This window comes from Watersipora subatra, chromosome 11 (genome assembly GCF_963576615.1).
Source record: "Watersipora subatra chromosome 11, tzWatSuba1.1, whole genome shotgun sequence".
In the NCBI taxonomy this organism is placed as follows: domain Eukaryota; kingdom Metazoa; phylum Bryozoa; class Gymnolaemata; order Cheilostomatida; family Watersiporidae; genus Watersipora; species Watersipora subatra.
The window spans coordinates 43,873,496-43,935,081 of record NC_088718.1 but is presented as its reverse complement, the minus strand read 5'-3'; the positions used below and the strand labels follow the sequence as shown (position 1 = coordinate 43,935,081).

The following is a 61,586-nucleotide window of genomic DNA, read 5'->3' as shown; positions in this document are numbered from 1 at the left end:
ATTTTAGAAACAAAAGATTTCAAATGCCATATATAAAAAATTTTAGTGTTCAAAGTTTAACATTCTCTTGAAAAATCTGAAAAAAATTGAAAATTTTTAGTTTTGATGATCTGTGAAGTTCAGTGTTTTAGTTCAATCCATGATTTGAAAGGATTAAGATTGCTGATTTGTCAGAGGTTAGTTGAAAAAGTTCCATACTGCCAACACCTGAAACATGACTCGTTTATGAGCAGATGCACAGAAGGAAGGCGGAAGTGTTGGAGACATCAAGGATTGGTGATTATTGCATGTAATCAATGATTACTGTAGGCTTTCAAATAAAATAGTAAATATTTATCAGTAAGTATTGGTATACCATGGCTATACCAATATGGTATACCATTGGTTTACCATATACTATTTTGTACATGCAAATAAGTTATACATTTGAAAACATTGCATTGATTTGATTTTAAGCTGAACTCACACCTAAGTGAGTCTAGCTTCATAGAGCAACTACTTGCAAAGCATGACAATTACAGTCATTCCAAATTTATTGAAACACTCAATTCTTTGAACTCTTGCTAAAGGACACTATCAGGACTTGAAAAACCGGCCATTCAGAAACAAGAAAATTCCAAATACCATCTATAAAAAAATTTAGTTTTCAAAGTTTAACAATTTCTTGAGAATTCTGAAAACAAAAGTCAAAAAAGTTTGAGATTTTGGATTTTCTCTAAATTCCAGCATTTGGGTTCAATCCTTGATTAGAGGTAATTAAAATTGCTCATTTGTCAGAAGTTAGTTGAAAAAATAATTCCATACTGCCAACACTTGATACATGACCAGCTTATGAGACAATGCACAGGAGGAAGGCAGAAGTGCTAAAGACATCAAGGATTGGTGTGTGTTATATGTAATTAACGATTACTGTATGCTTTAAATAAAATGGTAAATAAAACTAAATATTTGTCATCAAGAGTTGGGATACCATAGCTCAATTGTCAGTTATTCACCTTAACTAAGTGCTGATAGCAACCGTGAGTACACGCTCACACATGATATGATCGCATACCTATGAGATCATATCCAGTGTAAGTATCTATCTCCTCCACGAGCTCATAAGTCATTTCAGAGTAGCCAATGGTGAGCTTCACGTGATTGTTTCGATAGTCAGCAACTAGATCTACAACACACGGCTACATTAGAATTCTGTTATATCATTAATAAACATGGTTTGACAATTTCAGCCTGTGATAGAGTTTGGTTGAGTTAAAATGGTTGGTCTTGTGTGTTATAAAATACAATTGAGTAATACATTGACAAAGAGCTGGCCTTTAGTTGTCGCTTTGAACCACATTTTAGTGAGATTGAACATTTTTAATTTGAGGCAATAGCTACATCCAGTTTAGAAAGTTGATTATTTGTTAGAATAACACTTTGGATCACATTTTCTAGTCAAGAATTATTTTAATTTTTAATTTTTGTGGGCTTTTTACAGATACCATGTTTTGAAAAATCTAATATGAAACATTTGAACTTGTCTGTTTAAAATGTATATTTTTGTCCTTTCTATAGATCATAAGAAACTATACACAGTATAACTTTTGTTTTGCATAAAATAAACATTAATTATCTGCCACTCTACTGCTAAATGTGCCATTTTAATATGTATCTAACAGCTCTCATCGATATGCTTTTACACATAAGTTAGTAAACAATTATTTGACCCTTTCACTGTTTAATTAAAGCTATAAAAATCACCCAGATAGTTCCAGGCAAGTGAAAGCTATGCAAAGGTACTGGTTTACTTTTTGTACAAAGTAGACATATCGTCTTATGTATAGCTTTTCATTGCCTTTTCTTTACAGCATCACGGTAACATCTGTAATAACATTTTCCTTTTCTAAGCCTTTTTCGAAACATTAAATTATTTATTAAGAATAATATTTGAATCTGTTGGGTCTATAGAAGTTATAGAAGTGAAGTTTGGTGTGATGTAATAGGCTATATTGTAGAGCCACCAGTACAGACTGATAACCATTCATTTGGTCCCTCTATTTATATGAGACTATATCCAAATGATAGAGCTAAAACTAGTTGCTTTACAATAACCACAGAAAAACCCAAAAAGCCAAGCAATTATAGAGTATTTTGCACTTAAGTAAAAATCTTTAATAACCAGTTAGCTAGTCAGCTCATGGTAGAGAGGTTTGAATGTATAGTCTGTGATATCATAGTAAAATCCTTCATATTCACTCTTGTTTTACATAAGGTTATGATTTATATGTAAGTATTTCATGTGAGATAAAAGGAAGATTTGTTAGGTTTCTGCATATATAGTCTATGTTATATACTTTGCCAGCGTAGTCTACCATTTTAAAGTAAAAACTCTAGAAATAAACTTCCGTTGGCATCCCTTTAAGTGGGGATTGTTTCTGTGATTGAGACTAGTTTGGGTATGAAGAATTTAAAACTGAAGATTTGCCAAAGATACCATTCTCAATTCGGTTATAAATTTGATTTGTCTCCCCTATCAATAAAAATGACTCGTTACCAGTTGCAGATTTACATATTTTGCATATAATTATTTTGTAGTAGTTTTTGATTTCAGTGGTGAGATCAAACTTCATATTCTATATATCTTGTAACATTTCATATCCTGTGACTAAAACGCATACATGTAAACTATATATATATATATATATATATATATATATATATATATATATATATATATGTATACTAGTGGAATGCCAGGGGTTGCCCGGGTCGTAAAAGATCTTTGAACATTGCACAGAAACTTTAAGTCCTCATTAGGTCCTTCAATGATGATTAATTGTTTGATACATTTTATAGCTGCTGTCAGAGCTTCAGTAGTAAAACATAACAATTAAATGCCATAAAGATTCATTTGATGAGTTGATCCAAATACATATAAAATATATTAGCAGCAAGTAGAAAGCTAAAAAGATCATTTTCAAAGAGCGAAAATTTAGAAAGTTTGAAAACATGGAAAAAATGGTAAGGAGTAACTACTAAAATTTTACAATACGGAATGTATAGAGTGAATTGTATGTACGATTTGTACAATAGACTTCTCTCACAACCCTTTGTTCTTTCTGCTTTTTGTCATTTATCATGCCTGAAGTAGATGGCAATTATAACTAAGAGTTCATTGGTGATATTTATTTAAAAAATTTATATTTGGGATTGATTAGCTTAGATGTCCACATAGCTGCTTTATTTGGACTTTTTTTCTTCAAATGTAACAGCTTCCAGAACTTATGAATACACAAATTGTCTCACTTGTACACTTGATATTGTGGTCACACAATTGTTTGCATTGAAGTTTTAAAAGTAGTTTGCCTTTCAAAGCTCATTGTAAAAAAAAATACTTCAAGCTTACCTTCTGGCCAATAAGTTTGTAAAACTTTGCTGGGAAATTTGAAAGAAGAGATACGTGCTGAATATTCTACCCTGTCACACTTCGATTTGCAGTTACATTTTCTTAGATGATCTCGGTCTTTCATGAACTCTCCTAAAATATATTATCAGTGATTATATGCAAAGATTACCAGAGTACACATTATGTTCAAAATCTAAGAGACATTAATTAATTCTCTAAGATACTACTATGTAGTTAATGGTTTGTACTTGTATAGCTGTATATTATTTTAGCAATTTGACTGTGACCTAGATAAAACACCTTTAGTGATATTGCTTTGTTTCACAGACCAATACACTGAAACTAGCATAGATATCTGTTGGTACATGGTGTCTAGATTCTTCTTATGTATTCTGAGCTTTTTCATAAAAGAACGAGATAAAATGTTGAGAGGTTTCTGACCACTATTTTGTGCTTCTGGAGGGTGTCAACTTACGATCAGCAATATAACGACATTCCAGGAAGACCTTCAGGTTACAAACATCTGAGTCATTCAAGGCTGCAAGAAGCAAACAGTTCATAATTTATAAGATTACAGTACAGATAAGAGGAAACAAATCCTTTCAATTTCTGACTACCCTTACACAGACTGCATATACGGTTGTAAGAGTTTTAAGAAAAAAAACCATTACTGATCAGCAAAAATCTTTTGGAATGAAAAGTACTTACGAGGCTGGTAGAAGTCTCTACACCCACACTTCTTCACGATGTAACCCACTCTGCACTCATCTACACACGCAGTCTTAGAATATGAGTCATAGTAGGAGAGAGGGTTGGGTTTGTTTACTGAGTCAAAACAGTCCGCTTGACCATCATCTGCGGGTGGAGGCATTCTTTGTGTCTAATTAATGAACATGACTTTAGTTTATTAATTATTATACTATTAAGGTGAACTATACCCACCAAACAAAAACACTGCAAAAAAAATAATAGGGCTTTTTGTACTCGAATTAAATTTTAAAAAATACATTTATGACAGTCAGCCTGATGGTCAAACCGTTTGATCTGTGAACAAGAGATTTTAGTTCAATATCCAGAAAAGAGTGAAAAATGGTTATTGCCATCATTTATTGTTTCTACCAAGTCAACTTATGCAAGAGAGTTTGCACACTGACTGAAACTGCCTTCTATGGAGTTGGGTGAGTAAAACAGTACAGGAAATATTAGCATTATATCGCTGATGAGGCTGACACCAAAAGGGGCATATCGCAATTAATTGCTATTAACGCATTTATGTTTCTTCAATTCTCAATTATGCAATAAAACCACATATTTAGTGAAATAAATAGCTGCTCTCATGGGAGTCACAAGGTTAGCTGGCACTCATGTTTTTTTGAAAATGTGTTTATTTGGAAGAACAAAATGAAGCTACTTCAATCTGCAAACAGGGTCAAAGTCACTCTCCTTTTGTTCTGCAAAAGTTTGTCAAAGCTGACAGTTTTTAAATTTGCTATTATAGCTTGCAGACTCTTGATAGAATTTTGCATACTGCAGATATTCAGGCACAAGCAAGCATATAAATCTTACAAAGCTCTGTTCAGGGAAGCTCCTCATGCTATTTTGATTTTGATGAAAGTCCCTTTTTGGGTCTAACTGTGCAATTGGTGGACTCGTACATAGTTTAACCTCCAAATAAAATTTATAAAAGAACAGAAAATCATAAGACATTAAATTTTATATTGTATTAAGTTGTTGTTGCGCATTTGGTTAGGTTATGGGCTGTAGATTGAAGGACCCTGCATGCGATTATTTGTTGTGCAAGACTGTTATACCACATTGAATTGAAAAACAGTGCGCAGTAAATCGGGGCAGAATGTTCTTTACAACAGTTTGGTAAGATGGTAAGATAGTTTATTACAAAATTAGAAGGTAGATGGAAGGTAGATAAACAAATACACATGATATTGGCTACCCCTACACGCGCTAGTGTTATTAAACTAGCCGAACACTAACTTCAAGTAGTGTGCTTTATATACGGGATAGACCTTTAGTATGTAAGCGGAGACAGTTTAGATTGCCACCGCTGACAACTTTGATTGATTTCTGGGTCATGAGTATAGAATAATGCTACTTTTGATGTCATTTAGATACTACAGTAGACTACTGGTGATAAAAAAACACATGTTAGTGATTACCAAAGAACATCACGAAAGTAATAAATATCAAAAAACCTCTTTTCGTTTTAGGAGAATGTATGTCTCAAAGCCAGGAACAAGACCGTAACCCATCTCTTCAACCATTGGAGTATCATCCTTATCATGTATCACAACCTGAAAATGTTAAAGACTGTTAAAAATGGGTATAGAAGACAAGACTTTATGAGTGACCTAAATAAGATGATAGACTGCAGTATGAGTGTCCTAAAAAGATGATAGAATGCAGTATGAGTGTCCTAATTAAGTTTATAGACTGTATGAAAAACCTAAATAACATGATAGAATGCAGTATGAGTGACCTAAATAAGATGACAGACTGCAGTAGGAGTGACCTAAATAAGATGATAGACTGCAGTGTGAGTGACCTAAATAAGATGATAGACTGCAGTATGAGTGACCTAAATAAGATGATAGACTGCAGTATGAGTGACCTAAATAACATGATAGAATGCAGTATGAGTGACCTAAATAATATGACAGTCTGCAGTATGAGTGACCTAAATAAGATGATAGACTGCAGTATGAGTGACCTAAATAAGATGATAGACTGCAGTATGAGTGACCGAAATAAGATGACAGACTGCATGAGTGACCTAAATAACATGATCACTACTATTAATCAGTACATTGTAATTAAAGTTACTAATGTTGCACATAAAATTATCTAACTTGAAGTATAGTCATACAGCTGGCATCAATAATTGTATATTTACACAGCTCAGGTAAAATTATGTATACTCATACCGTTAATATCAAAAAACGTATTGTCATACAACTAAAGCTGACTACTTGAAATATTTTTCAAAAAACTTTATTGCTGGCTGACTAAGAAAACACTAAAAACTATGATTACATAGTTTTTTAAGTTGTGCAGTTTGTAGGCAGCTGTTTGGCCAGAAAAACTAATCCCAGCAAATAGAAACAACATTTTAAAGTAAATTTAGAACCTGTCTAATTTGTTTCTGCAAATGGAAACATAAACTTGTCAATATTTCTAATGTTTTGTCAACCAATAACAACAATGTTTGCATTTTTCCGCATTGTCTATCGGTAGTGTACATTGGTCAAAGTACTTACTTGCGACACCCGGTTAGCAAGCATATTGATTAAAAGCTAATTGCAGGTTATTTCTTTTTAAGTCTCAGGTTTATGGTAAAAGTGATATTGATAAAAATTCAGCATTGTATTAAGTTACATGAATATGGATGAGGTTTCTCATAACTTACATAAAAACCTTCAGAGTAAGCTTTTGGACTAAAGTAATATTCATCTATGTTGGCCATCAATTCAAAACCTATTCCACCAGCTCCACCTGTCATAAAAGCTTTGAAGCTTCCATTTCCGTTAAACTGGTAACATTGACCTTCAAAATAAAACATTTGTTAAGCATATTTATATATAAATCTCAAAGTTTGTGTGTATGGGCGCATATGCGTGTGCGTGTGTACATGCGTATGTGTGCACGTAACTCAGCGCGTAGGTGGGTGACACGCAATAACATATACCCACACAAACACTCATTGAAACATTGAGATTTATTTATATGGATTATGCAGCTAAGATGAAAGGCACTCAGTTACTTAAAAACTCTGATTGAATTGTAATTCAGTTTGAGATAATTACATAGAATAATGATATAGACGGCAAACAAAGAGTTTCATATAAAACTGATTCACAAGAGAATCAAACTCATGACATTATTTTTAGTAAATTCACAACACGCGCTTATTGTCTGTGTTCAGTGCTGCTGGGCTAGCAGTAAGCTCAGTAATGCATGGGACTTTTTTCTCTTTAATCAGATAGCTGCCAGCCAACAATTAAGGAGCTAGCTCCTAGGCAGCCCATAAAGTATTTAAATAAAATATTATTTAAAAACTATTTAAAGTGCATGAAAAATATGCGCGTTAAGTTCGGATAATATTGGTTTAAAAATGTGGAAAAACATTGCGCTTCCGCGAATTATTGGACACACATATACAGTAACAAAATCAGACTTATCAATATAGATTTCAAGCTGGTCTAGTGTTTCTCGCAGAAATGTTTTTTCTCCGTATATACCATATGCATACAACACACGTATATTAATATTATCCCACGACCAAAGCGACCAAAGCAACCAAAAATTATTCATCAACGGCCATCCCAAACCCTTGTACCAAAGTCTCACCAATGAATTTAACCATTTTTCAATAAAGTTGTTTAAGTATAACAACGATACAAAACACATATAAACATATTTGAATATGTTGCCAAGTTTTTATTATTTGTAGAAAAGTTCCTAAACCTTACCCATCTGAGCGAATTATACATAAATAGACAGATTAATTTTGCCTAAAATCGTTATTAAAACTTGACAAGCCTTATTTTTATCAAAATTAAGACTGGAAAATGAAACGCCAAGCGACAGAGAATAGAACCATTAATTCATGCGCAATTCATGAAAAAAAGTGCACATTTTACCAATCTATGGTATTGTCCAATTGCCGAAGGTTTCTGTAATTAACGTAGAAGTACTGAAAAGTCATCGTTTCTTTTTTGCCGATTTCAAAGTAACTGACATTTTGGACACTTATGAGTACTTTTGTTTTCCAACTGATGTCAAAAGCAGTGAAAGTAAAGGAAATGATGATGATATTCTTTCTAACGATTCTTCTGAGATTATTACAATATTTAATTATAAGAATAATTATTCGATTTTATAAGATTTAGTTATAAGAATAAGCATTCGAATTTACAAGATCGAAGTACTATATATTGACCGATGTTGGGCAATATGTTACTGTTATTATTTTTTCTAAATAGTTTTGTTAAATAGATTTTCAAGCAAGCGAATGATTCAGGGATGCATGAAGATCTACCTGCATCTGTAGAAATTGTAGAGAATAGTTGATTACAAGGCAGATATTCAGATTTTACCACGCAGTATCTGATAGTCTCTTCTAACTGCAGAGAAGTGTTTAGCAGCAGATCTGTTAAAAGACGCCTTCCTTCTTCTGTGATCACATATTCAAACCTTGGATCACTCCAGTTTAGGCTTTAACAATAACAAACTAACGATAACAAAATAACAATAAAATATAACCAAAATAAGGAATGATCTTATGATAAAATAAGCAGTGATTTGTTAGAACTAACAAAACATCAAAAGTTAATTGTTCCTGATTACTTCAATGTTACATATACAATTAGCGATAATTGTAGTTGTCTCATCTATGTAGACAGAACACAACTACACATACAACCAGCTCATCCGTTCTTAAAAATTGAAGAGCGTTACGCTGGTATGTTTATTGGTAGGTCGGAAAAGCTGACAACTTCAATACTCTGTTACATTAAAAGATTTTATGCCTAGAATACTAGGTACGTAGTTAAAATATCTAATAGGTGTTATTAGTTATATTATACTTTATGTAATATTTACATAGATTTATAATTAAATACTTAGTAATATTTAATCAGATGTAATAATAATTATTAATAAAATTATACTCTTGAATAACCAGTTTAACCTTTATTAACCATAACAAAATCATATTAGCTTCTTGTTTCCAAGTGATATATCTTAGTATCGTAATGAAATATTATTTTAGTTAACATTGTCTCCACATAAAATTGAATAGCCATTGTAAATTAATAATTAGGACTTAACAAACAGTCAGTAGCTCAAGAAATCAGGTTCAAAAACCTAACGCTCAGCAAGTTTGTGAATAATTATTCAAATTATAAAATTTAGATAACAGTTTGTATTTTTATAACACTTGTTCAACTTGCTATAAAACTACCTCTATCCAGAGTACAACCTCATGTTTTATAAACTTTAAATATTATTCAGTTACCTCTTTCTTTCATACTCAACATTTTACAATCTGTAACTCTGTGATAAAAAAGCCTGTAAAAGCGCATTATTATCCAGAGTTCAACCTGGTGTTTTGTAAATTTTAATTTTTATTCAATTACTTCTTTTTTCATCTTCAACATTTTACATTCTGCAACGTTGTGATAAAAACAAAGATGTGAAAGTTCATTATTTTATTACATTTGAGCAAACTTTTTGATACTACACTAGATGCTAGTTTTAGGTTATTTGGTTCTTAGCAAGAGATCAGTACTGGTTTTGCTATGTTAAACTTTAATATGAAATAGTTCATCTACATTTATCACCAGTTATGAAGTTAAATGACTAATTATGAGTACGATTTTAAGCATATGTCGTATCAGTTCATCTGTGTGAAATGACTTCAAGCCAGAACAAAAGGCAGCAGAATGATAAAACATGTAAATGTAGAAAAACAGCTTTAGCTTTTAATGTAAAGACACTAGACATTATTCAATAGCATCAAATTGTTGTTTTGCTCGCAAAAAGTTTATGAACGTGACTCGCTGACTATTCACTGCCAAGTGTGTTAAGTGCTAACTTATAAAATGACTTCGATGCTGAGTATTGTGTGTCATGCCAAGTTGGAGGAATGCTTCACGTAAAAATCTCAAACTCAATCTAACCATTTTGCTATGCTGTATTTTATCTCAACGTCTGGTGTAAATTCTTCATTTGGTTTGCAGATGAAGCAAGTAAGTAGAGTCTTTTGCCATATTCATTATCTTAATCATTCTTACCTAGCTAATGATGCACCTGCGGTATACAGGGCAGGAAAGATTGTATTAACAACATGAAATATATCTGGATGTGTCTTGTTGAGTTCTTGTACAGCAGAGTATTTCCAGCTGTTTCTGTTGCAAATGGTAATAGTTGGGAACTACAAAAAACAGATATATGTAACAACGACTTTACTTTCAAGTTGTGATGTTGTAAATACAACATTTGATTTCTTATCAAATCTTGTAACGCATTCGGTTAGTATTTTTAACAAAATACCTGGAATATAGTGACAAAGGATTATAGTTCAAGGCTGTCTGCTAAGAGGAATAGCTATTGGTATGGTCAGCAAATATGAAGCAAATAGCCAAAAACACTTCTGGCACAGGTAAAAATTGTGTTGAAAAGATAAAAATGCATCAATTTGCAAATTAAAAGTATATGTACATAAATAGAGACTAATAGACAGTTTTTATGGGAGTATCTGGTGCTATCAAAACACTCAATCAACATTACAATTTTTTGTTAATCTTTTTGCAGTCTTGATTTGCCACATATTCATTGGCAGCATATTGTGGAGCATATTTTTTAATCGGCCATTTTAGAATTATTGTTTATTGGGTAATATTTTCAAAAAGCAAGTTTATCAGATCAACTAGATGATGCTTTTAAAATGAGCTTTAAAACATTCAATGCATTGTTAAACAAGCTGCAATATTTTTATCAGGGTAGATACTATTTCATGTTGAGCCACAAAAGAGTCTAGATTTTCTAATCATATAAGGTAATCTGCCTCAGCTTTTAAAAAATATAAATATGATTTTCCAGAATATAGGTATAGAGCTATATTTTAACAATTCACAACACAATTCACAAACACAATTTAGTAAATTCACAACACGCGCTTATTGTCTGTGTTCAGTGCTGCTGCTGGGCTAGCAGTAAGCTCAGTAATGTCTGGGATTTATTTTATCTTCAATCAGATAGCTGCCAGTTGACATTCAAGGCACTAGCTCTTAGGCAGCTGATGAAGAATTTAAACAAAACATTATTTAAAAACTATTTCAAGTGCGCGGAGTGTATGCGTGGAAAGTTTGGATAAAATTGGTTTAAAAATGTGAAAACACATCACATTTCCGCCTATTATTGGAAACACACCATACAAAATTTACACCTATTTATTAATAAGTATGATTTTGTTAGGAGTATGAAAGTAATAAGTAATAAACAAAACTATATTATTAGTTGTTATACTTACAGTTATACACATTTCAAGCTGGTCCAGTATTTCTCGCAAAAATGTTTTTTTTTCTGTATACATGATATGCTTACATCTCATGTATATTATTTATAAATTGTATTATGTTACATATAAATCTTAAATCTATATATATACTTCTCAAAGTATGTTTCTTATCTGTATGCTTAACGTCTTTCTGCACTCTGGCTATAGCTATTATTAGAATAGCCAAGCTGGGCAACAATGCTGGCGCAATGTCATTTCCTACTGTCATTTGAATCTTACTAACTAGGTTAGTAAAATTTTCCATTGGCATTATGCCAGGCCACTTGGCAATGACCTGCTACTTGCTGGAGTGTGGCCTGCCAGCAAGTGGTAAGCAAATCTCATCACTTTTCATTGCTTATAAGCTGATTTTTAATACCTGGCAACGCCGGGAGGTACAGCAAGTGTATATATAATGCTAAAGTAAATAAAAATTAAAAGTTATTGTCTAAATACACGCAAATAAATCTATAAATAGTATAAAGAGTATAGGAAAATATAATTATATAACTGTAATATCTTAATTATAAAACTATATGCTAGATTGTAGAAAAATAGCAGTGCTGAGATGGGAAACTCATCAAATATTAATCTCTCTTGTTTCTTTGAAAGCAGACTTTGAAAGAATTGTTTTGCTGCTTTTCTTACATTAATCTACAAGCGTACAAGTGACAATTCAAAGTGACTTACTTCTAAGTAAGTCTTTTTACTAAACGATACTACAAGCAAATCTTACCGTCACCATGATGCAAAAATTAAAGCTTTGCTTTGGGATTTTTGCTTAAAAAACGGTGACAAAACCGATCAGAGTATAAAAACCCTGGAATAGGATACAAATAAACGATTAGGTTATTAAAGCAATATTGCTTTAACTACTTTTTAGCTAAGTCAGAATGGTAGGACATCAGGCTTCCATTACATAACAATATATAAGGTGGTTCTGTAACTGCTGTAACATTGTAACTGTTACAAGCAGGCTTTTACAGGCTGACTGTGGCTTCAATTCTAACTGACTATACTTTGTGATTCAGGTGTTCAACTATTCAGTTTTTATAAAGAACCTATTTTCCATTTATTGTTTTAGCTTTAAAAATAAATTTTTTTATGCTCAGCTTTGAAAGGTTTCAGAGTATTTCTTCTCAAGAAAAATGTGCTAACAATTTTTTTCCGCCTTCAATAGTTTCATGTTATGCTTTTCATTAAACCCGCTTGCTGGTTAATCAGTATGCAATGATAACACATTTTATAACATTTCTTAAGCATGCTTTGGTTACCATAAAAAACTTACCTAATATTCTACAACTCAGAAAATATTGCAACTGAATTTTGGCATTTTTAAAGTTTTTGACAGTGTTTGTTTAAACTTATTTAACACTTATTAAAATGATAGCAATTCGGGAGTCACTACCTTGTTTTCAAGCCAACAGTGATACAATGCACAGATTTATCTTCTACTGTAGAAGCTGCCCAACAACTGAGTCTGTGGGATATTATTAAACTATATGTTAATAATATCTTACTGACTATTAAAATATAATATAATATTTTATTATATTTTAATATTTTAAAAATATTAAAAATATACCATAATGTAGTTTGGATATTATTAATAGTAGGAATTAATTTTTAATAGAATATAATTTTAAAAAAGCTACCGTAAGGTTATCTGCCTCCTTTAGTTTCGTTGTTGTGCTCACGAACTTCTTGTGGTAGTCACTCATAAATAGGCCGACTGCGAGCAAAAAGTAAGTGAGTGATCCAACAATGCCAGTCAGCCACATTCCTCTAAAAATAAAGTGAATAAGAAACATGAGTGTATTTTACAACTAGAATACTGTTCAACTTAAGGATACACTCCGAATTCAAATTTAGCTATCTTTTAGCCCCTTAACATTGGTTTGGACATAACTTACCTCACAATTATTCATTGAAGCAATTTAAGTGTCAGTTTTTTTACTTTTAGTCAATTTTATTTACAAAAGCTAGAAAGACAGACATAAGTGTGTAGTGACTGACCGTTGGGAGGAGAGCCAAGAAAAACCAGAAAGTCAAAGTCGAGGTGACGACCCAACAACCAGACCGAGTCTCAGCACAATAGACAAGCATAATAAGTAAAATGGCTAGTTCGGGTAGCACTCTGAGACTTGCTGGCTCTTTGTAGGGAGAAGATAATCATGAAGCTTTTCTGCAGCACACTGAGTAACTCAACTCTAGCCTTCAACATCATTTATTAGCAGTTTAAGCTGGTACGGAGTTTTGCCAGCTTAAAGCTGGGAAATACCAGTCGGCAGCCATCCGGTACACACATGTACATGTAGATGAATAGCAAGTAGAAAAGACTGCATTAGTGTTAGACCAGACTAGTTGACTGTAGTATTTGCATAACAGCTGACAAATCATGCTCAACTACTGCAAAAGAAAAACGACAGGCTTAGAAAGGCCACGGCAAAGAAACTTTTTCAGAGTTGGGAGTGTGGAAGCCAGTGGTATATCCGTAAATACTGCTCCAGCTAGAAGCCACATAACTGGGAAAACAGCCAAGGGCGGCAACCGTAGTGCCGACTACCAATTGAACTGAGATCTCAAACTAATTTAACCTCAGCGAAAGGCAATTTTACTGCTGGTCAGAGAAACCATTCTGCGTTGGACTCGAGCCTGTTAAAGTCCAACGAGTGATGGAGAGACAACACAGAAAAGGTCTGCCACCACAACCCTAAACAAGGTCGCAGTGAAGGAGCCTCTGGGTGTAGCTATCCGGAATTGTTCTGAGGCATTTGGAAAGCCGGAGCCTGGATACAGGAGGACAGTTCAGCCATAATAGCACAACTCAAGCTAGAGCCAGCTATCACCAGGCTGCATTACTAAGAGTGCACTCAGAGACTAGCTCAATGAACCCCAAACTGTTGGTAGTCGAAGCCTGCTTTAAAAATGGCATGGCCGGCTTGCACAGTACCTTTCTTTTAGGCTGAATTAACACACCAAGTTTATACTCAAGAAGTGTTTTCTTCTACAGGTTTCACTCAGAATCAGCTGCATCTCCAGAATTCCAGTCAATGCATAGTCGGATGTCTGCACCGAACCTGTCTTGTTTTTGTGAGCCTCCGGATCAGCCCATATACACTCTACCTACCAAATCAGCAAAACGAGCAGAACAGAGTTTAGCATTGCTGACTCCCACTCGGTTTGACTGTTTTGTGTTCTAAGTTGCTTGCTTGCAGATGAGCCAGCAGACAACAACTGACAGGATTAGCAAGCCCGGCATTTATTAAAGAATAGCCATGACTTGCAAAAGTTTGCCATGCGGGCCTCCAGTTTGAATTGGGCTAGGAAGCTGGAAGAGGCAAGCCGAGACTTAATGTTATGTTTCTAATAACTTGAAGTTTATAATGTGGTTATTTCCAAAGTTTAAATTACTGAGTTCTTCCAGTGTTTGAATAACAGTAGTAGTTTATTCGTGACTCGAGAATCAGACTAATGAGTGCAAAATTTGATTTTGTTTATATAGCAATATGTTAGCTTTATAGCTAGAAAAGGTATAAGCATCAAAAAGCTTTAATAGACGATAAAAATATAGCCTTTAGCTTTTCAATAATAGAATAATAGATTTTTTTGCTTTGAAGTAACTTAACACCTTCTGACCAAACTAAAAGCCTGTATTAAGTCTGTCTGTTACATTTAGATCTGCGAGGGTTGTGTGCTCAATATTAATCTCCATAAGGGAGTCTGTAATTGCGTCTCTGACTTCTTTGGGCAGTGGGTATAGATTGCGGTGGAACTGAATCTGGTGCAGCTATATGTGGTACAGGTACTGATGGTTGAGGCTCCTTGGACATTTTAGGTTCCTCACCAGAGTTGCCATCTTCATCTGCCCTGCATGTCGTCTCCGGGTAGGCTTTTTTGGTACAACCTTCACATTTACACTGCAAGTTCCGTAGAGTTTGGTAACTACAACTAAAACCCATCTAGAATGTCCTACTTGTCTTTGTCTACAATAATAGTGTGCATAACAAGTATTTCCTACTGTGTATTTGTGTTTTCTTGCTGCTATCTTGTGAGATTGATCTGTAGATTGGTTTGCCTGATTTGCCACTCTTGACTGATGTTGTTGTGCCAAGTGAGCTAGAGATGAACAAAGGTTGTCAATCTTGCATCTGATCAGTCTTCCATTTAGCCGTTGACTTGGTGAAAATCCCAAACTCCTTTGGCTTTTCCTTCATCATAAGCTCTATTTAATTCATCACATATTGCAAATGGTACTGGTCGTGCTCGGCAAAACCTTAGTGTATCTGTAGCTTTGAAGTTTATTTCTAGTTGGTAGTCTTTGAGACATTAAAGCTCGTTATCAAAAACCTCAGAAAATTCTTCACATAGTTGTTTGCAATCTATTCGTATTGATGTATCTGGCTGGTATGTAATGATTGTAAAAATTGTGTTCTCTCTTAATTCTTCCAGAACTAGTTCTATTAATTTTCTATTCTCATCCATCTTGCTCATGTTCTTGTGAAGTTTCTCTTGTTCTTGTCTAGCTTGCTCTTATTCTTGTCTAGCTTGCTCTTGTTCTGGTCTAGCTTGCTCTTGTTCTTGTCTAGCTTGCTCTTGTTCTTGTCTAGCTTGCTCTTGTTCTTGTCTAGCTTACTCTTGTTCTTGGATAGCTTGCTCTTGTTCTGGTCTAGCTTACTCTTGTTCTTGTCTAGTCTGCTCTTGTTCTTGTCTAGCTTACTCTTGTTCTGGTCTAGCTTGCTGTTGTTCTTGTCTAGCTTACTCTTGTTCTTGTATAGCTTGCTCTTGTTCTGGTCTAGCTTACTCTTGTTCTTGTCTAGTCTGCTCTTGTTCTGGTCTAGCTTGCTCTTGTTCTTGTCTAGCTTGCTCTTATTCTTGTCTAGCTTGCTCTTGTTCTGGTCTAGCTTGCTCTTGTTCTTGTCTAGCTTGCTCTTGTTCTTGTCTAGCTTACTCTTGTTCTTGTCTAGTCTGCTCTTGTTCTTGTCTAGCTTACTCTTGTTCTGGTCTAACTTGCTCTTGTTCTTGTCTAGCTTGCTCTTGTTCTTGTCTAGCTTGCTCTTGTTCTTGTCTAGCTTGCTCTTGTTCTGGTCTAGCTTGTTCTTGTTCTTGTCTAGCTTGCTCTTGTTCTTGTCTAGCTTACTCTTGTTCTGGTCTAGCCTGCTCTTGTTCTTGTCTAGCTTGCTCTTATTCTTGTCTAGCTTGCTCTTGTTCTGGTCTAGCTTGCTCTTGTTCTTGTCTAGCTTGCTCTTGTTCTTGTCTAGCTTGCTCTTGTTCTTGTCTAGCTTACTCTTGTTCTGGTCTAGCTTGCTCTTGTTCTTGTCTAGCTTACTCTTGTTCTTGTATAGCTTGCTCTTGTTCTGGTCTAGCTTACTCTTGTTCTTGTCTAGTCTGCTCTTGTTCTGGTCTAGCTTGCTCTTGTTCTTGTCTAGCTTGGTCTTATTCTTGTCTAGCTTGCTCTTGTTCTGGTCTAGCTTGCTCTTGTTCTTGTCTAGCTTGCTCTTGTTCTTGTCTAGCTTACTCTTGTTCTTGTCTAGTCTGCTCTTGTTCTTGTCTAGCTTACTCTTGTTCTGGTCTAGCTTGCTCTTGTTCTTGTCTAGCTTGCTCTTGTTCTTGTCTAGCTTGCTCTTGTTCTTGTCTAGCTTGCTCTTGTTCTGGTCTAGCTTGTTCTTGTTCTTGTCTAGCTTGCTCTTGTTCTTGTCTAGCTTACTCTTGTTCTTGTATAGCTTGCTCTTGTTCTGGTCTAGCCTGCTCTTGTTCTTGTCTAGCTTGCTCTTATTCTTGTCTAGCTTGCTCTTGTTCTGGTCTAGCTTGCTCTTGTTCTTGTCTAGCTTACTCTTGTTCTTGTCTAGCTTGCTCTTGTTCTTGTCTAGCTTGCTCCTGTTCTTGTCTAGCTTGCTCTTGTTCTTGTCTATCTTGCTCTTGTTCTTGTCTAGCTTGCTCTTGTTCTTGTCTAGCTTGCTCTTGTTCTTGTCTAGCTTGCTCTTGTTCTGGTCTAGCTTGCTCCTGTTCTTGTCTAGCTTGCTCTTGTTCTTGTCTAGCTTGTTCTTGTTTTTGTCCAGCTTGCTTTTGTTCTTGTCTAGCTTGCTCTTGTTCTTGTCTACCTTGCTCTTGTTGTTGTCTGGCTAGCTATTGTTCTTGTCTAGCTTACTCTTGTTCTGGTCTAGCTTGTTCTTGTTCTTGTCTAGCTTGCTCTTGTTCTTGTCTAGCTTACTCTTGTTCTTGTATAGCTTGCTCTTGTTCTGGTCTAGCCTGCTCTTGTTCTTGTCTAGCTTGCTCTTATTCTTGTCTAGCTTGCTCTTGTTCTGGTCTAGCTTACTCTTGTTCTTGTCTAGTCTGCTCTTGTTCTGGTCTAGCTTGCTCTTGTTCTTGTCTAGCTTGGTCTTATTCTTGTCTAGCTTGCTCTTGTTCTGGTCTAGCTTGCTCTTGTTCTTGTCTAGCTTGCTCTTGTTCTTGTCTAGCTTACTCTTGTTCTTGTCTAGTCTGCTCTTGTTCTTGTCTAGCTTACTCTTGTTCTGGTCTAGCTTGCTCTTGTTCTTGTCTAGCTTGCTCTTGTTCTTGTCTAGCTTGCTCTTGTTCTTGTCTAGCTTACTCTTGTTCTTGTCTAGTCTGCTCTTGTTCTTGTCTAGCTTACTCTTGTTCTGGTCTAGCTTGCTCTTGTTCTTGTCTAGCTTGCTCTTGTTCTTGTCTAGCTTGCTCTTGTTCTGGTCTAGCTTGCTCTTGTTCTTGTCTAGCTTACTCTTGTTCTTGTCTAGCTTGCTCTTGTTCTTGTCTAGCTTGCTCCTGTTCTTGTCTAGCTTGCTCTTGTTCTTGTCTAGCTTGCTCTTGTTCTTGTCTAGCTTGTTCTTGTTCTTGTCTAGCTTGCTCTTGTTCTTGTCTAGCTTGCTCTTGTTCTTGTCTAGCTTGCTCTTGTTCTTGTCTAGCTTGCTCTTGTTCTTGTCTAGCTTGCTCTTGTTCTTGTCTAGCTTACTCTTGTTCTGGTCTAGCTTGCTCTTGTTCTTGTCTAGCTTGCTCTTGTTCTTGTCTAGCTTACTCTTGTTCTTGTCTAGCTTGCTCTTGTTCTTGTCTAGCTTGCTCCTGTTCTTGTCTAGCTTGCTCTTGTTCTGGTCTAGCTTGCTCTTGTTCTGGTCTAGCTTACTCTTGTTCTTGTCTAGCTTGCTCTTGTTCTTGTCTAGCTTGCTCCTGTTCTTGTCTAGCTTGCTCTTGTTCTGGTCTAGCTTACTCTTGTTCTTGTCTAGTCTGCTCTTGTTCTGGTCTAGCTTGCTCTTGTTCTTGTCTAGCTTGCTCTTATTCTTGTCTAGCTTGCTCTTGTTCTGGTCTCGCTTGCTCTTGTTCTTGTCTAGCTTGCTCTTGTTCTTGTCTAGCTTACTCTTGTTCTTGTCTAGTCTGCTCTTGTTCTTGTCTAGCTTGCTCTTGTTCTGGTCTAGCTTGTTCTTGTTCTTGTCTAGCTTGCTCTTGTTCTTGTCTAGCTTACTCTTGTTCTGGTCTAGCCTGCTCTTGTTCTTGTCTAGCTTGCTCTTATTCTTGTCTAGCTTGCTCTTGTTCTGGTCTAGCTTGCTCTTGTTCTTGTCTAGCTTGCTCTTGTTCTTGTCTAGCTTGCTCTTGTTCTTGTCTAGCTTACTCTTGTTCTGGTCTGGCTTGCTCTTGTTCTTGTCTAGCTTACTCTTGTTCTTGTATAGCTTGCTCTTGTTCTGGTCTAGCTTACTCTTGTTCTTGTCTAGTCTGCTCTTGTTCTGGTCTAGCTTGCTCTTGTTCTTGTCTAGCTTGCTCTTATTCTTGTCTAGCTTGCTCTTGTTCTGGTCTAGCTTACTCTTGTTCTTGTCTATCTTACTCTTGTTCTTGTATAGCTTGCTCTTGTTCTGGTCTAGCCTGCTCTTGTTCTTGTCTAGCTTGCTCTTATTCTTGTCTAGCTTACTCTTGTTCTTGTCTAGCTTGCTCCTGTTCTTGTCTAGCTTGCTCTTGTTCTTGTCTATCTTGCTCTTGTTCTTGTCTAGCTTGCTCTTGTTCTTGTCTAGCTTGCTCTTGTTCTTGTCTAGCTTGCTCTTGTTCTTGTCTATCTTGCTCTTGTTCTTGTCTAGCTTGCTCTTGTTCTTGTCTAGCTTGCTCTTGTTCTTGTCTAGCTTGCTCTTGTTCTTGTCTAGCTTGCTCTTGTTCTGGTCTAGCTTGTTCTTGTTCTTGTCTAGCTTGCTCTTGTTCTTGTCTAGCTTACTCTTGTTCTTGTATAGCTTGCTCTTGTTCTGGTCTACCCTGCTCTTGTTCTTGTCTAGCTTGCTCTTATTCTTGTCTAGCTTACTCTTGTTCTTGTCTAGCTTGCTCCTGTTCTTGTCTAGCTTGCTCTTGTTCTTGTCTATCTTGCTCTTGTTCTTGTCTAGCTTGCTCTTGTTCTTGTCTAGCTTGCTCTTGTTCTTGTCTAGCTTGCTCTTGTTCTTGTCTATCTTGCTCTTGTTCTTGTCTAGCTTGCTCTTGTTCTTGTCTAGCTTGCTCTTGTTCTTGTCTAGCTTGCTCTTGTTCTTGTCTAGCTTGCTCCTGTTCTTGTCTAGCTTGCTCTTGTTCTTGTCTATCTTGCTCTTGTTCTTGTCTAGCTTGCTCTTGTTCTTGTCTAGCTTGCTCTTGTTCTTGTCTAGTTTGCTCTTGTTCTTGTCTAGCTTGCTCTTGTTCTTGTCTAGCTTGCTCTTGTTCTTGTCTATCTTGCTCTTGTTCTTGTCTAGCTTGCTCTTATTCTTGTCTAGCTTACTCTTGTTCTTGTCTAGCTTGCTCTTGTTCTTGTCTAGCTTGCTCCTGTTCTTGTCTAGCTTGCTCTTGTTCTTGTCTAGCTTGCTCTTGTTCTTGTCTAGCTTGCTCTTGTTCTTGTCTAGCTTGCTCTTGTTCTTGTCAAGCTTGCTCTTGTTCTTGTCTAGCTTGCTCTTGTTCTTGTCTATCTTGCTCTTGTTCTTGTCTAGCTTGCTCTTATTCTTGTCTAGCTTGCTCTTGTTCTGGTCTAGCTTGCTCTTGTTCTTGTCTAGCTTGCTCTTGTTCTTGTCTATCTTGCTCTTGTTCTTGTCTAGCTTGCTCTTGTTCTTGTCTAGCTTGCTCTTGTTCTTGTCTATCTTGCTCTTGTTCTTGTCTAGCTTGCTCTTGTTCTTGTCTAGCTTGCTCTTGTTCTTGTCTATCTTGCTCTTGTTCTTGTCTAGCTTGCTCTTATTCTTGTCTAGCTTGCTCTTGTTCTGGTCTAGCTTGCTCTTGTTCTTGTCTAGTCTGCTCTTGTTCTGGTCTAGCTTGCTCTTGTTCTTGTCTAGCTTGCTCTTATTCTTGTCTAGCTTGCTCTTGTTCTGGTCTAGCTTGCTCTTGTTCTTGTCTAGCTTGCTCTTGTTCTTGTCTAGCTTACTCTTGTTCTTGTCTAGTCTGCTCTTGTTCTTGTCTAGCTTACTCTTGTTCTGGTCTAGCTTGCTCTTGTTCTTGTCTAGCTTGCTCTTGTTCTTGTCTAGCTTGCTCTTGTTCTTGTCTAGCTTGCTCTTGTTCTGGTCTAGCTTGTTCTTGTTCTTGTCTAGCTTGCTCTTGTTCTTGTCTAGCTTACTCTTGTTCTTGTATAGCTTGCTCTTGTTCTGGTCTAGCCTGCTCTTGTTCTTGTCTAGCTTGCTCTTATTCTTGTCTAGCTTGCTCTTGTTCTTGTCTAGCTTGCTCTTGTTCTTGTCTAGCTTGCTCTTGTTCTTGTCTATCTTGCTCTTGTTCTTGTCTAGCTTGCTCTTGTTCTTGTCTAGCTTGCTCTTGTTCTTGTCTAGCTTGCTCTTGTTCTTGTCTATCTTGCTCTTGTTCTTGTCTAGCTTGCTCTTGTTCTTGTCTATCTTGCTCTTGTTCTTGTCTAGCTTGCTCTTATTCTTGTCTAACTTGCTCTTGTTTTTGTGTAGCTTGCTCTTGTTCTTGTCTAGCTTGCTCTTGTTCTTGTCTAGCTTGCTCTTGTTCTGGTCTAGCTTGCTCTTGTTCTTGTCTAGCTTGCTCTTGTTCTTGTCTAGCTTGCTCTTGTTCTTGTCTAGCTTGCTCTTGTTCTTGTCTAGCTTGCTCTTGTTCTGGTCTAGCTTGCTCTTATTCTTGTCTAACTTGCTCTTGTTTTTGTGTAGCTTGCTCTTGTTCTTGTCTAGCTTGCTCTTGTTCTTGTCTAGCTTGCTCTTGTTCTGGTCTAGCTTGCTCTTGTTCTTGTCTAGCTTGCTCTTGTTCTTGTCTAGCTTGCTCTTGTTCTTGTCTAGCTTGCTCTAGTTCTTGTATAGCTTGCTCTTGTTCTGGTCCAGCTTGCTTTTGTTCTTGTCTAGCTTGCTTTTGTTCTTGTTTAGCTTGTTCTTGTTTTTGTCTAGCTTGCTCTTGTTCTTGTCTAGCTTGCTCTTGTTCTTGTCTAGCTTGCTCTTGTTCTGGTCTAGCTTGCTCTTATTCTTGTCTAACTTGCTCTTGTTTTTGTGTAGCTTGCTCTTGTTCTTGTCTAGCTTGCTCTTGTTCTTGTCTAGCTTGCTCTTGTTCTGGTCTAGCTTGCTCTTGTTCTTGTCTAGCTTGCTCTTGTTCTTGTCTAGCTTGCTCTTGTTCTTGTCTAGCTTGCTCTAGTTCTTGTATAGCTTGCTCTTGTTCTGGTCCAGCTTGCTCTTGTTCTTGTCTAGCTTGCTCTTGTTCTGGTCTAGCTTTCTCTTGTTCTTGTCTAGCTTACTCTTGTTTTTGTCTAGCTTACTTTTGTTCTGGTCTAGCCTGCTCTTGTTCTTGTTTAGCTTGTTCTTGTTTTTGTCTAGCTTGCTCGTGTTCTTGTTTAGCTTGCTGTTTTTCTTGTCTATCTTGCTCGTGTTTTTGTCTAGCTTTATTTTGTTCTGGTCTAGCCTGCTCTTGTTCTTGTCTAGCTTGATTTTTTTCTTGTTTAGTTTGCTCTTTTCCTTGTCTAGCTGGCTCTTATTCTTGTCTAGCTTGATCTTGTTTTTGTCTAGCTTGATTTTGTTCTGGTTTAGCTTGCTCTTTTTCTTGTCTAGCTCGCTATTGTTCTTGTCTAGCTTGTTCTTGTTCTTGTCAATTTTGTTGAGTTTCTTTTTGCTGCAACTGGATCAGCTTAATCAGCTTGTCAATTGCCTCTGCCATTATCAGATGATATAGTGTGAATAGTTACACCTATTTTATCTGTGGGTTTTAGTCCTTGTCGCCGATAGACCAATGTTATGTTTTTCAATAATTTGAAGCTTATAATGCGGTTATTTCACAGTTTTGAAATACTGAGTTTTTCTAGTGTTTGAATAACAGTAATAGTTTATAAACACTTTGAAATCAGTCTGAGGAGTACAGAATGTGATTTCATTTATTTAGTAACTTGTCCCTTGATTTTGTTCTGGTTTAGCTTGCTCTTATTCTTGTCTAGCTTGCTCTTGTTCTTGTCTAGCTTGCTCTTGTTCTTGTCTAGCTTGCTCTTGTTCTTGTCTATCTTGCTCTTGTTCTTGTCTAGCTTGCTCTTGTTCTTGTCTAGCTTGCTCTTGTTCTTGTCTAGCTTGCTCTTGTTCTTGTCTATCTTGCTCTTGTTCTTGTCTAGCTTGCTCTTGTTCTTGTCTATCTTGCTCTTGTTCTTGTCTAGCTTGCTCTTATTCTTGTCTAACTTGCTCTTGTTTTTGTGTAGCTTGCTCTTGTTCTTGTCTAGCTTGCTCTTGTTCTTGTCTAGCTTGCTCTTGTTCTGGTCTAGCTTGCTCTTGTTCTTGTCTAGCTTGCTCTTGTTCTTGTCTAGCTTGCTCTTGTTCTTGTCTAGCTTGCTCTTGTTCTTGTCTAGCTTGCTCTTGTTCTGGTCTAGCTTGCTCTTATTCTTGTCTAACTTGCTCTTGTTTTTGTGTAGCTTGCTCTTGTTCTTGTCTAGCTTGCTCTTGTTCTTGTCTAGCTTGCTCTTGTTCTGGTCTAGCTTGCTCTTGTTCTTGTCTAGCTTACTCTTGTTCTGGTCTAGCCTGCTCTTGTTCTTGTCTAGCTTGCTCTTATTCTTGTCTAGCTTGCTCTTGTTCTGGTCTAGCTTGCTCTTGTTCTTGTCTAGCTTGCTCTTGTTCTTGTCTAGCTTGCTCTTGTTCTTGTCTAGCTTACTCTTGTTCTGGTCTGGCTTGCTCTTGTTCTTGTCTAGCTTACTCTTGTTCTTGTATAGCTTGCTCTTGTTCTGGTCTAGCTTACTCTTGTTCTTGTCTAGTCTGCTCTTGTTCTGGTCTAGCTTGCTCTTGTTCTTGTCTAGCTTGCTCTTATTCTTGTCTAGCTTGCTCTTGTTCTGGTCTAGCTTACTCTTGTTCTTGTCTATCTTACTCTTGTTCTTGTATAGCTTGCTCTTGTTCTGGTCTAGCCTGCTCTTGTTCTTGTCTAGCTTGCTCTTATTCTTGTCTAGCTTACTCTTGTTCTTGTCTAGCTTGCTCCTGTTCTTGTCTAGCTTGCTCTTGTTCTTGTCTATCTTGCTCTTGTTCTTGTCTAGCTTGCTCTTGTTCTTGTCTAGCTTGCTCTTGTTCTTGTCTAGCTTGCTCTTGTTCTTGTCTATCTTGCTCTTGTTCTTGTCTAGCTTGCTCTTGTTCTTGTCTAGCTTGCTCTTGTTCTTGTCTAGCTTGCTCTTGTTCTTGTCTAGCTTGCTCTTGTTCTGGTCTAGCTTGTTCTTGTTCTTGTCTAGCTTGCTCTTGTTCTTGTCTAGCTTACTCTTGTTCTTGTATAGCTTGCTCTTGTTCTGGTCTACCCTGCTCTTGTTCTTGTCTAGCTTGCTCTTATTCTTGTCTAGCTTACTCTTGTTCTTGTCTAGCTTGCTCCTGTTCTTGTCTAGCTTGCTCTTGTTCTTGTCTATCTTGCTCTTGTTCTTGTCTAGCTTGCTCTTGTTCTTGTCTAGCTTGCTCTTGTTCTGGTCTAGCTTGCTCTTGTTCTTGTCTATCTTGCTCTTGTTCTTGTCTAGCTTGCTCTTGTTCTTGTCTAGCTTGCTCTTGTTCTTGTCTAGCTTGCTCTTGTTCTTGTCTAGCTTGCTCCTGTTTTTGTCTAGCTTGCTCTTGTTCTTGTCTATCTTGCTCTTGTTCTTGTCTAGCTTGCTCTTGTTCTTGTCTAGCTTGCTCTTGTTCTTGTCTAGTTTGCTCTTGTTCTTGTCTAGCTTGCTCTTGTTCTTGTCTAGCTTGCTCTTGTTCTTGTCTATCTTGCTCTTGTTCTTGTCTAGCTTGCTCTTATTCTTGTCTAGCTTACTCTTGTTCTTGTCTAGCTTGCTCTTGTTCTTGTCTAGCTTGCTCCTGTTCTTGTCTAGCTTGCTCTTGTTCTTGTCTAGCTTGCTCTTGTTCTTGTCTAGCTTGCTCTTGTTCTTGTCTAGCTTGCTCTTGTTCTTGTCAAGCTTGCTCTTGTTCTTGTCTAGCTTGCTCTTGTTCTTGTCTATCTTGCTCTTGTTCTTGTCTAGCTTGCTCTTATTCTTGTCTAGCTTGCTCTTGTTCTGGTCTAGCTTGCTCTTGTTCTTGTCTAGCTTGCTCTTGTTCTTGTCTATCTTGCTCTTGTTCTTGTCTAGCTTGCTCTTGTTCTTGTCTAGCTTGCTCTTGTTCTTGTCTATCTTGCTCTTGTTCTTGTCTAGCTTGCTCTTGTTCTTGTCTAGCTTGCTCTTGTTCTTGTCTATCTTGCTCTTGTTCTTGTCTAGCTTGCTCTTATTCTTGTCTAGCTTGCTCTTGTTCTGGTCTAGCTTACTCTTGTTCTTGTCTAGTCTGCTCTTGTTCTGGTCTAGCTTGCTCTTGTTCTTGTCTAGCTTGCTCTTATTCTTGTCTAGCTTGCTCTTGTTCTGGTCTAGCTTGCTCTTGTTCTTGTCTAGCTTGCTCTTGTTCTTGTCTAGCTTACTCTTGTTCTTGTCTAGTCTGCTCTTGTTCTTGTCTAGCTTACTCTTGTTCTGGTCTAGCTTGCTCTTGTTCTTGTCTAGCTTGCTCTTGTTCTTGTCTAGCTTGCTCTTGTTCTTGTCTAGCTTGCTCTTGTTCTGGTCTAGCTTGTTCTTGTTCTTGTCTAGCTTGCTCTTGTTCTTGTCTAGCTTACTCTTGTTCTTGTATAGCTTGCTCTTGTTCTGGTCTAGCCTGCTCTTGTTCTTGTCTAGCTTGCTCTTATTCTTGTCTAGCTTGCTCTTGTTCTTGTCTAGCTTGCTCTTGTTCTTGTCTAGCTTGCTCTTGTTCTTGTCTATCTTGCTCTTGTTCTTGTCTAGCTTGCTCTTGTTCTTGTCTAGCTTGCTCTTGTTCTTGTCTAGCTTGCTCTTGTTCTTGTCTATCTTGCTCTTGTTCTTGTCTAGCTTGCTCTTGTTCTTGTCTATCTTGCTCTTGTTCTTGTCTAGCTTGCTCTTATTCTTGTCTAACTTGCTCTTGTTTTTGTGTAGCTTGCTCTTGTTCTTGTCTAGCTTGCTCTTGTTCTTGTCTAGCTTGCTCTTGTTCTGGTCTAGCTTGCTCTTGTTCTTGTCTAGCTTGCTCTTGTTCTTGTCTAGCTTGCTCTTGTTCTTGTCTAGCTTGCTCTTGTTCTTGTCTAGCTTGCTCTTGTTCTGGTCTAGCTTGCTCTTATTCTTGTCTAACTTGCTCTTGTTTTTGTGTAGCTTGCTCTTGTTCTTGTCTAGCTTGCTCTTGTTCTTGTCTAGCTTGCTCTTGTTCTGGTCTAGCTTGCTCTTGTTCTTGTCTAGCTTGCTCTTGTTCTTGTCTAGCTTGCTCTTGTTCTTGTCTAGCTTGCTCTAGTTCTTGTATAGCTTGCTCTTGTTCTGGTCCAGCTTGCTTTTGTTCTTGTCTAGCTTGCTTTTGTTCTTGTTTAGCTTGTTCTTGTTTTTGTCTAGCTTGCTCTTGTTCTTGTCTAGCTTGCTCTTGTTCTTGTCTAGCTTGCTCTTGTTCTGGTCTAGCTTGCTCTTATTCTTGTCTAACTTGCTCTTGTTTTTGTGTAGCTTGCTCTTGTTCTTGTCTAGCTTGCTCTTGTTCTTGTCTAGCTTGCTCTTGTTCTGGTCTAGCTTGCTCTTGTTCTTGTCTAGCTTGCTCTTGTTCTCGTCTAGCTTGCTCTTGTTCTTGTCTAGCTTGCTCTAGTTCTTGTATAGCTTGCTCTTGTTCTGGTCCAGCTTGCTCTTGTTCTTGTCTAGCTTGCTCTTGTTCTGGTCTAGCTTTCTCTTGTTCTTGTCTAGCTTACTCTTGTTTTTGTCTAGCTTACTTTTGTTCTGGTCTAGCCTGCTCTTGTTCTTGTTTAGCTTGTTCTTGTTTTTGTCTAGCTTGCTCGTGTTCTTGTTTAGCTTGCTGTTTTTCTTGTCTATCTTGCTCGTGTTTTTGTCTAGCTTTATTTTGTTCTGGTCTAGCCTGCTCTTGTTCTTGTCTAGCTTGATTTTTTTCTTGTTTAGTTTGCTCTTTTCCTTGTCTAGCTGGCTCTTATTCTTGTCTAGCTTGATCTTGTTTTTGTCTAGCTTGATTTTGTTCTGGTTTAGCTTGCTCTTTTTCTTGTCTAGCTCGCTATTGTTCTTGTCTAGCTTGTTCTTGTTCTTGTCAATTTTGTTGAGTTTCTTTTTGCTGCAACTGGATCAGCTTAATCAGCTTGTCAATTGCCTCTGCCATTATCAGATGATATAGTGTGAATAGTTACACCTATTTTATCTGTGGGTTTTAGTCCTTGTCGCCGATAGACCAATGTTATGTTTTTCAATAATTTGAAGCTTATAATGCGGTTATTTCACAGTTTTGAAATACTGAGTTTTTCTAGTGTTTGAATAACAGTAATAGTTTATAAACACTTTGAAATCAGTCTGAGGAGTACAGAATGTGATTTCATTTATTTAGTAACTTGTCCCTTGACCAAACACGAGTGAAGCTAGTGTTTGGGAATTATATGTTAAATGCATATGCGCACACAAGTTCCGAAAATTAGTCATCTACGCTGTACCCAAACTGTTGTACCGAAATCTCCTCCACAAATTTAACCATTTTTGTTTGGAGTCGTTTAAGTATAATAAGGATACGAAACACATATAAACCCACTTGAATATGTTACTAAGTCTCTGAAAAGTGTAGAAAATATGCTGAAACTTACCCATCTGATCGGATAATATATAATTAGATAGATTAAGTTGGCCTAAAATCGTCATTAAAACCTTACAAGTCAGTTTTAATCAAAATTAAGACAGGCCAACGTAATGCCGATAATCCGTGTGACAGAGAGAAGAACCATTAAGTCGTGCGCATCACACAAGAAAAGTGTGCACATTTCACCAGTCTATGGCGTTGTCCAATTGCCGAAGGTTTCTGTAATTAACGTAGAAGTATTGAAAAGTAATCGTTTATTTTTAGCCGATTTTAAAGTTAACTGACATTTTGGACACTTACAATGAGTACTTTGGTATTCCAACTGATGTCCAAAGCTGTGAAAGTAAAGGAAATGACGATGATGTTTTTATAACAATTCTTATAAGATTATTACAATATTTAATTATAAGAAAAACTATTCGATTTTATAACCTTATTATAAGATTTAATTACAAGAATACCCATTCGAATTTAAAAGGTCAAAGTATATAGTGACCGATAGTGGGCAATATGTTACTGTTATTATTGTTCTAAAGATTTTGTTGATGTTACTACGGCTGTGCCCAATATCGCGGTACTGCCAAGCCGTTTTTAATATCTGCAAAATTAATTAACAGGCCTAGATTTTCTTATAGATATACAGCTATTTCTATGAAAACCAACTAAAATCTGTTTAGATTTTTAAATTCAGCATAATTTTTGAATTTTAATTAAAAAATCTAGATGAACATCACAACTTGTTGACATTGGTTGCTATGGCGCTTTAAAATGTAAACAAAACTGTGCATTAGTTTTCATTTCTCAAACTTTAGCGGCAGTTTTCTCCGAACTATGTTTTCGCACTAATGGCAAACATGCATTCAGTTTATTGACCATAAAATCTGTTGTAATTAAGCTGGAATCAAATTTTTTTTCAAAATAACTGTGAATTTTCACCTTCTGTTAGTGTAGATAACTCTAAATCACACACACACACCCGAATTAACCATGGTTTTTGTGATCATGACCCATTTCTTCACTTTGGTTACAGATCCCTGTCAAAACCATTCTACATTCAACACAACCAACTTTCAAACTTTCAAACAGCAGCTTGCTATTTTACTTCTAATATTGCATTTGTTCTATTGCAGGAAAGAGATATAAACATATAATATTTTCCTTTCATTATTGCTGTTTGTTGTACATAATAACACCCAGTACATTGCAGCTACCATTGCAGTCTTCTATTGCACTGCAGTGCCATTTGACTGCTAATATTTAATTTCTCAACCAGCAGTACCCTTTCTTTTTTCCAATATCACTTTAGTCGTGGGCTGTATGACAGGGGAATTTCTAGTTAGCTTTATAGCTAGAAAAATCATAAGTATCCAGAAGTTTTGATGAATGATAAAAATACAGCCTTTAGCTTTTCAATTACAGAATAATAGACTTATTCGTTGCCAAGTATATCAATGCTCAACAAAAACAGAAGTCTGATACCTGACAGCAATGGTCTTGGTTTTAATTGATCTCTCCTTCTGACGCTGAGTGGGTAGCTACTAGGGCCTTCACTAAGAGAAAGAGAGTGTGGTGGCTTTATCGTCGGGACCAAAGACAAGTTAGAGACCACAGCTGATGCCGAGACAAACTTTGCCAAGACTAGGCAAAGCCCTGACTCAGTAGAAAACACACCCTTCGGAAATATTTCTGGTTGGCTGAGAGTCGGCTTTTGAGTTGGCCTTGAGTTGACCACTGAAAGGCAGAGCTGAGCCACTCACAGGAGCTATAGAAAATGGTGCATAAGCGGCAATGATCAGAGCACCTGGAAGTCTCTCATGGTGCGATTTACCGTATGTTTATTTACCGTAAATTGATACTAATTTCAACTTAACAATGTGGTCATACCTACTAGAATATTAAAAAGAATCACTTTTTACTACAATAATAATTTATTTGCAGGAGGGTAACTGATGGTTAAGAAGGCATTTTGAAAGAGGTTACTCAAAAATTGTGTCGGTTTTCAAAATGATCAGCTAATAATTCTATTCCTGAATAGCCCTTTATGAGAACTCTGACCTACCTCTCAATTTATTGATAAATTATGCAAAAAATTATTCTATTGTCGCTTTATTAAATACAATCAATTTAATTATGTTTGTTTTGAATGCTCATACAACCCTTTGAGTGGTTAGCCATCAAACTCATGTCCGGTAGCTGATTATTCACAAGGACTTGAAACAGCCTTTTATCTGGATCAATAAATATGGCCACATGCAAACTTTGAACATTTGCATAAAAACTTAGAGTTATTTTCTTTTTATTCTATGAGCATAGAGAATATTAGGCTGTTAACTAAAAGAAATTTGAAAACTGAAATTGGTTGAGAGCTTTCTGCATGAAGTTACCATTCAAGGCCTCTGTCTGAAGCTCAATGACATACTTCTTTTATTACATGTTCGAAGCTTTTGCCTCCAATCTGATTCGCTTGTCCACGGTTGGCATCACCTAGCCTCTCTATTTATTAGGTCTGATGCTGAACTCACCTTCTGTTGAGAGGTATCTTCTTATCAGTAACATATCTTATTCCATGCATTGTTGTACCAGATGTAAACTCTTTCCAACTTAACTCTCTTTTCCCTCTATTAGCTTCCTGAGCTGCTGTCATGTTTGCACGTTCTGTACAAATTCAAGTGAAAATCACAACATACATTTAATTATAATCATTAAATATAATCTAGCTAACATAACAAATTCAGTTTGATTGGTCAAACAGTGTACAACGCGAATATCTTTTACTATCATAAGAGCAGTATCTGTCCTCCTCTGTTCGATTGCTCAAAGCTACAATAAAAGCATTCAGTAAATAAATTTAACGCGGAAGAATCAAGCGCAGCTATTTAAATTCAAGCCTGCTAGTACTGCACCACTATAGCCCCTTTACATCTAAGAATAAATGTGCACATACATGTAGGTACTTGTGAACATATGAAGATCTATAACTGCTCACCCCAGTTATTCGGTGGCAGAAATTAATAAGCTCAAACGATTGCTTTCCATTTTAATCAGTCAGAATTGAGAGAATGTTCCACAAGTGAATAGTAAAACATCTTTGGATTTCTAGTAAAAATACAGCAAAAATGTACTTTCATTTTTTTAATAAAACCAAAGGGATGCCCGGCATTGCATGGGTGATAAAAAAGTTTTCGCAAAAAAATCTTACTTTTAATTAACACATACAACATCTGCCATTCTAACTTTTAAATGGAGGAAGTTGTTTATTTCTGTGTAATGCGTTTATTTCTGTGCGCTTTGGTTAGTTCTGTGTAATTCACATTGTACCAGCTGCAGTGCCTGCTACAGCTCTTCACCGATTACAATGATTTTGCTGTCCATGTTAGTTTAAGCATTTTTCTTCTGCCAACAGATTTAGCATATGGGTAGCATTATGCTAGATGAAATGTTTAGCGTGTAGTCTTAAAGGATTTGCATGTGTAATGAGCATGTAAACAATTTATTCTATAGTTAAGCCGGTTGAAAAGTTTGGTGTAATTGAAAAAATGTTGTCCGAAGAACTGGATGTTTAAAACTCAAATACAGAGTACAGAGAATTTTTCATTTTTAACTCTTTGTCGCTATAACTCAATATATGGACAGACAGACCAACAAAAAACAACTACTGAGATTTATGTATATACTAGGTGAATACCTGGCAATACTCGCATAATAAAAAAGTCTTGGCACAGAACATTCTTTTTATTCAACATATAACAACAGTTACCATTCTAACTTTCAAATTTAATATCATGAGAAAAGTGTTATGTGCAATTAAAATAAATTAAGAGAAGAAAAAACTGTAAAAGTTGGCCAACTTTTTCATGCAATTTCAACTTTTACTCTCCATATAATGAAAACAGTTTTTGTGGAAGTGAAGCAGGAAAAAAATGAAAACATTTGTAGAAATGTCTAAATGCAAATGTGAAATAATTAGCCAGTAATGGCTAAACAAAATATGTTTTGCTACAATTACATCAAGAAATTACTTGATATACCATTATATAATTCTAATTTTTTTCAGATTTGGCATTGCAGGGCAAAAAAGTCGTATACAGTGGTAAAAAAACATTAAAAATATCTAATACAAACACCCCCCAGTAAAAGTTATCAAAATTGTATATGCTTAGTTTAAATTTTAAAAAGTAGTAACTAATTTATATGTTAGTCCTGGTAACTATAGTTACCTACAGTAACTTTTGTTTATTTTGGGGTTTTGATCTGCAATAAATTGTAACATTACATTGTACTATGTGCAGTACGTACTGTGGAGAGTTCTTAGCTTCGAGGCAGACATATCACATAAACATTGAATTCAACTTAAGTGAATTTAGCTAACTAAACTTATACTTAAAGCTAAGTATTAGAATGTATTTTACTAAACTAAACTTCAACAATGTCGAAAGCTAAAATTTTATCACTTATCTGTTTTCAAATTCATTTTTACCGTAACCTACAACAAATAATGCTGAACTGAGATAGTGAGCATTATATATCACTTTGAGGCATTTTGGGAGGAATTTCAGCCAACAGCGTATCGACATTTTGTACATCAGTACACCGACCACCTACTTTTCATTTTGAGAGATATTCTTGTTGATATCGTATGGCTGAAAACAAGTTCGTGCTAGTATGGCAAAAATGAAAGAGCTTGTTGTTTCATAAATAAATGCAAAAGAATCTGTTTTAATTAATAATTTAACATGTGCAAGTGAAAAAAGAGTATACAGTATATGATAATGGCAATGGGTATAATAAGATTGGGTCAGCCTTGTGGTCACACTTGTTAGCAGACATGTGATATGGATGTCACAAGTTCCAATCTAGTACGACGATGATGTTTTGTTGCTAAGACTTTATTGCTAATGCTGGACCAATGAGCAACAGACGAACAACGGAGTAGCAATCGATGAACAACGGATGAACAACGGATGAACTACAAACGAACCATGGACGAATCACGGAAGAACCACTGATGAACAACTGACAAACCACAAACGAACCACTGGTGAACTAGTGACAAACCACGGACAAACCACGAATGAACCACAGAAGAACCACGGACAAACCACAAACGAACAACGGCGATTGATGGACAAATGACGAACGAACGTCGGACGAACGAACGACAGCTGAACGAAATCAAATCTTTTTCAATACAGATTCTTTGTTCCAAAATTCTAATAATAGCTATATCTGGACATACCGAAAACAGACGACAGACGATAAACTTTGAAAAGAAAATATGTAGATATATAGACTAGCCAAATGTGTTGCATTGCACAGGTATTAAGACAGCTTATTAACTGGCAGGTAATCTAGTTGCCATTGGTTAAGGTTTTTACCCAATGATTTTAAGTAACTTGAGATAGTCTAAATCTTTACTATAATAAGAGCTGTGTCTATCTTTCTGTCTGGGTGTTAAATAAAACACTGCACATCACAAGAATTGAACTCACATATGTGGATGCAGCGTGTTAACCCAAGGACACTACCATTAAATCATGCAGCCACCTTGTAACATTGTTTCGAATATTTGTGGTTGTAAACGTTACACATCATGATCTCTCACTTTGCATCAGGCTTCCAACTTGGTTTCAGGGGAAGTTTTGGAATATATTTTTTTTTCTAGTAGCTAAGTGTCCATGTATCAATTAATCGCTATTAGCTGGATATACAACAAACAGAACAACAAACAATTAAATTTATATATAGACTAATAAAATCAACTACATGTAGATAGTCACCTTAGAAAAGAATGTTTTTGTTTGGCTAGTTATATAACGGTTAACTACCCAGAACGCTCGGAACAGAAAACTTCACTAGTAACGGCGCTGACACCAACACAAGCACAAGTAGAAGAGATATTTTTTATATAAAGTATTTCTAATTGACAAGAAAATATACATAACCAGATTATGCAACAATCTACCACCTAGATGAAAACTAATAATAAAAATGATTTAATTACAAACCAGTATCACGGTCTCTGAGCTGAAAATTTCATGAGATGAAATGAGTCAACTTCAGCTGTCAACTCATGTGTAGGCAGTTTTATTTAGCAGGTGTAGAGACAAATCAATAATAACAATGTTGAAACCGGAAAATCCTCATTGAATTATGAAAATAATGATATGGCTACCCGTAATGATCTTGTATCAGGTAACAATGCTTTTGAATGTGATTTTTGTTTTAATCAGTCTCATGAGAATAAGGATACCGTCATGAGTGGAAATAAGAGTGAAAGAAAGGTTTTGAACTGTAATGCAGAGCAACTAGTTAAGCGCGCTACAAGAAGTCCTAGACCTGTGAGAGATTGGTGCCCACTTCAACATTATGAGAATCATATGAACACTAGAAGTACTTAGCTTTTTTGATGTGTATCATCATGAACTATTATTAATTTAACTTTGTGTATGGTTATGTTTGTATGTTAATTTTTAAATCAAAAAGTGATGTGCAATAAAATAAGGGTAGCTTTTGTATTAGCGTTTTTCTTTGTATATAATGGGTATAGCGGAAGGTGTGTTAGAAGCTCTGTAAATCTCCAGTAAAGCTCAACAGATGGACTGATTAATTTTGTTGTCTTTTATTAATCATACCACATCGTGCTGTCAAACACATTAGTTGAACATACATTGAGAGATTAGTTAAATTTATATCAATTCCAAAGCTTGAAAATTAGTTTCAACTTCCAAGAATTACTTGTCCTTGGCTAGTGCAAATTCAGTTTAAATTAGGAAAACTGACATGCAGCTGCTTACCAAGCCTTGACTTGTTTAAACTGCACAATTTTTGTATTTTACGGTTTTCTTTATGCTTTAGCCTCACTTTGCTTCAATACGGGCTTCCTATTCAATTTTTTGAGTCACAGCCCTGCTAGGTGTTGAAAATTCTGTCAATTGTAGATATTACTTCTCATAAATGTAGTGATGATCGTACATTTCATAACAGATTACGATGTGGTTTGCTAAATATTCACTAATATGCAAAAACAGCAGTCAACAAGCTAAGCATATATAGCAAAGCAGTCAAATCTCATGTTTGGCCTAATAAAAAATTCTCCCAATGCAGTAGGTACAATGTAGGTTATGTGATTCCCTTCTTTTTGAGCCACTGTGCTGGTTACATGTCAGTGATACAGAGTTACAGAAAAAAAACTAATGTGAATTTAGAGAAAATCATACTGCGCCCTACTATGGTTGATAAATTGGGAAATTTGGTGCTAAAATAAGCCAGGAATTTATAAAGAAGTAACACTTAAGGGGGTTGTTTGCTCATTGCAACTGTCTGCACAAAAAACCTGGTTTATCTTTCTACAAGTAGCTAATTTGTCCTTTATAGTCTGAACGAGAAATTTAGGTTTAACCAGATTAATTAAGTACTAGACCAAAATCTATACTTGACAGTCAATCACAAATGAGATAATTCTGGTTGACTTTATTAAGTTATGTAATGTAAGCTACAAAAGCAAAGAATGTAAAAATTTAAAGAGTTAAGCAACTTGTCTCCAGGAACAAATATCCTGAATAAAGCTGATGATTTAAAACTGAAACTCAAACTTATCTTCTTTTTTTCTTGTATTTTTCTTTCAATGTTTTTACTAATAAGATAATGTTTATACTAGTAAGGTAATTTTTATAATAGTAAGGTAATGTCTATACTAGTAAGGTAATGTTTATTCTAATAAGGTAATGTTTGTACTAGTAAGGTAATGTTTATACTAGTAAAGTAATGTTTATACTAGTAAGGTAATATTTATACTAGTAAGGTAATGTTTATACTAGTAAGGTAATGTTTATACTAATAAGGTAATGTTTATACTAGTAAGGTAATGTTTATATTAGTAAGGTAATGTTTATACTAGTTAGGTAATGTTTATACTAGTAAGGTATTGTTTATACTAGTAAGTTAATGTTTATATTAGTTAGGTAATGTTTATACTAGTAAGGTAATGTTATTACTAATAAGGTAATGTTTATACTAGTAAGGTAATGTTTATACTAGTAAGGTAATGTTTATACTAGTAAGGTAATGTTTATATTAGTTAGGTAATGTTTATACTAGTAAGGTAATGTTATTACTAATAAGGTAATGTTTATACTAGTAAGGTAATGTTTATACTAGTAAGGTAATGTTTATACTAGTAAGGTAATGTTTATACTAGTAAGGTAATGTTTATACTAGTAAAGTAATGTTTATACTAGTAAGGTAATATTTATACTAGTAAGGTAATGTTTATACTAATCAGGTAATGTGTATACAAATAAGGTAATGTTTATACTAGTATGGTAATGTTTATACTAGTAAGGTAATGTTTATACTATTACTAACTGCATTACCCGCCTACAGGAACAGATTCACGTGCAGCATAAGGTTTATTGAGAGTTGTCTTTCATACTGTAAAACAACTCCAAATATGCAGTCTACTGAAATCGTTGTCCTGATCAGAATATGCATGCACATATACATGTCAAGTTGGGGAGAACAATGGAAATCTGCAATGTGTCTTACAGCTAGATGTGTATAAAATCTAGTAAATATTCTACATTCATGCATCCGTTTATACCCGTCTATATTTGTAGTTGACAATCGCGCACTTCTGCCGCTGAGCCCCCGCCTCGGCTGACCAGTCTTTACCCGCCGAGCAGTTGACAATTGCACTCTTGCACTCGCCTCGCAATCAATCGCTTTGCACTCGCAATCAATCGCTTCGCAATCAGTCGCCTTGCAATCAATCGGCCCGCACCCGCCTTGCAATCAATCGCCTTGCACTCGCCTTGCAATCACCTCCCACTTGCCTCGCAATCAATTGCCTCGCACTCAATCGCTTCACACTCGTCTTGCAATCAATCACCTTGCACTCACAACCAATTGTCTCGCAACTAATTGCCTCGCGCTTGCAATCAATCGCCTCTTACTCAATCGCCTCGTATTCGCCAACTCATTAATCTGGAAAGCCGAGCCTGGAGACTCTCACTGTACTCGGGGCAAAAAAAGTCTCCCGTGCATCCCCGAGTGACGCCACGGCCTCAAGCCTAGCTGTGCTACCCGGCGTTGCCCGGGTAGTAAAAAAGGTCTTTGCACAGAAAATCAATTTGTATTTAACATATATAACAACATTTGCCATTTTAACATTCAAACTACATAGGTAACATGAGAAAACATGATAGGTAACCTATCATGAGTAAAGTGTTTTGTGATAAATAATAATTGTATAAATAAATAATTTGAGAGAAAATAAAAACAACTGTAAAGTTTATCAAACTTTGTCAAACAACTGTAACTTTCAAACTTCATATCATGAGGATAAGGTTTTCTGCCAGTCTAACAAATTAAAAAAATAAAACAATTGTAAAAGGGATTAGATGTAAATTTAAAATAATTAGCAAGTAATAGCTAAATTAAGTCGGTTTTACCACAATTACAATACAAGATGATACGGTAATGATATAATTAATACAAACTGAGAAAACAAAATAAATTTCATGAATATGTTGAATTAATAGTAGCAAATCTTGCATAAAAATGTGCGGGTATAAAAAGGTTACTGTCCCACCAGAAACTATCCATCAATTCTTTGAATATGATGATACTAAAAAAATATGACAGAAGATCATAGTATTTTGTAGTTGAAATTTTATTAGAACAATGTCTGCCAAAAATGGTTGAATAAAAAAATAATATTAATAATAAAGATTGGAAACTAATCAAGTAATAATAGCAGTGATAGGAAAATGAATAATGTTTAAACTTCAAACACGATACTCAATATATGTTTAAAAGAATGCAAGTTGAATTAACAATAACAATGAAACAAACTTTAAAAAACTTATATTATAAACTTCAAAAATCATAAAAAATTTATAAATGTAATAAGAGAATTCAAAATTATATATTTATATATTTATTTCTCAAAGTATGTAAATGTATGTAAATATTAGAGAGTGGAGAATAACTGATACTTGCAATCTTACACGATAAATCTTACAGTAATCTTACAAATGTTTGTTGTAAAATGTGAAATTAATTGCGAAAAACTAACTGGTTAGGTTTAATAGGAAAGATGTGTAAGCTAATACATCTAGTTGTACAACTCAGTGTTTTCCGGGTAATAAACCAAACTGAACAGAAAGTTGATTTGTATTTAACATATAACAACATTTGCCATTCTACATAAAACAACTCGAAAGGTTTTCAAACTTACTTTGTCAAACAACTTTTAAACTTCATATCATGAGAAAAATGTTTCGTGCACGGCAAATAAATTTTAAAAATAAAATGACTATAAAGGGTTTAGATGTAACAGTGAAATAATTAGCAAGTAATAGCTAAATTGAGTCTGTTTTGCTATGATTACAGTATGAGATGATTCGGTATTGATACAATTAATACGAAATGAGAAAACAAAATAAAATTTGTGAATATGTTGAATTAATAATAACAATTCTTGCATAGAAGTGTGTGTATAAAAAAAGTTACTGCTCCATCAACAGCTATCCATTAAAACTCTGAATACGACGATACTGGTACGGCGATATGTTATGTAAAAATAAAATATTGTAGGGTCTTTGTCTGATCGAAGGTGAGAAAATCTAGATGTTATTCCTAATCGTGATAATACAATCGTCCGCGTGAAAAGTAGTGACATTATCAGTGATTTAGCAATTGAACCTTAAGAAAAGCCAGAAATAGAGGTTCACAAAAACGGCATTGTGTTTCATAGAGTTAATAAAATTTAATCGCCTAATTCTACTATCGAGAGAGTCTATTGTCAATATCATTTTGCCGAAAATGAATCAGCCCTAATACGTCGAGGACAAAAAATCATCGCTGTCATGAAGCTATAAGAAAGTACATGAGTTGTAAATTATTACGTCATTTTTGTGTTAAAATGGCAAACGATAAATAGGTTTATAGAGGTGCACTAACCGTAGATTCTCGTTAATGCGCCCTAGATATCTAGTAGCGGCTAATAGTCCGAAAAGTACGGTACTCTATAAAGCGGACAGACAGATAGATAGACAGACAGCGATTGCCGTTTATATAGTAGACAGTGATGTTTATACTAGTAATGTAATGTTTATACTAGTAAGTTAATGTTTATACTAGTAAGGGAATGTTTATACTAGTAAGGTAATGTTTATACTATTAAGGTAATGTTTATACTAATCAGGTAATGTTTATACTAGTAAGGTAATGTTTATACTAGTAAGGTAATGTTTATGCTAGTAAAGTAATGTTTATACTAGTAAGGTGATGTTTATACTAGTAAGGTGAGGTTTATACTAGTAAGGTAGTGTTTATACTAGTAAGGTGATGTTTATACTAGTAAGGTAATGTTTATACTAGTAAGGGAATGTTTATACTAGTCAGGTAATGTTTATACTAGTAAGGTAATGTTTATACTAATCAGGTAATGTTTATACTAGTAAGGTTATGTTTATGCTAGTAAGGTAATGTTTATACTAGTAAGGTTATGTTTATACTAATAAGGTAATGTTTATACTAGTAAGGTAATGTTTATACTAATCAGGTAATGTTTATACTAGTAAGGTAATGTTTATACTAGTAAGGTTATATTTATACTAATCACGTATTGTTTATACCAGTGAGGTAATGTTTATACTAGTAAGGTAATGTTTATACTAGTAAGGTAATGTTTATACTAATCAGGTAATGTTTATACTAGTAAGGTTATGTTTATGCTAGTAAGATAATGTTTATACTAGTAAGGTAATGTTTATACTAATAAGGTAATATTCACCATAGTGAGGTTACATTTGCATTAGTAAAGTAATGCTGCATGAGTCACTCTATACCAGGTAGGTAACATTGCATGTGTTAAAAGCCATTGAATATCTACAATATCTTCTATAACTAATTCAAAAGTGCTTCCCTTTCTAATATACTGTAATTACTAACTTTCAATTTAGTTGTTTTTAGAAAAATCCATCATATTTTAATCCGCATGAGTGACTTGAATGGTTAAATAAAAATAGCAAACTTGGTCTTGAAAGACCTTTTCTGATTATGTATAGGTTTTTATTTTACCATAACCATGACCATAGCGCCCTCATGACTAAATATTACAACGTTCAAAAATTTATAAATCTGCAATTCACGGGTATGGAATGTACTTAAAAACCTATGAAGGTCTATGAATATACAATCAAATGCAGCAAGCTACACTGCAGAATATTGCACAATTTCACTGTTATGTCAAACAAGAAGATGCAAGAGAAAAACAATATACAATTAACAACTATACAGATAGAAATTACAACCGCATCATGTGATTGTAAGGAGTGCTCAACAGAGGTCATGTGAAGCAATGTATTCTCACATCATGTGATTGTAAGGAGGGCTTAACAGTGAAATAGTGACAGATCTAGTTCACAGATAAAAGAGGTTCTCAATAATTAGAACCTATTAATACCATGATATCAATATGGGAAACTATATAGTTAATTCAGCAGTAGCCATACACTTGGACATTCACAGCTGTTAAATAACATGCAGTAGCTTAACATAAACTCATTTTTGTATTAATTAATAGATCGTTAGGTATTTATTAGATTAATTCTAATTATATGGAACTGAATATTGTTGTATACTAAAGATTCCCCTGTCACACAGCCCACGACAAAAGGGATATTGGAAAAACGAAAGGGTACTGCTGGTTGAGATATGCAATATTAGCAGTCAAAGGTGTTATTTTTTACAATAAACAGCAATAATGAAAGGAACAGATTATATGTTTATATCTCTCCCTTGCAATAAGAGAAATGCAATATTTGAAGTAAAATGGCAAGCTACTGTGTAATTTACACAGTTTGAATGTTGGTCGGGTTGAATGTATAATGGTTTTGACAGCAAGCGGTAACTAAAGGGAAAAAATGGGTCATGAACACAGAAACCATGGTTAAGTCGAGTGTGTAAAATTTAGAGTTATCTACACTAGCAGGAGGAGAAGGTTCTCAGTTATTTTGCAAAAAAAGTTTGATTCCAGCTTAATTAAAGCAAAATGATTTTATGGTCAATAAACTGAATCAATGTTTACCATTAGTGCGAAAACATAGTTCTGAGAAAACTGGTGTTAAAGTTTGAGAAACGAAAACCAATGCACATTATTGTTTACATTTCAAAATGCCATAGCAACCAATATCAAAAAGTTGTGATATTTATCTAGAGTTTATTATTAATATCCAAAAGATAATACTGAATTTAAAAAATCTAAACAGATTTTAGTTGGTTGTCATAGAAATAGCTGTATATCTATAACAAAATGTAGGCCTATTACCTAATTTTGCTGATATTAAAAACGGATTGGCAGTACCGCAATATTTGGCACAGCCGTAGTATCATCAACATAATATTTAGAAAAATAGTAACAGTAACATATTGCACACCATCGGTCACTATATACTTCGATCTTATAAATTCGAATGATTATTCTTATAATTAAATCTTATAATAACCTTATAATATCAAGTAGTTATTCTTATAATTAAATATTTTTGCAAGATATTAAAAGCGGCTTGGCAGTACCGCAATATTGGGCACATTGGAATAACAAAGTACTCATTATAAGTGTCCAAAATGTCAGAGTTATCTTTAATATCGGCAAAAAAGAAACGATTACTTTTCAGTACTTCTACGTTAATTACAGAAACCTTTGTCAATTTAGCATTGCTATAGACTGGTGAAATGTGCATGTTTTTCTCATGAAATGCACATGGCTTTATGGTTCTGCTATCTGTCACACGGCTTAATGGGCGTTTTGTTGGCTGATCTTAATTTTGATTAAAAAAGGCTTGTCAGGTAGGTTTTAATGGCGATTTTAGGCCCAACTAATCTGTCTAGTTGTGTATTATCCGATCAGATGGGTAAGTTTTAGGATATTTTCTACACTTTTCCAAGCCTTGGTAACATATTTAAATAGGTTTATATGTGTTTTGTATTGTTATTATACCCAAACGACTCCACACAAATATGGTTAAATTGTTTGATTAGATTTCGGTACAAGGGTTTGGGTACGGCCGTTAATGAATAATTTTTCGGGAGTTGTGCGCACATATGCATTTATCGTAAAGCTCCCAAACACTCGCTTCGCTCGTGTTTGGTAGTGGGATTAAACTATATTTTCCTTTTTGGTGTGGTTCTGGTATAACAGAGCGGGATCTGTACAGAGTGACAAAAAATTACATAAAACTATGTTTACAGTCCTGAAATATGCATGCACCGTGTCGATACAAATTTTTGCTGTACTGGTACGTCAACTTTTCATATATTCTCTAGATTTATTCGTTGCTAAGATACATTTTGCCACATAGTCACTGTAGTACATATCTCAAAACATCTTACTGCACAGTCACTGCGCTGCTTCTCTGTAGGTACCGCATTACATAATTACGATCCTTTAAAAAACCAGTTGGCACAAACTCAAAAGAATATCAACACTTTTAATTCAAATAGCTGCTTGTCATTTATTTGATAAACAAAACTGATTTGCAAACAGTTCAAAACTAATATTAATTAAAATTTTGTTTTCAAATATAATATTACAATACAATGGTACAGTATTTATCACTTAAATACTTTGAAATATTTGTTTTTAAACTAAATATACAAATTGAAGAAAAGCTTTTGTTGTTTTTTATACATTTTTGTGTAATGTAAAAAAATTATTTTTAAAAGGCTCAAATTATATAATTTATACTGCTCAAATATACTTTTACAAAAAATTTGTCAAAATATCCATAGTTATTTCTAGACAAATAAATCACATACTTCTCTTCCCTAAGCAATAAGCAAAAAGGAAATTTTAAGGCTTTTTTAAAAACCTTAAATAGCTTGTGGTTAAAAATAAACAAAACCTTAATTGCTACAATAACACTTTAAAAGAATATAGACCACACTTTGCTTATTAAAATACCAACTTAGTTATTGGGCTTTGCACCCATATGCAATTTTTAAATAGCTTTACAATAACACCAGGTAATAAAATTTGAAACAAATTAACATATATAAATTGTTTTAACTTTGACTTCACTTAAAATAGGTATATTCTGTGACTCACACATATGAGTTTGTTTCTTAATCAAAACTTTACTAGCCAGAAAAACTGTACCTATGTATGAATTTACAAAATGATTAAGTCTGATAGCCATTTTGTGCCACAATAACTTTTTAGTTTAGGTTGACTGTGGTCACAGGACTTGTCTTTCTGTTTGAACCTGTACAGAGCCTATGTGAAATCTTCAAAACAGCAAACTCTATAAACTCAGCCATGGTGAGAAAACTTCCTCCTATACAGATACCCAGGGTGCCTCCAAGGTTTGCTAAAACAACAAAGTAATAACAGTTTCCTGTTTGCGTAATAGCAAGTAAATAATAGAAACTATTTTTTACATCCGAATGAATAATACATTTTCAAAACTCAGCATTGATTTGATTTTAAGCTTAACTTCCACCTAAGTAGGTTTAGCTTAGTAGTGCAACTACTTAAAAACAAAAGCAATTACAGTCGTCCCAACAAAAGCAATTACAGTCGTCCCAACAAAAGCAATTACAGTCGTCCCAACTTTAATGAAGCACTCCATTCTTTAAACTTTTGCTAAAGGATACCATCAGGACTAAAAACAGGTCATTCAGAAACAAGAAAAATTTCAAATGCCATATATAAAAAACTTTAGTGTTCAAAGTTTAACATTCTCTTTGAAAATAAGAAAAAAATTGAAAATTTTTAGTTTTGATGATCTGTAAAGTTCAATGTTTTGGTTCAATCCTTAATTTGAAGTTATTAAAACTGTTCATTTGTCAGAGGTTAGTTGAAAAAGAGTTCCATACTGCCAGCACCTGAGACATGACTCGCTCATGAGTCGATGCACAGGAGGAAGGTGGAAGTGTTGGAGACATCAAGGATTGGTGATTATTGCATGTAATCAATGATTACTGTATGCTTTCAAATAAAATGGTAAATATTTATCAGTAAGTATTGGTATACCATGGCAAATTTTTTAGTTATGTTGGAAGCAACCATGAGTACACGCTCACACATGATATGATCTCATACCTATGAGATCGTATCCAGTGTATGTATCTATCTCCTCCACGAGCTCATAAGTCATCTCAGAGTAGCCAATGGTGAGCAAAATGTGATTGTTTTGATAGTCAGCAACTAGATCTACAACACATGGCAACATCAGCATTACTTTATACCATCAATGGTCATAGTTTGACAATTTCAGCTGATGATAGACTTTGGTTGAGTTAAAATGGTGAGTCTTGTGTATTATAAAATGCAATTGAGTAATACATTTAAAATAAACTGGCCTTTATTTGTGGCTTTGAACCACCTTTTAGTGAGATTGAACTTTTTTAATTTAAGGCAACAGCTAAATCCAGTTTAGAAAGTTGATTATTTGTTAGAATAACACTTTTGATCACATTTGCTAGTCAAGAATTATTTTAATTTTTAATTTTTGTGGCTTTTTACAGATACCATCATGTTTTGAAAGATCTAATATGAAACATTTGAACTTGTCTGTTTAAAATGTATATTTTCGTCCTTTCTATAGATCATAAGAAACTATACACAGTATAACTTTTGTTTTGCATGAAATAAACATGAATTTTACGCCACTTTACTGCTGAATGTGCTATTTTAATACGTATCTAGCAGCTCTCATTGATATGCTTTTACACATAAGTTAGTAAACAATTATTTGACCTTTTCACTGTTTAATTGAAACTATAAACATCCCCCAGATGGTTCCAGGCAAGTGAAAGCTATGCAAAGGTACTGGTTTACTTCTTGTAAAAAGTAGACATATCGTCTTATGTATAGCTTTTCATTGCCTTTTCTTTACAGCATCAAGGTAACTTCTGTAATAACATTCTCCAAGGCATGAAATTATTTATAATAAGAATAATATTTGAATCTGTTGTGTCTATAAAAGTTACTGAAGTGAAGCTTGGTGTAATGTAATAGTCAATATTGTAGAGCCACCAGTACAGACTGATAACCGATTATCTCATTCATTTATTTATATGGGACTGTATCCAAATTATGAAGCAAAAACGAGTTCTTTTGCAATAGTCACATGAGAAAAGAAAAGAAAAGAAAGCCACACGATCATAAAGAATCGTGCACTTAAGTAAAAAGCTTGCATAACCAGTAAGCTAATCAGCTCATGGTAGAGAGGTTTGAATGTATGTTCTGCGATATCATAGTAAAATCCTTCATATTCACTCATGTTTTACATAAGGTTATGATTTATATGTAAGTATTTCATGTGAGATGAAAGGCAGATTTGTTAGGTTTCTGCATATATAGTATCTGTTAAATACTTTGCTAGCATCATCAACCATTTTAATATATGACCCGGTCATTGTAGAGGCAGTCCAATACTGTTTATAATATATGACATGATCATTGTAGAGGCAGTCCAATACTGTTTATAATATATGACATGATCATTGTAGAGGTAGTCCAACACTGTTTGTAATATATGATATGATTATTGTTGAGGCAGTCCAATACTGTTTATAATATATGACATGATCATTGTAGAGGTAGTCCAACACTGTTTATAATATATGACATGATCATTGTAGAGGCAGTCCAATACTGTTTACTGCCTGGTTTAAAATAGTTTTTAAAGGTCTGATTAAAGGTCTTGGTTAAAATGAACTAAAATGTTGGCTAAGAAGCTTTTCACATGCTGGTAGGAGTAGACTATAAACTATAAAATAATAAATATTTATGAATGTTGTAAAAATAAGTTGCTAAACAGGTTAGACGCCCTTATTGGGATAAAGTGTATTTGAAATATATTACCATCTTGCAAACCTTTTTCAAAACACTTTCTATGCCAGGCAGCAGTGGTTTGGTTTTTTGAATTTAGATTTACATTCCTCAAATGCTGATAAAAGCTTTTATAAATTGGCAATATCTGGGAGGCTGCAGCAGAGGTAGGTACGCTTATTAGTAGAAAATATGTTAAGTTCTTTTGTTTTTTAAATGAATTAATGAAGAAATGCTTGTATTTATTGCTTGTATTTATTGCTTGTATTTATTGCTTGTATTTTCTTGCTTGTATTTATTGCTTGTATTTATTGCTTGTAATTGTTGCTTGTATTTATTGCTTGTATTTATTGCTTGTAATTATTGCTTGTATTTATTGCTTGTAATTATTGCTTGTAATTGTTGCTTGTATTTATTGCTTGTAATTATTGCTTGTAATTGTTGCTTGTATTTATTGCTTGTATTTATTGCTTGTATTTATTGCTTGTAATTATTGCTTGTAATTGTTGCTTGTATTTATTGCTTGTAATTATTGCTTGTAATTGTTGCTTGTATTTATTGTTTGTATTTATTGCTTGTATTTATTGCTTGTAATTATTGCTTGTAATTGTTGCTTGTATTTATTGCTTGTAATTATTGCTTGTAATTGTTGCTTGTATTTATTGCTTGTATTTATTGCTTGTAATTGTTGCTTGTATTTATTGCTTGTATTTATTGCTTGTAATTGTTGCTTGTATTTACTGCTTGTATTTATTGCTTGTATTTATTGCTTGTAATTATTGCTTGTAATTGTTGCTTGTATTTATTGCTTGTAATTATTGCTTGTAATTGTTGCTTGTATTTATTGTTTGTATTTATTGCTTGTATTTATTGCTTGTAATTATTGCTTGTAATTGTTGCTTGTATTTATTGCTTGTAATTATTGCTTGTAATTGTTGCTTGTATTTATTGCTTGTATTTATTGCTTGTAATTGTTGCTTGTATTTATTGCTTGTATTTATTGCTTGTAATTGTTGCTTGTATTTACTGCTTGTATTTATTGCTTGTAATTATTGCTTGTAATTGTTGCTTGTATTTATTGCTTGTAATTGTTGCTTGTATTTATTGCTTGTATTTATTGCTTGTAATTATTGCTTGTATTTATTGCTTGTAATTATTGCTTGTAATTGTTGCTTGTATTTATTGCTTGTAATTATTGCTTGTAATTGTTGCTTGTATTTATTGCTTGTATTTATTGCTTGTATTTATTGCTTGTAATTATTGCTTGTAATTGTTGCTTGTATTTATTGCTTGTAATTATTGCTTGTAATTGTTGCTTGTATTTATTGTTTGTATTTATTGCTTGTATTTATTGCTTGTATTTATTGCTTGTAATTGTTGCTTGTATTTATTGCTTGTAATTATTGCTTGTAATTGTTGCTTGTATTTATTGCTTGTATTTATTGCTTGTAATTGTTGCTTGTATTTATTGCTTGTATTTATTGCTTGTAATTGTTGCTTGTATTTACTGCTTGTATTTATTGCTTGTAATTATTGCTTGTAATTGTTGCTTGTATTTATTGCTTGTAATTGTTGCTTGTATTTATTGCTTGTATTTATTGCTTGTAATTATTGCTTGTATTTATTGCTTGTAATTGTTGCTTGTATTTATTGCTTGTATTTATTGCTTGTAATTATTGCTTGTATTTATTGCTTGTATTTATTGCTTGTATTTATTGCTTGTAATTATTGCTTGTAATTGTTGCTTGTATTTATTGCTTGTATTTATTGCTTGTAATTATTGCTTGTATTTATTGCTTGTAATTGTTGCTTGTATTTATTGCTTGTATTAACTGCTTGTAATTATTGCTTGTATTTATTGCTTGTAATCATTGCTTGTATTTATTGCTTGTATTTATTGCTTGTATTTATTGCTTGTAATTATTGCTTGTAATTGTTGCTTGTATTTAATGCTGGTATTTATTGCTTGTATTTATTGCTTGTAATTGTTGCTTGTATTTATTGCTTGTATTTATTGCTTGTAATTGTTGCTTGTATTTATTGCTTGTATTTATTGCTTGTAATTGTCGCTTGTAATTATTGCTTGTATTTATTGCTTGTAATTATTGCTTGTATTTATTGGTTGTATTTATTGCTTGTAATTGTTGCTTGTATTTATTGCTTGTAATTATTGCTTGTATTTATTGCTTGTAATTGTTGCTTGTAATTGTTGCTTGTATTTATTGCTTATATTTATTGCTTGTAATTGTTGCTTGTATTTATTGCTTGTATTTATTGCTTGTAATTGTTGCTTGTATTTATTGCTTGTATTTATTGCTTGTAATTGTTGCTTGTATTTATTGCTTGTATTTATTGCTTGTAATTGTTGCTTGTATTTATTGCTTGTATTTATTGCTTGTATTTATTGCTTGTATTTATTGCTTGTATTTATTGCTTGTATTTATTGCTTGTATTTATTGCTTGTAATTGTTGCTTGAATTTTTTGCTTGTATTTATTGCTTGTATTTATTGCTTGTATTTATTGCTTGTATTTATTGCTTGTATTTATTGCTTGTATTTATTGCTTGTAATTGTTGCTTGTATTTATTGCTTGTATTTATTGCTTGTAATTATTGCTTGTAACTGTTGCTTGTATTTATTGCTTGTAATTGTTGCTTGTAATTGTTGCTTGTATTTATTGCTTGTAATTATTGCTTGTATTTATTGCTTGTATTTATTGCTTGTATTTATTGCTTGTAATTATTGCTTGTAATTGTTGCTTGTATTTATTGCTTGTATTTATTGCTTGTAATTATTGCTTGTATATATTGCTTGTATTTATTGCTTGTATTTATTGCTTGTATTTATTGCTTGTAATTGTTGCTTGTATTTATTGCTTGTATTTATTGCTTGTAATTGTTGCTTGTATTTATTGCTTGTATTTATTGCTTGTAATTGTTGCTTGTATTTATTGCTTGTATTTATTGCTTGTAATTGTTGCTTGTATTTATTGCTTGTATTTATTGCTTGTAATTGTTGCTTTTATTTATTGCTTGTATTTATTGCTTGTATTTATTGCTTGTAATTATTGCTTGTATATATTGCTTGTATTTATTGCTTGTATTTATTGCTTGTATTTATTGCTTGTATTTATTGCTTGTATTTATTGCTTGTATTTATTGCTTGTATTTATTGCTTGTATTTATTGCTTGTATTTATTGCTTGTATTTATTGCTTGTAATTGTTGCTTGTATTTATTGCTTGTATTTATTGCTTGTAATTATTGCTTGTAACTGTTGCTTGTATTTATTGCTTGTAATTGTTGCTTGTAATTGTTGCTTGTATTTATTGCTTGTAATTATTGCTTGTATTTATTGCTTGTATTTATTGCTTGTATTTATTGCTTGTAATTATTGCTTGTAATTGTTGCTTGTATTTATTGCTTGTATTTATTGCTTGTAATTATTGCTTGTATATATTGCTTGTATTTATTGCTTGTATTTATTGCTTGTATTTATTGCTTGTATTTATTGCTTGTATTTATTGCTTGTAATTGTTGCTTGTATTTATTGCTTGTATTTATTGCTTGTAATTATTGCTTGTATTTATTGCTTGTAATTATTGCTTGTAATTGTTGCTTGTATTTATTGCTTGTAATTATTGCTTGTAATTGTTGCTTGTATTTATTGCTTGTATTTATTGCTTGTATTTATTGCTTGTAATTATTGCTTGTAATTGTTGCTTGTATTTATTGCTTGTAATTATTGCTTGTAATTGTTGCTTGTATTTATTGTTTGTATTTATTGCTTGTATTTATTGCTTGTAATTATTGCTTGTAATTGTTGCTTGTATTTATTGCTTGTAATTATTGCTTGTAATTGTTGCTTGTATTTATTGCTTGTATTTATTGCTTGTAATTGTTGCTTGTATTTATTGCTTGTATTTATTGCTTGTAATTGTTGCTTGTATTTACTGCTTGTATTTATTGCTTGTAATTATTGCTTGTAATTGTTGCTTGTATTTATTGCTTGTAATTGTTGCTTGTATTTATTGCTTGTATTTATTGCTTGTAATTATTGCTTGTATTTATTGCTTGTAATTGTTGCTTGTATTTATTGCTTGTATTTATTGCTTGTAATTATTGCTTGTATTTATTGCTTGTATTTATTGCTTGTATTTATTGCTTGTAATTATTGCTTGTAATTGTTGCTTGTATTTATTGCTTGTATTTATTGCTTGTAATTATTGCTTGTATTTATTGCTTGTAATTGTTGCTTGTATTTATTGCTTGTATTAACTGCTTGTAATTATTGCTTGTATTTATTGCTTGTAATCATTGCTTGTATTTATTGCTTGTATTTATTGCTTGTATTTATTGCTTGTAATTATTGCTTGTAATTGTTGCTTGTATTTAATGCTGGTATTTATTGCTTGTATTTATTGCTTGTAATTGTTGCTTGTATTTATTGCTTGTATTTATTGCTTGTAATTGTTGCTTGTATTTATTGCTTGTATTTATTGCTTGTAATTGTCGCTTGTATTTATTGCTTGTATTTATTGCTTGTAATTATTGCTTGTATTTATTGGTTGTATTTATTGCTTGTAATTGTTGCTTGTATTTATTGCTTGTAATTATTGCTTGTATTTATTGCTTGTAATTGTTGCTTGTAATTGTTGCTTGTATTTATTGCTTATATTTATTGCTTGTAATTGTTGCTTGTATTTATTGCTTGTATTTATTGCTTGTAATTGTTGCTTGTATTTATTGCTTGTATTTATTGCTTGTAATTGTTGCTTGTATTTATTGCTTGTATTTATTGCTTGTAATTGTTGCTTGTATTTATTGCTTGTATTTATTGCTTGTATTTATTGCTTGTATTTATTGCTTGTATTTATTGCTTGTATTTATTGGTTGTATTTATTGCTTGTAATTGTTGCTTGAATTTTTTGCTTGTATTTATTGCTTGTATTTATTGCTTGTATTTATTGCTTGTATTTATTGCTTGTATTTATTGCTTGTAATTATTGCTTGTAATTGTTGCTTGTATTTATTGCTTGTATTTATTGCTTGTAATTATTGCTTGTAACTGTTGCTTGTATTTATTGCTTGTAATTGTTGCTTGTAATTGTTGCTTGTATTTATTGCTTGTAATTATTGCTTGTATTTATTGCTTGTATTTATTGCTTGTATTTATTGCTTGTAATTATTGCTTGTAATTGTTGCTTGTATTTATTGCTTGTATTTATTGCTTGTAATTATTGCTTGTATATATTGCTTGTATTTATTGCTTGTATTTATTGCTTGTATTTATTGCTTGTAATTGTTGCTTGTATTTATTGCTTGTATTTATTGCTTGTAATTGTTGCTTGTATTTATTGCTTGTATTTATTGCTTGTAATTGTTGCTTGTATTTATTGCTTGTATTTATTGCTTGTAATTGTTGCTTGTATTTATTGCTTGTATTTATTGCTTGTAATTGTTGCTTTTATTTATTGCTTGTATTTATTGCTTGTATTTATTGCTTGTAATTATTGCTTGTATATATTGCTTGTATTTATTGCTTGTATTTATTGCTTGTATTTATTGCTTGTATTTATTGCTTGTATTTATTGCTTGTATTTATTGCTTGTATTTATTGCTTGTATTTATTGCTTGTATTTATTGCTTGTATTTATTGCTTGTAATTGTTGCTTGTATTTATTGCTTGTATTTATTGCTTGTAATTATTGCTTGTAACTGTTGCTTGTATTTATTGCTTGTAATTGTTGCTTGTAATTGTTGCTTGTATTTATTGCTTGTAATTATTGCTTGTATTTATTGCTTGTATTTATTGCTTGTATTTATTGCTTGTAATTATTGCTTGTAATTGTTGCTTGTATTTATTGCTTGTATTTATTGCTTGTAATTATTGCTTGTATATATTGCTTGTATTTATTGCTTGTATTTATTGCTTGTATTTATTGCATGTAATTGTTGCTTGTATTTATTGCTTGTATTTATTGCTTGTAATTGTTGCTTGTATTTATTGCTTGTATTTATTGCTTGTAATTGTTGCTTGTATTTATTGCTTGTATTTATTGCTTGTAATTGTTGCTTGTATTTATTGCTTGTATTTATTGCTTGTAATTGTTGCTTTTATTTATTGCTTGTATTTATTGCTTGTATTTATTGCTTGTATTTATTGCTTGCATTTATTACTTGTATTTATTGCTTGTAATTATTGCTTGTATTTATTCCTTTTATTGCTTGGGTTGGAAGTGATATAACAGCTCTAGAATTGAAGCTCCATTAGTACCCCCTAACAGTAGCTATTTTTGTTATGATTGAGACCACTTTGAGTATTGAAAATTTAAAACTAAAAATTTTGTCACTCTCACTTTTGTAATAAATTTGATGAAATGTGTGTTTTAGGATTTATCTTCCCCTGTCAATAAAGTCGCTCTTCGTACAAGCTTCAGATTTGCAACTTTTGCTTATACGTATTTTCCAGTAGTGTAGGATTTCAGTGATGAGGTCAAAATTCACAATATATTTATTTTCTAACATTCTACATCATGTGACTTTTACGCATACATGTAAACTACATTATATATATGTATATATATATATAAGTTTTATTATATTTATATATTTATTAGCATTATGCCCGGTATTGCTCGGGTCATAAAAATCTCTGCACTTTGCACAGAAGCTCTTAATCCTCATTAGGACCCAAACTCTAATGATGATTATGTGTTTGTGCGTCTTTACAGCTGCTGTTAAAGCCTCAGTAGCATACATAACATTTACATGTCATAAAGATTAATTCAATGAGTTAAGTTGATCCAAATACCTATAAAATATATTAGCAGCAAGTAAAAAACTGAAAAAATCGTTCTCAAGGGTTAAAATTCAAAAATTGGAAAACATAAAAAGATGTTTAAGGAGTAAGTAACCAATGACACTTTATAATACAGAATGCTTACAGCGAATCAGATGTACAACTTTTAAAAAATACTTCTCTCACAACCCTTTGTTCTTTATGTTCTTAGGCATTTATCACGCCTAAAGTAGATGGCAAAATTAACTGAAAGTTTGTTGGCGAGATTTTGTTTAAAAGATTTATACTTATGATTTATTAGCTTAGATATCCACATAGCTGCTCGGTCTGGACTTTTTTTCAAACGTAACAGCTTCCAGAACCGTCAATTACACAAAATTTGTCTCACGTGTACACTTGAGACTGCGGTCACACAATTGTTTGCAATAAGCTTTTAAAGGTAGTTTGCCTCTCAAAGCTCATTGTAAGAAAAGAATACTTCAAGCTCACCTTCTGGCCAATAAGTTTGTAAAACTTTACTGGGAAACTTGAAAGATGAAATACGTGCTGAATATTCTACCCTGTCACACTTCGATTTGCAGTTACATTTTCTTAGATGGTCTGGGTCTTTCATGAACTCTTCTGAAATATATTATCAGTGATTATATACAAAAATCAAGTTTATTAACAGAGTTTACAGATTATGTTGTACATCTAAGAGACATGTATTTGTTCCCAAAGATACTACTATGTCGGTACTGGTTTTTACTTGTATTGCTGTATACTCTTTTTGCAATTTGACCTTGACCTAGATGAGAAACCTTTGGTGACATTAATTTGTATCTCAGATCAGTACCTAAAGCTATTTTTTAGCATAGATATTTGTTGGTGTGTGGTGTCTAATCTCTTTTTATATAATCTGAGCTTCTCTATAAAGGAACAAGATAAATATTAAGAGTTTTTTTATCACTGTTTTGTGCTTCTGGAGCATGTCAACTTACCATCAGCAATATAACGACATTCCAGAAGGACCTTCAGGTTACAGACATCTGAGTTATTTAAGGCTGCAAGAATCAAACAGTTCATAACTCATAATAAGATTACAATATAAATAAGCTGAGACAACGCCTTTCAATTTCTGACTACCCTTATACAGTATATACGACCGTGAAAGTTGTGAAAAAACAAACAGATGATTGCTCGCTAAGAAAGATTTTTGGAATGAAAAGTACTTACGAGGCTGGTAGAAGTCTCTACACCCACACTTCTTTACGATGTAACCCACTCTGCACTCATCTACACACGCAGTCTTAGAATATGAGTCATAGTAGAAGAGAGGGTTGGGTCTGTTTGCTGAGTCAAAACAGTCCGCTTGACCATCATCTGCAGGTGGAGGCATTCTTTGTGTCTAAGTAATAAACCTGCCTATAGTCTAACACTTATTAGACTAATAAAGTGAACTATACATGTAGTTATTAAAAAGAAAACACTGCATATAAATTATAAGGTTTGTTGTAGTGAGATTACAATATTAAAGGTCCAATGATGACAGACAGCCTAATCGTCAAAGAATCTGGCCTGTGAACAACAGACTTTAGTTTATTATCCATAAAAAAGAAAAAATAAAGGCATTTGATCTTATTTATTGTCTTTGTCAAATCGGCTTATTCAGGATAGTTTGTGAGTCGACTGAAAATCGCCTCAATGGAGTTTGGTGAAAAAAACAGTACAGGAAAAATTATCATTTTGTCGCTGAGAACTCAATTAATTGCTGTCAATGCATTTATGTTTTTTCAGTTGTCAATTATGGAATCAATTTACATCTTTTAGCGTAATATATAGGTGCTCTTATAAGAGTCACCAGTTTAGCTGGCACTAATGTTATAGCAAAAATGTGTTTTTTTCTGTAGAGCACAGCGAAACTATTTTTGCAGACCTTTTCCTACTCCTTTCATTTTATTTATACTAAAAAGCTCATATATGTAATACAGTTAAACCATAACGTTAATTTAACGTTACATGGCCTTTAAAGTTTCCTATGACCTTTTAAAATGTAGCTAATATGTAAAATTATTGTAATTATGTCTGACTCAAAATATAACAATGCACAACATAATATGCTGTGCATTGTTATTTATTATAGCAGATTGTCTATTATAAAATCTGCTGGGTGACTTCTTTGTGGAGTTGAAATAATTTATATATACGACTACTTGCCTCAATACTTTAAAAATCAATGTTTTAGCCTATTTATTATTAATTTTATCTGGTATTAAGTGGTTGTGGCGCATTTGGTTAGGTTATGGGCTGTAGATTGAAGGACCTTGCATGCGATTCTTTGTTGTGCAAGACTTTTATACCGCATTGACTAAAGATAACTGTGTGCAGTAAATCGAGGCAGAATGTTTCTTACAACAGTTTGGTAAGATGGTAAGATAGTTTATTATAAAATTAGATGGTGGATGGAAGTTAGATAAATAAATACACATAATTTTGACTAAACCTACACGGCGCTAGTGTTATTAAACTACCTGAACACTAATTTTAGGTAGTTTGATTGATACATGTGATATAAATTTGTGTCACTGTCACAGAAACCGTGGTTAAATCGCAAATCACGAAGTTGGGTTATCCGACTTTGAAGTTGCACCCACTGAATTTATAATATTGGTAACAATTTTTGTAACACGTGCATCTGGACCCATCAAAGAGTGATCTGTCTGAATCTGAAATCAGTTTAGCCAATAGAAGTCTTCAACCCTCAGAAAAACCCTCTTAACACCGTTGCTAAGCTAAACAGGAAGTACTGAAAAATGGCATCCGATAAATATAATCGTTTCTTTTTTGCCGATTTTAAAGATAACTCTGACATTTTGGACACTTGCAATGAGCACTTTGGTGTTCCAACTGATGTCAAAAGCAGTAAAAGTAAAGGGAATTACGATGATAATTTCCTAACAATTCTTAAAAGATTATTACATTATTTAATCATAAGAATAATTATTCGATTTTGTAGGATTATTATCAGATTTAATTATAAGAATAATTATTCGAATTTCTAAGATCGAAGTATATAGTGAGGGATAGTGTGCAATGTGTTACTGTTGTTCCTTTTTTAAAGATTTTGCTGATGATTTGGTTGTGCCCGATATCGTGGTACTGCCAAGCCGCTTTAAATATCTACAAAATTAAGTAATACATTTTCTTATAAATATGCAGCTACTTCTGTGACAACCAGCTAAAATCTGTTTAGATTTTTGAATTCAGCATAGTTTTTTGAATAGAAACACAGAAATCTAGATGAATATCACAACCTCTTGATATTGGTTGCTATGAAATTTTGAAATGTAAACAAAATGGGGCATTGGTTTTCGTTTCTCAAACTTTAACACCAGTTTTCTCGGAGCTATGTTTTTGCACTATTGGTAAATGTGCATTCAGTGTTTTGACCATAAAATCTGCTGTAAATAAGCTAGAATCAAAAATATTTTTGCAAAATAACTATGGGAATTTTTTCTTTCTGCTAATGTAGATAACTCCAAATCTTACAATCCCGACTTAACCATGGTTTCTGTGATCATGACCTATTTAGTGTGCGAGCAGATATAGTATAGATTGACACCGCTGACCGCTCTGGTTAATTTCTGGATCATGAGTGTGAAATAATGCCAGTTTTTATGCTCGATGTACTTAGATATACATCAGCAAATTACTGCTGCTTGAAAATAACACATTATGATGACTGCCAAGAAACATCTACTAAGTAATGAATCAAAAGCTACCTCTTTCCGTTTCAGGAGAATGTATGTCTCAAAACCAGGAACAAGACCGTAGCCCATCTCTTCAACCAGTGGAGTATCATCCTTATCATGTATTACAACCTGAAAATGTCAAAGAATGTTAAAAATGGGTATACAAGACAAGACTGTTTGAGTGACCTAAATAAGATGATAGACTGTTTGAGTGACCTAAATAAGATGTTAGATTGTTTGAGTGACTTAAATAAGATAAAATAATGTATGTGTGACCTAAATAAAATGGAAGACTGTATGAATGGCTTAAATAAGATGAAAGACTATATGCGTGACATAAATAAGATGAAAGACCGTATGTGTGACCTGAATAAGATGAAAGACTGCAAGAGTGACCTAAATAAGATGATATGATAGACTGCCTGAGTGACCTAAATAAGATGATAGACTGAATGTGTGACCTAAACAACAAGATTACTATGATTATTCCATACTTTATGATTAAAGCTGCTATTTTTGTTCGTAAAAACATCTAAATTGAAGTATAGTCATACAGCTGGAATCAGAATTTTGCAGTCATAAAACATACAAAAGTATTTTTATAGTCAGACCGTTTATATCAGAGTTCATATAGTCATACAACTGATATGAGTAATTTTATAGCCATACAGCTGACATCAGTATTTATATAGCCATACAGCTGACCTTGTGGTATTTGTATAAACATACAGCCAATTTTATTAATTGAATAGTTGTACAGCTGACACCAGTATTTGTTTCTTTCCTGTTCAATGTTTTGTCATTAGAGATTTATTCTGTTAATATTTGTAGAAAATGAGAATTTTGAGCAGTGGAATTTTTCCTGCCGTTGCTTTTTTGTTCTCTAAATATGGCAACAACAGGATTAGAACAATTTTTTCCAGTACTAATCAAATACACTACTTTTCACCTTTGAGTACTTGGTCTGTGATTACTCTTTCTATTTTTAAAGATGACTACTTGAAATTTTTATTAAAAACTTTCATTGCTGGCTTACTAAGAATGTACTAAAAAAACTATAATTACGTGGTTGTAAGTTGTTCCGTTTGTAGACAGCTGTTTGGCCGAGAATACTAATCATAGCAGATAATAACAACATTTTACATTCAATTTAGAGCCTACCCAATTTGTTTTTGCAAAAGGAAACATAAACTTGCCAATATTTCTAAGGCTCTACCAACCAATGACAATGACAACAATGGTTGCATCTGCGCACATTGTCTATCGTTAATGTACATTGGTCAAAGTGCACACTTGTTGCACAGTTTCCGTTTGGTTAGCAGGCACACCGATTAAGAAATAATAGCGAGTTATTCCATTTTAACTCTCAGGTTTATGATAAGAATGATATTGATAAAAATTCAGCATTGTATTAAGTTATATGAATGAGATTTCTCATAACTTACATAAAAACCTTCAGAGTAAGATTTTGGACTAAAGTAATATTCATCTGTGTTGGCCATCAAATCAAAACTTATTCCAGCGGTTCCACCTGTCATAAAAGCTTTGAAGCTTCCATTTCCGTTAAACTGGAAACATTGACCTTCAAAATAAAACGTTTGTTTGCATCTACTATATAAATCTCAAAGTTTGTATATATAGGTGTATATGCATATGCCATCAACGCATGAGTGAGTGACACAGCAGAACATATTCCCACACAAACACTCATTAAAACATTGAGATCTATTTATATGAATTATGCAGCTAAGATGAAAGGCACTCAGTTACTTATAAAACTCTGATTGACTTGTAACTCATGACATCACTCTTAGTAAACTTTAGCTGCCAGTCGACATATAAGGAGCTAGTTCTTAGGCAGCCCATGAAGTATTTAAATAAAATATTAATTAAAAACAACTTGAAGTGCATGAAAAGTATGCATGTAAAGTTTGATAGAATTGGTTAAAAATGTGGAGACACAATGCGCTTCCTCGAATTATTGGACACACATACACAATAACATATATAACACACACACACACATATATATATATATATATTTATATATAATGCTGAAATAAATAACAATTAAAAGTGACAATTAAAATTACGTACACGAAGCTGAATCTATAATTAGTTTAAAATAGAGTAAACTTAACATCCAGGTACTGTCAGTTTAACGGAGGTAGCTTTTCCTCTCATGAAGTCACCTTTTTAGAATACAGCCTGATTTTATAAAAATAAATAACACAGTTATAGTTGTTAGTTTAAAACAGGCGAATGATTTGGAGATACATGAAGATCTACCTGCGTCTGTAGAAATTGTAGAGAATATTTGATTACAAGGCAGATAGGTGGCTTTTACACTGCAGTATCTGATAGTCTCGTCTAACTGTAGAGAAGTGTTTAATACCAGATCTGTCAACAGACGCCTTCCTTCTTCTGTGATTGCGTATTTAAACTTTGGGTCACTCCAGTTAAGGCTTTAACAAGAACAAACTAACAATAACAAAATACCAATAAAAATATAAGCAGTATAAATAATAAGGCTATTTGATAAAACAAGCAGCGATTTGCTAGAACTAACAAAACATCAAGAGCTTACTGCTTTTAAATACTTTAATGTTACATAATTAAATGTAACATATATGTACGATTATTGCTAGTCATATATATATATAAAAAAAAATTGTTTCCTCACCCCGGTTAACCCGTATGGGTGGTAGTTTCTGCTCTAACTTGGGTCTCCTACCAGAGACCTGGGAGTTTGAGCCCTCGCCACAAGATCTTAGCTGTTCCCAATAGTGCACTTTTCTGCAACTCACCTGAGTTGATTGCTGTTGATATCTGGGCAAGCCACATTTTATGTGCCGGTGTTATTACGCCCATTGCCCCAATGACTACTGGAATTACAGCCGTTCTTACATCTCAGCACTTTTCAATTTCTTCTCCAAAAGGGAGATATTTCTCTACCTTTTCTTTTTCTTTGCTGGCTATATTGTAGTCATTGGATACTGCTATATATATTATAGTAGCTCTCTTGTTCTCCTTGTCCACTACCACTATATCTGGTTGGTTTGCTAGGACATGCTTGTCAGTCCAGATGTAGAAGTCCCAGAGGATGTTAGCGCGGTCATTTTCATTCACCTTACCAGGAGCTTCCCACCAGTGTTGTGGTTTATTAAGGCCATACTCGTCACATAGACTTCTATACACAACACCTGCGACATGATTACGCCGTTCAGTGTATGCGTTTTGTGCTAGCTGCTTGCATCCACTGATGATGTGTTGGATGGTCTCAGGTGCATCTTTGTACAGTCTGCATCTAGGATCGTATGTAGTGTGATAGATTTTTGTCTGGAGCTGCCTTGTTGGAGCACTTGCTCCTAGGCTGCCATGATTAGCGACTCTGTATTGGCCATTAGGTTTCCTTTGTTCAGCCACATATTTGTCTGGTGAAGATTGCCAACCTTTGATATTTGTTGGTGGTAAGCACCATGAAGAGATTTCGTGTGCCAGTCAATTTCCTCATCATCAGGGCAAAGGTCCATTGTAAGAGCAGCCAATTGAAATTCAGCTAGCAACTTATCTGAAGTGGCTATGGAGGCTGCATAGGCTTTGATGCTTTGCTCTTCCTCCTCCACTGTCTGATGTACACTTTTGAGTCCCCTACCGCCATCTTTCCTATTGAGATACAATCTAGTAGTATCAGATTTCGGGTGGAGTGCTCCATGCATGGTCAGCAGTTTACGAGATGCTATATCTGTTTCTTTGATGGCTTCCTCAGTCCACTTTATTATGCCTGCTGGATATCTTATTACTGGCAGTGCGTAGGTATTAATTGCCATGACTTGGTTCTTGGCATTGAGCTGGCTCGTAGGACCTGCCGAAGGCGTTTCTTGTATTCAGTAATGGCTTTGTGACATACTTCGGCTTTGTGGTTGATGTTGCTTTGCATAATTCCCAAGTACTTGTACCCTTCTTCTATATCTTTGATGGTACCATTTGGCATGTGTAGGCCGTCTATGAGCATAGAATGGTCTTTTTTAAGAATTAGCCTTCCACATTTCTCAATACCGAAGGTCATTCCGATGTCTTTGCTGTATACCTGAGTGAGGTGTATTAGCGAATCAATGTCCTTTTCTTTGTTAGCGTACAGCTTGATATTATCCATGTAGAAGATGTGGTTTATCTTAAACTGGTACCCATATTGAGTCTTCTCTAGCATATTGCTTAGAGGGTTTAGGCATATGCAGAAGAGCAGGGGTGATAAGAAGTCACCGCTATATATATATATATATATATATATAAAATATTTATAAGTGGAACTTCACTCTATAAGTTAAACATTTTATTACTAATAGTTTCATGTGGTACACTCAGTATCACACTCTTCAGATAAAATGTCTAAAATGAATTTCATACTCCAGTATTAAATACGCTGTTATGCAGAGTTAGATAAGCTGATAATTGGATGAGTGTACAGAAGCCAAAAGCCAAATAGTTAAGTGATACAATTACGTAGCAAGAACTTAGATGAATGTCTGCATGATGATAATAGCTCGTTACGTTTATTGAGAGTGCCTAATGATGGTCTGTAAATAATAAAGAATTTCTCCCATAGGCATAAGTTACACTTGTTTGAGATAGTGTTGTATGCTTTAGCATACCGTAGGGTCTTCCATGATATTGCGTAGTTGGTATTATTGTCCTTTAGTGACCATATATATTTACTTAATTCAGTAGAGTTTCTCTTAGATGGGTGGTTGAAAGAAGCTTTATGGTTAGTGAATCGCATCTTGAAAGTGTTCTCTGTTAGTCCAATGTATGTCTGGTCTGGTGAATCGGTGTTGGTTTTTACAGTAGCCTGGTAAATTAATGAAGTTTTCAGGCATTCTCCATTCATCGGGCACTCTTCTCTTTTTCTGCAGTTGCATGTTCGGTCTTCATTTGCGGTGTTGGCAGTCAGTATAATTTTGTTGTGAGCATTGATGGACTCTCTTACATTGCTCATACAACTGTAGCTAATTTTGATATTGTTGCTGTTAAATATTTTATGCAGTGGGTGCCTTGTCGTAAATTCCTTCTTGACTAGTTGGATGAAGAGTTTGCCGATGTTAGTATGGACATTACTGCTGTAAGGTGGGTTGTACCATGTAATCGTCCTGCTCCGTTTGCATTGTCTGTTTTCAGATGTTGGTAGATGTTCTTGGTATGTTAGTTGGTGGCTATATCCGCTCTTGGTTAGTGCTTCTTGGTAGATATTTGCTGTTTTATTGAAGCATTCAGCATCAGACGAAATTGTAGAGAGCCTCTTATTTATACTTGCTGGAATGTTTCTGATTATGCCAGGTGGGTGGTTGGACTCTTTGTTGACATAAACTGGTCTCTCATTGGGTTTGACGTATGGCATGTGTTTACCATTGTCTAAGTTGAGGGTAACATCAAGGAAGTTTACAACTCTTTTATTAACATTGATGGTAATCTTTAGTCCATACAAGCTGAATATAGCACAGAGATCTTTTTTCATAGATTCTGCATTACGTGCTGAACCTTCTACTATGCCTAGCCCATCATCTCTGTACAATCCAAAGTGGTTACCATATTTTGTTGTGATCTGATGGAGTAGAAACGTACCGACCAGCTCACAGGTTTCGGCACCGTCGAAACTTCCCATTGTTACATCAAATAGTTCATCAGCGGATGTTTTTCCCCAGTATTCTCCTTCACTACATAGAATTGATCTTTTGGAGTGTGTGATGATGTTTCTCTCTTCCTTGGTGATGTTTGTA

At 34.0% G+C, this 61,586-nt stretch overlaps 1 protein-coding gene and 2 pseudogenes across 1 annotated transcript; all 3 read right to left on the bottom strand.

Annotated features, from left to right (window-relative positions):
* Nucleotides 1-5,589: 5,589 nt before the first annotated feature.
* LOC137408111 (acid-sensing ion channel 1C-like) lies at nt 5,590-13,243 on the bottom strand. The gene is made up of 5 exons (XM_068094503.1): nt 13,118-13,243; nt 10,198-10,337; nt 8,442-8,617; nt 6,810-6,946; nt 5,590-5,697 (listed from the first exon to the last, which is right to left on the bottom strand). The coding sequence occupies exons 1-5, from the start codon at nt 13,241-13,243 to the stop codon at nt 5,590-5,592; spliced, it is 687 nt and encodes a 228-aa protein (XP_067950604.1).
* An 877-nt stretch (nt 13,244-14,120) lies between these two features.
* Nucleotides 14,121-23,926, bottom strand: LOC137408110 (golgin subfamily A member 6-like protein 25; annotated as a pseudogene).
* An 807-nt stretch (nt 23,927-24,733) lies between these two features.
* LOC137408109 (golgin subfamily A member 6-like protein 7) lies at nt 24,734-30,083 on the bottom strand (annotated as a pseudogene).
* Between the last annotated feature and the right edge of the window lie 31,503 nt (nt 30,084-61,586).

What these genes read in the sequence shown, in the direction of transcription:
- LOC137408111 (XM_068094503.1), bottom strand. Translation starts at nt 13,243, where the DNA reads ATGTGGCTGACTGGCATTGTTGGATCACTCACTTACTTTTTGCTCGCA. An exon ending in GCAGGTGCATCATTAGCTAG is followed by an intron (nt 8,618 to 10,197) that starts GTAAGAATGATT and finishes TTATTGTTAAAG; the next exon opens with CCTAAACTGGAGTGATCCAA. An exon ending in TACAATTTCTACAGATGCAG is followed by an intron (nt 6,947 to 8,441) that starts GTAGATCTTCAT and finishes TTTATTTTGAAG; the next exon opens with GTCAATGTTACCAGTTTAAC.